The sequence below is a fragment of the Antechinus flavipes genome, chromosome 2 (assembly GCF_016432865.1).
Source record: "Antechinus flavipes isolate AdamAnt ecotype Samford, QLD, Australia chromosome 2, AdamAnt_v2, whole genome shotgun sequence".
NCBI lineage: Eukaryota > Metazoa > Chordata > Mammalia > Dasyuromorphia > Dasyuridae > Antechinus > Antechinus flavipes.
Genome location: NC_067399.1, coordinates 45071050 through 45143138, shown reverse-complemented (window position 1 = coordinate 45143138; position 72089 = coordinate 45071050). Strand labels below are relative to the sequence as shown.

The window sequence follows — 72089 nt, the reverse complement described above, 5'->3', positions numbered from 1 at the left end:
AACTGGCCAGAATGCCAAGAGCACTCCAAACATTGCTCATTCTGAAATCTACTCCTTACCTGTCTTCTGCTACCCAAAGAACAACCCAAGGAAGAAACTCCTAAAATCTCATAACCTCGCTCATTTGTAGATTGATTGTTCAGCAGCTAATCTTTCAAATCATCTACTAAAGCTAGGTTTCACTTTCATGTCACACTCACTGATCCAAAGTCACCTAGGAGTCCTAAACTGCATGGATTTTTGACGCTTTTTTTCCACCTCCTATTTTAGGTCAGCAGATTGGATGGTTGGTTATTTTAGAGATGAAAACCACAGGAAAAATGGTAAAAGAACAGGATAGAAGAAAACTTACTTTTATTTCTATTAAATGAGGAAGAAAAAATCAAGACAGTTTTCTAAACAAACTCACTCCAATGTTCTTTGCAAGGTTTTGTAGAAGCAAAGAAATAGATGAGAACAGACCAAGAAGTCATAGGATGATATGTAGAACTGTGGCTCAGGGTGATGGGGTGAGGATTTTAGGTGGCAGGTAACTCCTGATACCTGGGGTTTTCTTTTTTTAATGACTAGTATGATGAAAAATGGAAAGAGGCTTGGGAAGAAGACAAAAGTTCCAGGAGAAAATCCCAATACCAACCTTTACAAAGGGAATCACCTCCAAAAAAGCTTAGTGTTGCTGAGAAGATGTACGCAGAAGTGGTAAGCAGACCCAAGAGCATACATATATATATATATATATATATATATATATATATAGAGAGAGAGAGAGAGAGAGAGAGAGAGAGAGAGAGAGAGAGAGAGAGAGAGAGAGAGAGAAATAGATAAGATATAATAGGAGTCCCAAGCCAGCTGAAGTTAGGCAGTTTATTATCCTACTTCCTATTTGAGCTTATCTAACTGGTTGGCTGCTCAATGTTTTAGAGATGGAAACCAAAGGAAAAAGGGGTGGAGGTGGAGATAGGAAATAACCTACTTTCATTCTATTATTTGAGGGAGGAAGTAAGAAAAAAAATAAAATCAAGATAGTTTTCCAAACTCACTACAATGTTCTTTGCAAGGTTTTGTAGAAGCAATCAAAGAAATGTATGAGAACAGACCAAGCAGTCACAGGATGATATGTAGAACTGTGGCTCAGGGTGATAGAAGTGAGGATCTTAGGTGGCAGGTAATTCCTGATACCTGGGGTTTTGTTTTTTAATGACTAGTGTGATGAAATATGCAAAGAGCCTTGGGAAGAGGATGACAGTTCCAGGAGAAAGTCCCAATACCATCCTTTACAAAGGGAGTCGCCTCCAAGAAAGCTCATTGTTGCTGAGAAGATGTACGCAGAAGAAGTAAGCAAACCCGAGAGCAGCAGAATGGTGGGAAAGGGGAATAGCTTTGAATGGTCATTTGGTCATCCATCCACCCATCCACTGTCACAGAGGCATCACTACCCAGTAGACAACTAATGCCTAAAATTCCTGTGATCCAACTGAAACCTAGGATTCCTGGTCAGCATGAAACCCTGTTCAATCTCCTACAAAGGCGAGGTTTCACTTCCATGTCACATTCATTGAGGAAAAAGTAGCTTCTTTCTCCTTGAAATATATAGATATAATAAGAGCCCCAAGCCAGCTGAACTGTGGCAGCATATTCTCTTATTTCCTATTTGAGCTTGTCCAACTGGTTGGTTGGTTGGATGTTTTAGAGATGGAAACCAAAGGAAAAATGGGTGCAGGTGGAGGACAGAAAATGACCTACTTTCATTCTATTATTTGAGGGAAGAAGTAATTTTTAAAAGATCAAGATAGTTTTCCAAACTCACTCCAATGTTGTTTGCAAGCTTTTGTAAAAACACTCAAAGAAATAGATGAGAACAGACCAAGCAGTCACAGGATGATATGTAGAACTGTGGCTCAGGGTGATAGGGGTGAGAATCTTAGGTAGCAGATAACTCCTGATACCTGGGGTTTTGTTTTTTAATGACTAGTATGATGAAAAATGCAAAGAGCCTTGGGAAGAGGACGATAGTTGCAGGAGAAAATCCCAATACCATCCAGTACAAATGGAGTCACCTCCAAGAAATCTCATTGTTGCTGAGAAGATGTATGCAGAAGAGGTAAGCAGACCCGAGAGTAGCAGAATGGTGGGAAAAGATGATCCATCTACCCATTCATTATCGCAGAGGCAGCCAGTAGACAACTAATTCCTAAAAATCTGTGATCCAACTGAAACCTAGGATTCCTGGTCAGCATGAAACCCTGCCCAATCTCTACCAAAGGCCAGGTTTCACTCGATGTCACATTAATTGAGGAAAAAGTAGCTTCTTTCTCTTTTAAATATATAGATTTAATAAGAGCCCCAAGCCAGCTGAATTGTGGCAGAATATTCTCCTACTTCCTATTTGAACTTGTCCAACTTCTTGGTTGGTTGGACATTTTAGTGAGGGAAACCAAAGGAAAAATGAGTGGATTTGGAGGATAGGAAATGACGTACTTTCATTCTATTATTTGAGGGAGGAAGTAAGAAAAAAATAAAATCAAGATGGTTTTCCAAACAAACTCATGCCAATGTTCTTTGCAAGCTTTTGTAGAGGCAGTCAAAGAAATACATGAGAACAGACCAAGAAGTCATAGGATGATATGTAGAACTGTGGCTCAGGGTGATTAGGTGAGGACCTTAAGTGGCAGGTAATTCCTGATACCTGGGGTTTTCTTTTTTAATAACTAGCATTATGAAAAATGGAAAGAGTCTTGGGAAGAGGATGATGGTTCCAGGATAAAATCCCAGTACTATCCTTTACAAATGGAGTCACCTCCAAAAAAGCTCAGTGTTGCTGAGATCTATCCAGAAGAGGTAAGCAGACCCGAGACCAGTAGAATGGTGGAAAAGGGAATAGCTTTGAACGGTCATTTGGTGATCTAGCCACCCCTGCATTGTCACAGAGGCATTACTACCCAGTAGACAACTAATGCCTAAAATTCCTGTGATCCAACTGAAACCTAGGATTTCTGGTCAGCATGAAACCCTGCCCAATCTCCTACAAAGTCCAGGTTTCACTTCCATGTCACATTAAGGGAAGAGTATCTTCTTTCTCTTTTAAAAATATAAATTTAATAAGAGCTCCAAGCCAGCTGAACAGTGACAACATATTCTCCTACTTCCTATTTGAGCTTGTCCATCTGGTTGGTTGGTTGGATGTTTTAGAGATGGAAACCAAAGGAAAAATGGGTACAGGTGGAGGACAGGAAATGACCTACTTTCTTTCTATTATTTGAGGGAAGAAATAATTTTTAAAAAATCAAGATACTTTTTCAAATTCACTCCAATCTTCTTTGCAAGCTTTTGTAAAAGCAGTCAAAGAAATACATGAGAACAGACCAAGCAGTAACAGGTTGATATGTAGAACTGTGGCTCAGGGTGGTAGGGGTGAGGATCTTAAGTGGCAGGTAATTCCTGATACCTGGGGTTTTGTTTTTTAATGACTAGTATGATGAAAAATGCAAAGAGCCTTGGGAAGAGGACGATAGTTGCAGGAGAAAATCCCAATACCATCCTTTACAAAGGGAGTCACCTCCAAGAAAGCTCAATGTTGCTGAGAAGATGTACGCAGAAGAGGTAAGCACATCCACGAGCAGCAGAATGGTGGGAAAGGGGAACAGCTCTGAACGATCATTTGATGACCCATCCACCCATCCATTGTCACAGAGGCATCTACTACCCAGTAGACAACTAATGCCTAAAAATCCTGTGATCAAACTGAAACCTAGGATTCCTGGTCAGCATGAGAAATGCATGAGAACAGACCAAGCAGTCACAGGATGATATGTAGAACTGTGGCTCAGGGTGATAGGGATGAGGATGTTAGGTAGCAGGTAACTCCTGATACCTGGGGTTTTGTTTTTTAATGACTAGTATGATGAACAATGGAAAGTGTCTTGGGAAGAGGAGGACAGTTCCAAGATAAAATCCCAATGCTATCTTTTACAAATGGAGTCACCTCCAAGAAAGTTCAGTGTTGCTGAGAAGATCCATCCAGAAGAGGTAAGCAGACCCAAGAGCAGCAGAATGGTGGGAAAGGAGAATAGCTTTGAATGGTCATTTGGGCACCCATCCACCCATCCACTGTCACAGAGGCATCACTACCCAGTAGACAACTAATGCCTAAAAATCCTGTGATCCAACTGAAACCTAGGATTCCTGGTCAGCATGAAACCCTGCCCAATCTCCTACAAAGGCCAGGTTTCACTTCCATGTCACATTCATTGAGGAAAAAGTAGCTTCGTTCTCCTTTAAAAATATAGATTTAAGAAGAGCCCCAAGCCAGGTGAATTGTGGCAGCATATTCTCCTACTTCCTATTTGAGCTCGTCCAACTGGTTGGTTGGTTGGATGGTTTAGAGATGGAAACCAAAGGAAAAAGGGGTGAAAGGAGAAGATAGGAGACGACTTACTTTCATTCCTATTAAATGAGAAAGAAAAAAAGTCAAGATAGTTTTCCAAACAGATTCACTCCAATGTTCATTGCAAGCTTTGGTAGAAGTGGTTAGAGAAAAAGATGAGAATAGACCAAGCAGTCACAGGATGATATAGAACTGTGGCTTAGGATAACAGGGGTGAGGATCTTAGGTGGCAGGTAACTCCTGATATTGGGGTTTTGTTTTTTCATGACTAGTATGATGAAAGACGGAAAGAGCCTTGGGAAGAAGACAGTTCAAGAAAAAGATCCCAATACCAACCTTTACAAAGGGAGTCACCTCCAAGGAAGCTCATTGTTGCTGAGAAGATGTATCCAGGGGAGGTAAGCAGACCCGAGAGCAGCAGAATGGTGGGAAAAGGGAATAGCTTTGAACGGTCATTTGGTGACCCATCCACTCCTCCATTGTCACAGAGGCATCACTATCCAAAAGACAACTAATGCCTAAAAATCCTGTGATCCAACTGAAACCTAGGATTCCTGGTCAGCACGAAGCCCTGCCCAATCTCGCACAAAGGCCAGGTTTCACTCCATGTCACATTCATTGAGGAAAAAGTAGCTTCTTTCTCCTTTAAAAAAAGTAGATTTAATAAGAGTCCCAAGCCAGCTGAACTGTGGCAGCATATTTTCCTACTTCCTATTTGATCTTGTCCAACTGGTTGGTTGATTGATTCAGTGTTTTAGAGATGGAAACCAAAGGAAAAATGGGCAGAAGTGGAGGACAGGAAATAACTTACTTTCATTCTATTATTTGAGGGAGGAAGTAAGAAAAAAATAAAATCAAGATAGTTTTTCAAACTCACTCCAATGTTCATTGCAAGCTTTTGTAGAAGCAGTCAAAGAAATAGATGAGAACAGACCAAGCAGTCACGGGATGATATGTAGAACTGTGGCTCAGAGTAATGGGGATGAGGATCTTAGGGGCAGGTAATTCCTGATACCTGGGATTTTGTTTTTTAATGACTAGTATGATGAAATATGCAAAGAGCCTTGGGAAGAGGATGACAATTACAAGAGAAAATCCCAATACTATCCTGTGCAAATGGAGTCACCTCCAAGAAAGCTCAGTGTTGCTGAGAAGATGTACGCAGAAGAGGTAAGCAGACCCGAGAGCAGCAGAATGGTAGGAAAGGGGAATAGCTTTGAATAGTCATTTGGTGATCCATCCATCCATCCATTGTCACAGAGGCATCACTACCCAGTAGACAACTAATGTCTAAAAGTCCTGTGATCCAACAGCTACCTAGGATTCCTGGTCAACATGAAACCTTGCCCAATCTCCTACAAAGGCCAGGTTTCACTTCCTTGTCACATTCATTGAGGAAAAAGTTGATTCTTTCTCTTTTAAAAATAGATTTAATAAAGAACCCCAAGCCAGCTGAACTGTGGCAGCATATTCTCCTACTTCCTATTTGAGCTTGTCCAACTGGTTGGTTGGTTGGACGTTTTAGAGAAGGAAACCAAAGGAAAAATGGATGGAAGTGGAGGACAGGAAATGACCTATTTTCATTCTATTATTAGAGGGAAGAAGTAATTTTAAAAAATAAAATGAAGGTAGTTTTCCTAACAAACTCACTCCAATGTTCTTTGCAAGCTTTTGTAGATGCAGTCAAAGAAATGCATGAGAACAGACCAAGCAGTCACAGGATGACATGTAGAACTGTGGCTCAGGGTGATAGAGGTGAGGATCTTAGGTGGCAGGTAATTCCTGATACCTGGGGTTTTGTTTTTTAATGATTAGTATGATGAACAATGGAAAGAGACGCGGGAAGAGCACGATAGTTCCAGGAAAAAATCCCAATACCATCTTTTACAAATGGAGTCACCTCCAAAAAAGCTCAGTGTTGTAGAGAAGATGTATCCAGAAGAGGTAAGCAGACTCGAGAGCAGTAGAATGGTGGGAAAAGGGAATAGCTTTGAATGGTCATTTGATGATCTATCCACCCCTGCATTGTCACAGAGGCATCTACTACCCAGTAGACAACTAATGCCTAAAAATCCTGTGATCCAACTGAAACCTAGGATTTCTGGTCAGCATGAAACCCTGCCCAATCTCCTACAAAGGCCAGGTTTCACTCCATGTCACATTCATTAAGGGAAGAATATCTTCTCTTTTAAAAATATAGATTTAAGAAGAGCCCCAAGCCAACTGAATTGTGGCAGCATATTCTCCTAGTCCCTATTTGAGTTTGTCCAACTGGTTGGTTGGTTGGATGTTTTAGAGATGGAAACCAAAGGAAAAATGGGTGGAGGTGGAGGATAGGAGACAATTTATTTTCATTCCTATTAAATGAGCAAGTAAGAAAAAAAGTCAAGATAGTTTTCCAAATAGATTCACTCCAATGTTCATTGCAAGTTTTGGTAGAAATGGTTGGAGAAATAGATGAAAACAGACCAAGAAGTCACAGGATGATATAGAACTGTGGCTTAGGGTAACAGGGGTGAGGATCTTAGGTGGCAGGTAACTCCTGATACCTGGGGTTTTGTTTTTTAATGACTAGTATGATGAAAGATGGAAAGAGCCTTGGGAAGAGGAGGACAGTTCCAGGAGAAAATCCCAATACCAACCTTTACAGAGGGAGTCACCTCCAAGAAAGCTCAGTGTTGCTGAGAAGATGTATCCAGAAGAGGAAAGCAGACCCGAGAGCAGCAGAATGGTGGGAAGGGGGAATAGTTTTGAATGGTCATTTGGTGATCCATCCATCCCTCCATTGTCAAAGCGGCATCACTACCCAGTAGACAACTAATGCCTAAAATTCCTGTGATCCAACTGAAACCTAGGATTCCTGGTCAGCATGAAACCCTGTCCAATCTCCTACAAAGGCGAGGTTTCACTTCTATGTCACATTCATTAAGGGAGGAGTATCTTCTTTCTCTTTTAAAAATATAGATTTAAGAAGAGCCTCAAGCCAGCTGAACTGTGGCACCATATTCTCTTACTTCCTATTTGAGCTTGTCCAACTGGTTGGTTGGTTGGATGTTTTAGAGATGGAAGCCAAAGGAAAAATGGGTGCAGGTGGAGGACAGAAAATGACCTACTTTCGTTCTATTATTTGAGGGAAGAAGTAATTTTTAAAAAATCAAGATAGTTTTCCAAATTCACTCCAATGTTCTTTGCAAGCTTTTGTAAAAGCAGTCAAAGAAATACATGAGAAAAGAACAAGCAATCACAGGATGATATAGGGTGAGGATCTTAGGTGGCAGGTAATTCCTGATACCTGGGGTTTTGTTTTTTAATGACTAGTATGATGAACAATGGAAAGAGACGCGGGAAGAGCACGATAGTTCCAGGAAAAAATCCCAATACCATCTTTTACAAATGGAGTCACCTTCAAAAAAGCTCAGTGTTGCTGAGAAGATGTATCCAGGGGAGGTAAGCAGACCTGAGAGCAGCAGAATGGTGGGAAAGGGGAAAAGCTTTGAACGGTCATTTGGTGATCCATCCACCATCCATTGTCACAGAGGCATCACTATCCAAAAGACAACTAATGCCTAAAAATCTTGTGATCCAACTGAAACCTAGGATTTCTGGTCAGCATGAAGCCCTGCCCAATCTCCTACAAAGGCCAGGTTTCATTCCATGTCACATTCATTAAGGGAGGAGTATCTTCTTTCTCTTTTAAAAATATAGATTTAAGAAGAGCCTCAAGCCAGCTGAACTGTGGCACCATATTCTCCTACTTCCTATTTGAGCTTGTCCAACTGGTTGGTTGGTTGGACGTTTTAGAGAAGGAAACCAAAGGAAAAATGGATGGAAGTGGAGGACAGGAAATGACCTATTTTCATTCTATTATTAGAGGGAAGAAGTAATTTTAAAAAATAAAATGAAGGTAGTTTTCCTAACAAACTCACACCAATGTTCTTTGCAAGCTTTTGTAGAAGCAGTCAAAGAAATGCATGAGAACAGACCAAGCAGTCACAGGATGATATGTAGAACTGTGGCTCAGGGTGATACGGGTGAGGATCTTAGGTGGCAGGTAATTCCTGATACCTGGGGTTTTGTTTTTTAATGATTAGTATGATGAACAATGGAAAGAGATGCGGGAAGAGCACGATAGTTCCAGGAAAAAATCCCAATACCATCTTTTACAAATGGAGTCACCTCCAAAAAAGCTCAGTGTTGTAGAGAAGATGTATCCAGAAGAGGTAAGCAGACTCGAGAGCAGTAGAATGGTGGGAAAAGGGAATAGCTTTGAATGGTCATTTGATGATCTATCCACCCCTGCATTGTCACAGAGGCATCTACTACCCAGTAGACAACTAATGCCTAAAAATCCTGTGATCCAACTGAAACCTAGGATTTCTGGTCAGCATGAAACCCTGCCCAATCTCCTACAAAGGCCAGGTTTCACTCCATGTCACATTCATTAAGGGAAGAATATCTTCTCTTTTAAAAATATAGATTTAATAAGAGCCTCAAGCCAACTGAATTGTGGCAGCATATTCTCCTAGTCCCTAATTGAGTTTGTCCAACTGGTTGGTTGGTTGGATGTTTTAGAGATGGAAACCAAAGGAAAAATGGGTGGAGGTGGAGGATAGGAAATGACCTACTTTCATTCTATTATTTGAGGGAAGAAGTAAGAAAAAATAAAATCAAGATAGTTTTCCAAATTCACTCCAATGTTCTTTGCAAGCTTTTGTAGAAGCAGTCAAAGAAATGCATGAGAACAGACCAAGCAGTCACAGGATGATATGTAGAACTGTGGCTCAGGGTGATACGGGTGAGGATCTTAGGTGGCAGGTAATTCCTGATACCTGGGGTTTTGTTTTTTAATGATTAGTATGATGAACAATGGAAAGAGATGCGGGAAGAGCACGATAGTTCCAGGAAAAAATCCCAATACCATCTTTTACAAATGGAGTCACCTCCAAAAAAGCTCAGTGTTGTAGAGAAGATGTATCCAGAAGAGGTAAGCAGACTCGAGAGCAGTAGAATGGTGGGAAAAGGGAATAGCTTTGAATGGTCATTTGATGATCTATCCACCCCTGCATTGTCACAGAGGCATCTACTACCCAGTAGACAACTAATGCCTAAAAATCCTGTGATCCAACTGAAACCTAGGATTTCTGGTCAGCATGAAACCCTGCCCAATCTCCTACAAAGGCCAGGTTTCACTCCATGTCACATTCATTAAGGGAAGAATATCTTCTCTTTTAAAAATATAGATTTAATAAGAGCCTCAAGCCAACTGAATTGTGGCAGCATATTCTCCTAGTCCCTAATTGAGTTTGTCCAACTGGTTGGTTGGTTGGATGTTTTAGAGATGGAAACCAAAGGAAAAATGGGTGGAGGTGGAGGATAGGAAATGACCTACTTTCATTCTATTATTTGAGGGAAGAAGTAAGAAAAAATAAAATCAAGATAGTTTTCCAAATTCAATCCATTGTTCTTTGCAAGCTTTTGTAGATGCAGTCAAAGAAATGCATGAGAACAGACCAAACAGTCACAGGATGATATGTAGAACTGTGGCTCAGGGTGATAGGGGTGAGGTTCTTAGGTGGCAGGTAATTCCTGATACCTGGGGTTTTGTTTTTTAATGACTAGTATGATGAAAAATGGAAAGCATCTTGGGAAGAGGATGATAGTTCCAGGATAAAATCCCAATACTATCTTTTACAAATGGAGTCACCTCCAAGAAAGCTCTGTGTTGCTGAGAAAATCCATCCAGGGGAGGTAAGCAGACCCGAAAGCAGCAGAATGGTGGGAAAGGGGAATAGCTTTGAACGGTCATTTGGTGACCCATCCATCCACCCATCCACTGTCACAGAGATATCACTACCCAGTAGACAACTAATGCCTAAAAATCCTGTGATCCACTTGAAAGCTAGAATTCCTGGTCAGCATGAAACCCTGCCCAATCTCCTACAAAGGCCAGGTTTCACTTCCATGTTACATTAATTGAGGGAAAAGTTGCTTCTTTCTCCATGTAGAGAGTGCTTTTTAAAAATAGAGATTTAATAGGATCCCAAACCCCATTCTCCTACCTTCTATTTGAGCTTGCCCAACTGGTTGGTTAGTTGGATGTTTTAGACATGAAATCAAATTAAAAAGAGATGGAATTAGAGGACAGAAGGGTATCTTCCCTAGTTTTTACATGAGTGAACCAAAGAAAATAAAAAAATCCTGATAGTCATGTTTACAATCCAAATCCCCCCAAGTTTCTTTTTAAGAGTTTGTATAAAAGGTCAAAGATATTTATGAAAACAGGCCAAAGCATAACAGGAAAAAGTGTGGGACCATGGACCCCGGCATTGAGGGGGTGAAAGTTTTAGGTGGCAGTCAATTCCTGATGTCTGGAACTTTGTCTTTCAATGACTCACAGGGGGACAGACGGAAGGACGAGGATCAGATTGTGGAATATAAAAGGCAACATTACCCATTGCCACAGTACTCACTTTCAAAAAAATTGAGTTCTCCTGAGAAGTTCCAACAACAAGATAAGGTAAATAGACACAAAGGCATCACAATAGTGAGGAAAGGGAACAGCTCTAGATAATTATTCTCTTATCTTCCATGGAGCTCTAAGTCCCAAGCAAATAACTAATGCTGAAAGTACTAGAATATAGCTCACTCCAAGACTTGCTGATAAACTTCAAACCCTCCCCATCTTTGGACCAAAACTAAGTTTCACTTTCATGTCACTGTCACTGGGGTCATCATCCCCACCGTATCTTTGAGACTGGCTAGTTGGTGGGTTGGTTGGTTGATTGACTGAAATGGAACCCCAGAGAAAAATTGGGTAGGACTGGAGGCTCCCTCCCCTCATTCCTACTATATGAGCCAGTGGAAAAAAATTAAATAAAATCCAGATAGTGTTCCAAACAAATTCACTTAGAATTCAGTAGAAGAGGTCAAAGAAACTGATAATAGGCCAAAATATAAGTATGGATCTGTGGCTCAAGGTGAGCATTTTAGGTGGCAGGCAATTCCTGATATGTGGGACTTTGTCCTTCAATGGTAAGAAGAGATGAGCCTGAGATTGAGAAACTGAGTCTTCAGGATACAATGGATATTTATCTATTGAGTTGGGACTCACCAAAGGAAAAGATCCAAAGCAGCCATAAAAAGTGAGCAGAAGCAAGATCATCACAGTGGTAAAGGGGAACAGATTCTCTAAGTTAGCCACCCATCCTTGGTCAAACACTCCTCAGTGAGCAATAAGGCCTAAAATCCAATTTGCTTTCAGGTGAACATCTAACCATCCCTGTCCTATCAAAGCCAGGTTTCGCTTTCATGTCACACTTACTGAGACATGTGTCATTTCTTTCTCCATATTGAAAGTCTTTTAAAAAATATTGATTTAATTCTATATTTACCCATCTAGAGCTTGAAATGAGTATTTCCCACACCCCCTTTCAGGCTGGCTGATTGATTCATTGATTGGATGTTTTCCAATCAGACACTCAGGACAGTTTTCCCACCAAACGCACACTAGTGTTTTTTGCCAAAGTTTGTAGAAGAGGGCAACAAAATTGATGAGAATGAGCCAAGATAACATGGGATGAGTGTGAAACTGTGGCTGAGGACAGTAGAAGCATTTTAGGTTACAGGAAGTTCCTAATAATGATTGAGGCTTTGTTCTTCAATGATGAGTAGGATGACAAACTGGATGAGGCAGGGGTTAAGCACGATCCATGCTCAGATTACATGCAATATCGTCCATCGCAACGGGACTCTTTTACCAGAAAGCTTAGTGCTGATGAGAAGATCCGACAGCCGGGAGAAAAGGTGAGCAGGGACAAGAGAACCACTTTGGGGGGAAGGGGACAGCTCTGAAAAATCATTCCGCAATAAAGAACATCCATCCTTTGTCACAGATGTATCACTATCCAGTAAGTAAATAATGCCTAAAATCTTCTGACAAAGTTAAATCCTACCTTTCAGGTTGATATCCAACCTTCCATATCCATCTACCAAAGCTACATTTCACCTTTATGTCACACTCACTGAGGCAAAGGTCACTTTCTTCATGTAGAGAGCCCTTTAAAAATATGGATTTAAAGTCAATATTTACCCATCCAGAGCTTGAAATGACTTTTTCCCACATCCCCTTTGAGGCTGGCCGATTGATCCATTGATTGGATGTTTTCCAGCTGCAAACAAACAAAAAAAGGGAATGGAGGACAGGGGAATACCTACACAGTATTATGCAAGTGAGGAAGTAAAAAAAGACACTCAGGATAGTTTTCCCACCAAACTCATACCAGTGTTTTTTGCCAAAGTTTGTAGAAGAGGGCAACACAATTAATGAGAACGGGCCGAAATATCACGGGATGAGTGTGAGACTGGGCTGAGGACAGTAGGAGCATTTTAGGTTATTGGAAGTTCCTGATAATAATTGAGGTTTTGTTCTTCAATGATGAGTAGGATGACGGACTGGATGAGGCGGGGGTTAAGCACGATCCATGCTCAGATTACATGCAATATCGTGCATCGCAACGGGACTCTTTTACCAGAAAGCTTAGTGCTGATGAGAAGATCCAACAGCCGGGAGAAAAGGTGAGCAGGGACAAGAGAACCACTTTGGGGGAAGGGGACAGTTCTGAAAGGTCATTCTGCAATAAAGAACATCCATCCTTTGTTAGAGATGTATCGCCACCCAGTAAGTAAATAATGCCTAAAATCTTCTGACAAAGTTAAATCCTACCTTTCAGGTCGATATCCAACCTTCCATGTCCATCTACCAAAGCTACATTTTACCTTTATATCACATTCACTGAGGCAAAGGTCATGTCTTTCTTCATGTAGAGAACCCTTTAAAAATATTGATTTAATATCAATATTTATCCATCTAGAGCTTGAAATGAGTTTTTCCCACATCTCCTTTGAGGCTGACCTATTGATTCATTGATTGGATGTTGTCCAACCAGAAACAAAAGAAAAAAGAGAAGGCAGGGGAATACCTACATACTTAGTACTATGCAAATGAGGAAGAAAAGACACTCTGAATAGTTTTCCCACCAAACTCACGCCAATGTTTTTTGCCAAAGTTTGTAGAAGAGGGCAACAAAATTGATGGGAATGGGCCAAGATATCATGGATTGAGTGTAAGACTGTGGCTGAGGATAGTAGGAGCATTTTAGGTTACGGGAAGTTCCTGATGATTGAGGCTTTGTTCTTCAATGATGAGTAGGATGACGGACTGGATGAGGCGGGGGTTAAGCATGATCCATGCTCAGATTACATGCAATATCATCCATCACAACGGGACTCTTTTACCAGAAAGCTTAGTGCTGATGAGAAGATCCAACAGCCGGGAGAAAAGGTGAGCAGGGACAAGAGAACCACTGTGGTGGGGAAGGGGACAGCTCTGAAAGGTCATTCTATAATAAAGAACTACCATCCTTTATCACAGAGGTATCGCTACCCAGTAAGTAAATAATGCCTAAAATCTTCTGACAAAGTTAAATCCTAGCTTTCAGGTCAACATCCAACTTTCCATGTCCATCTACCAAAACTACATTTCATCTTTATGTCACATCCACTGAGGCAAAGGTCACTTCTTTCTTCATGTAGAGAGCCCTTTAAAAATATGGATTTAAAATCAATATTTACCCATCCAGAGCTTGAAATGACTTTTTCCCACATCCCCTTTGAGGCTGGCCGATTGATTCATTGGTTGGATGTTTTCCAACCAGAAACAAAAGAAAAAAGGGAATGGAGGATAGGGGAATACCTACATACTTAGTACTATGCAAGTGAGGAAGAAAAGCCACTCAGAATAGTTTTCCCACCAAACTCACGCCAATGTTTTTTGCCAAAGTTTGTAAAATAGGACAAGACTGTGGCTGATGATAATATGAGCATTTTAGGTTACAGGAAGTTCCTGATGATTGAGGCTTTGTTCTTCAATGATGAGTAGGATGACGGACTGGATGAGGCGGGGGTTAAGCACGATCCATGCTCAGATTACATGCAATATCGTCTATCGCAACGGGACTCTTTTACCAGAAAGCTTAGTGCTGATGAGAAGATCCTGCAGCAGGGAGAAAAGGTGAGCAGGGACAAGAGAACCACTTTGGTAGGGAAGGGGACAGCTCTGAAAGATCATTCTGCAATAAAGAACATCCATCTTTGTATTCTGGTTGGTTTTCTGGAGGTCTCTGGACCAGCCTTTTTTTCAGTTGAATAATCACCTCAAGAATAGCCAGGTGTTAAAGTCCAAATTCTTTACTGTCTCCTTGCCTGGGGCTCAGATAGCTTTCTGGAGGCCCTTCAGACCAGCCTTGGTCTCAGTGGGGGGAGCAGGAGGCTAGCCACCACGGTGATGTGAATGTGTCTCTCCTTGGCTTCAAGAGTTTGAGCTCCCACCTCTAGTTCCCTGTCTTCTCCAAGTCTGACCCTGGCTGAGTTTGTCCCAATGTATATGTTCTATTATAATTAGATCATTTACAGTATACTGAGTATAAACCAATAATTATATCACTAGGGAACCATTATTTGTTTTAAGATTAAATCAGTCATACTGAACTAGAGAACAATTAATCACCATGCTAAACTAGATAACCATTGTCTTATCAATTTCACCGACTTAACACCTTGAAGAATCCTTGTTTCAAGTACAGAGTTCTGGCCCATAACATCTCCTGCTTTCTTTTGTTTTAGAAGATAGGTGGTCATGGCCTCCATGACTTCTCAAGGAAGTGAGAGCCCCAAAATGAGATGATCACACCTTCCCTGACTTCTCAGAATAAGGGATGAAAATACCAAAAAAGGAGGTGATCATGCCCTCTTTTATGTCTCAGGGAGATGAAAACACCAAAGGGAAATGGGTAATCAACCCAGATTAGCAGGTTTCTGAACTTGAAACAGGTATACATAAATCCATCACCATGGGAGGTATTACACAAACAGAAAATGAATCAACATAAGGAATCATACATGTCAAGAAGTCCTAGAAATAGTCCAAAATGAATCTATTGTCCATTACTTCATGTGTCAGAGAATCCAATAATTCCTGCAAGTTTTGAAATCTTGTATCAGCCTTATCATGTATTAGAGAATCCAATGATTCCTGATGGTTTTTAAGTCTTGCAACAGTCTTATCAACAATTTTTCATCTCAGGGAATCCAATGATTCCTATTGGTTTTGAAGTTCTGCAACAGTCTCATTAACAGTCATGCTCTTTTAGCATCAGATGTTTCTTAGGTCTTCTCCTAATCTTTCTCCGTGTATAGGGATCTGATTCTTTCTCCATGTATAGGGATACAAGCAAACCCTTTCCCACAAGCAGTTAACCTATCTAGTCCCTTCTATTCACCACTTTATGGATTTCTTCTCATCACCTGGCAATTATATTGGAGCTGCTTGCATCAGGCACTGCCCTTCTGTTGGGTTAAAAAACCTATATTCTCCCCAATTGTAATCCCTTTCTGCCATCTGATTGCTTCCTTGCTGATTGATCATATCAGGGTACTGAACTTCTAAGACTCTCTGGGTGTAACCTCAGCTGCCATCATGCCCCACCTGTTTTTTGCTTAAGGTCTTGGAGCTGGGCCCCGCTTCTCATTTCCCTGGGTTAGTTTAAATTCTGAGGCCCAGTGGAAGCCTTTATTGCATTTTAGACATAGAGTTTTGGATCTTGTTCTACCATCCTTTTTTTTTACTCTATCTCCCTGCCTACATTGAGCTTTAAGATGCCCTACTTTACCACTGAAAACATTGACTAGTCTCTCTGAAAGTCCCTTGCCAAGAGGGACCCTGTATTCTCATGTTCTGTATTATAGCCTGTGTATAAAAGGCATTTGTGCCCACTGTGACATAGTATCTTATGATGTCCTCTAAAGGAGCTTCCTTATGTAGTCCCCATATAATTCTTCTACAAATCTCATTAGTATTTTTTTATCAGTTGTTTGATCATTATTCCTGTAGCTGCATTTTCTCCAATTGTTTGTATGACAGCTATCTGCAGACATCCCACAAAATCAGCAAAGGGTTCATGTGGACCTTGCTCTATTTTCATGAAGGTTTCCCCTCTGTCTTGCCTTTCTGGGAGGGAGCCCTATGCTTTTATAACAGCAGCAGCAATTTGCTCATATGCTATCAAAGGGTAATTAATCTGTGCTAAAGGGTCTGCATACTGACCTTTACCTGCTAGTTGGTCAAAGGTGATTTGTATATTAATTCCAGTTTGCCTATTTCATTGGGCTTGTATTCTACATAATTCACTATACTCAAAGCCACAACAAATTTTGTCCAGGTTCTAAATGTGTTCTTGCTATAGATTTCTAATCACTAGAGGTTAAAATTTCATAAGCTAAATTCTCTAATACCATCTTAACATAAGACAATGAAGCCCCATATGGAGTGTAACTCTTTTTCAAATCCTTGATTTTTTCCAGATCAAAAGGAATGTATCTTCTCCTTTGTTGACTTGAAGTCAAACTCTTCAATAACAGGGTATGCTTCTATTAAATCAGATAATATCCTGTCCTTTTTTAGCTTTAATTAGTGCCTTTTGTAATCGCATCGTAGGCTGCTTCATAGGTGGTGCTGATTGTGTCACTGCCTCTCCCCCTCATCCTTCCTTCACTCATGAAGGGTTAATTGAGGGGGGAGTATGTCAGGGAATGAGGAATGCCCTATCCTGCTATGAAGCACCACATTTCTTAATTTCATCAGAATTGTACTTAAGTCCTTTCTTGTTTAATTCTTCATCCTGAAAGTATCCTCCCCTCCTGTTGTTTATTCTTTTTTCTTATTCTAATACTTATATAACTCCTTAAAGCCAATTGTATTAAGTTATATGTATAGAATGTTTCTTTAGGAATTGAATCAGGATCATTCTCATTGTAATATTCACTTGGTTGCTCTCCTACTAATTTCCACTCATCTGGATCTAATTCTTTTTCCTTAGAGAACCAGGGAGATTTGTATTTTAATATTTCAAAGAGTTCAATGGTCTGCTTCCAAGTTACAATCAAATCTTGGTTTTTTATTAGTGTAACAATGCTTTTCACACATTTTCCTTGAGGTGGAAAAGGTTCTTTCTAAACACATTTCATTTGTCCCATTTCAGCTGAAATACTAGTTTAACCCTTAAAGTTTCCTTCTTATCTATTTTTATACTTACCCTAATTTCTTGGTCATGGAGACTTTTTCACTGAACTCAGGATCATGTCAGTCTGGACTTAAATCCTTAGCCCCACGTTCGGACGCCAAAATGTAGTGTTCCAGTTGGTTTTCTGGAGGTCTTGGAGCGGCCTTCATTTCAGTAGATTAGTAACCACAAGAATAGCCAGGGATAAAGTCCAAATTCTTTATTGTTTCCTTGCCTGGGGCTCGGCTAGCTTTCTGGAGGCCCTTCAGACCAGCCTTGGTCTCAGTGGGGGAAGCAGGAGGTCAGATAAACGGTGGTGTGAGATGGAGTAAATGTGTCTCTTCTTGGCTTCAAGAGCTTGAGCTCCCACCTTTAGCCTCTGTCTTCTCCGAATCTGACCCTGGCTAAGTTTGTCCCAATTTATATGCTCTATTATATAATTAGATCATTTATAGTATACCGAGTATAAACCAATCATTATATCACTAGGGAACCATTATTTATTTTAAGATTAAATCAGTCCTACTGAACTAGAGAACTATTAATCACCATGCTAAACTAGATAACCATTGTCTTATCAATTTCACTGACTTAACATCTTTAAGAATCCTTGTTTCAAATACAGAATTCTAGCCCATAACACATCCTTTGTCACAGATGTATCACTATCCAGTAAGTAAATAATGCCTAAAATCTTCTGACAAAGTTAAATCCTAGCTTTCAGGTCAACATCCAACCTTCCATGTCCATCTTCTGATGCCATATTTCACTCACTGAGGCAAAGGTCACTTCTTTCTTCACATAGGGAGCTCTTTTTAAAGTATTGATTTGAAATGAGGCCCAAACTGCCTGAACCTTTGTACCACTTTTATCCAGCTTTTATTGAGTTTGGCTAACTGGTCGGTTGGTTGGTTAGTTCAGAGCAAGACCCTAAACAAAGAATGAGAGAAGGCTGTGTTCCTATTATGTGAGTGAAAAAGTAAAGAAAAGGAAAATTAAGGCAGTCATTTTTCAAACCAAACATCCCCATTCCCTTCAAGTGAATGTGCCTCTTTTGTGATGCAACAGCTAAGGAGACCCACAAAAAGCCAAAGGAAAGAGTCAACACTGAAAACAATAACCACATTAATTTAAAAGTGAATCGGTGTTGTGATTTAAAATTTAACATGCCCACACTCCTTACTAAACTAATGAAAGCCTTTTGTGAAGGACAGGGTTTCTGGTCAGATCCTGATTTGATGGGCAACCAATCAATACAATAGACATACTTGCACAGTTGGAAATGTAGAATGAAGATTGATGTATCCCAGGAGTCATTTGCTAAAAAGAGAACCTGCAAATCCAGAACTGTGCTGCTAAAGAAAGCAATTCATTCACTATTAGAAAACAAAGATTTGATTTATAAACATCCTGACTATGGAAGTATAGTTTTCTCTCTTTGATTCCCTTCCCCCATTCCTTAATTGTGCATACAGTAGCTGGTCTATGTGCACAGGCATAATGCATATTTTTTAACTAAATAGCCAATGTATGTTTTGGTCAATATAGACATGTGGAGGGGGGAAAACAAACTGATTCAGTTAAAATAACCCTTTTCTCCTTTAGTGGCATGTTCATTCAACTTTTTTCTTTATGTTACAGTAAGTTATTTTGTTCTCACTGTTTAATAAAAAACACATAAAAAATAACTTGTTTATTCAATAATTTCAATGTCTTTGGTTTATTATTGTAAAGTGAGGAATGAGTCTATAACTTTTTGCATGCAGCTGATATGGTAAGGGCAATCTCCCTCCCTCCCTCTCTCCCTTCTAACTTCCTTTCTTCTCTTTCTTCTCTCTAAGTTACTATAAAGAAATTGATTTAGATAATTTTCTCATTGAATCAAACATATTGTTGTTTAAGTGTTTAAACTTGTTTAAAATTTTAAAAAATAAAAATAACGTGAAGAGATTGATGAGAACAAGTAAAGACATTATAGGGGATGAAGTGTAAAATTGTGTCTCAGGCCAATAAGTGTGAACATCTTAAGTAGCAAATAATTCCTGATAGCTGGGATTTTATTCTTATATAATAATTAGGAGGACAATTTGAATGAGTCCAAGGATAATAACCAGTTTCCAAGATAAGGTACAATATTATCTATTGCAATAGAATTCACAAGAAAGCTTAGGGCTGCTGAGAACATCATCCAAGAGTAGGCAAAACAGGTGAGTAAGAGCCAACAGTGCTCTTGGTGAAAAATGGTGAAAAAATATGGACAACTCTGTATACACATTCCCTAATCTAGTCAAATATCCTTTTTCACACAGGTTTCACTCCCTAGTAAGAAATATTGCTTAAATACTATGACAAAGCTCAATGTTAGGCTTCTAGCCCAATATTCAACTCTCCTATCTTACTAGAAAGCAAGGTTTCACTTTCATGTCAAACTCACTTTAGCAAAGGTTATTCTTTCTCCATGTAGGAAATGCATAAAAATATAGATTTCACAGTACACAAAAACTACTTGGACCTTGGAATTACCTTTTCCTACATTGTCTTTGAGGTTGGCTAACTGGTGGTTTGTTTGCATATTTTCAATCTGTAAAAACAAAAGAAAAGGGGTGTGAAAGAAAGACTACATACCCTTATTTCTAACAAACTAGTGAACCAGTGAGAAAAAGCAAGTCCAGTCAGTTTTTCAACCAAACTCACTGCATTGTTTGTTCTTTGCAAGAGTTTGTAGAAGAGCTCAAAGAGATTGATGAGAAAAGGCCAAGATGTCACGCTTAGAAGTGTGGGATTGTGACTCAGGGTAGATGAACTTTAGGCCATAGGTATTCCTGATGTCTGAGGCTTTCTTCAATGACAAGTAGGAAGACAGCTTGACTGAGCCTAAATATAAGAACCAGAGACTCCAGAATTAAAAGCAATGTTATCCTTTCCAACAGATCTCCTGTCTAAGAAAGCTCAGTGCTTCTCAAAAGGTGATGCAACAACTGGGAGAAAAGGTGAGCAGAGAGTACTACAAGGGTGGGAAAAGGGAATAGCTTTGGGCAATCATAGTCTAACCTAACCATCCATTCTTTGTCACCAATATATCACTAGCCATGAAATAATTAATACTAATATCTGATGTACAAGTTCAATCCTGGTCAGCAATGACCTCCTATGAAATCCAGATTTTACTTTGATTTTGCAATCATAGAAACAAAGGTCACTTCTGTCTCCATATAGGGAATGCCATAAAAAAATAACATGCTAGTGTATAGGACTGCTTGCCATCTGAGGGAGGGGGTGGAGGGAGGGAGGGGAAAAATCGGAACAGAAATGAGTGCAAGGGATAATGTTGTAAAAAATTACCCTGGCATGGGTTCTGTCAATAAAAAGTTATTTTAAAAAAAAGAAAAAATAATAACATGTTAGGAGCACCTTTTCTCACCTCTTTGAAGTTGGCTAACTAATTGGTTAGTTGGATGATTTAAACTCAGGAATGGACAAAGGAGTGGAAGTGGAGAGCGGGAAATCACCCATCCACATTTCTACTATGAGAATGATAAAAGAGATTTTTTTTTTAAGTCCAGAAGTCAGTTTTAAAAATGAAAGTCACTCCAATGAGCTTTAAAAGGGTTTGAAAAAGAGGTCATAGGATGATGTGTGGGACTCTGACTCAAAGCAAAAGATGTGAGCACTTTAAGGGGCAAGTACTTCCTGAAATCTGGGGTTTTGTTCTTTGTGTAGAACAGAACAGATTGAACGAACAAGAGAATGAGAAACAGAGGTTCCAAGATAAGATGCAATATTATCTATCACAACAGCACTCACCTAAAAGGAAACTCGATGCTGAACAGCAGGGACAAAAGGCAGACAGAACCAAGAACAACACAATGGTGGAAAAAGGAGGCAGCTCAGGACAGTCATCCTCTAATTAGCTATGCATCCTTTCTCTCTGATCTATCACTACCCATTAAGTAACTAACGTCTAAAATATAAGGACTATTGTCAACCCTAGGCTGTCAAGCCACACTCACTGAGACAAACTTCACTTCTTTCTAATGTAGAGAATGCTTTCAAAAATATGAATTTCATAGGGCATCCAAAGGACTTGAACCTTAGCAATACCTTTGCCCATATCCTCTATGAGGTTAGTTAACTAATAGTTTGGTTGATTGATTTAAACCTGAAAAATAATGGAGAAAAGAATGGAAGTGGAGAATAGGAGACTACTTATCCACTACTACTATTAGAATGAGGGTCCATGAGTAAACTCACTCATGCTCTTTACAAGAGTTTATAGAAGAATTCAAAGAGATTAATGAGAACACATCAAGACAACCAAGGATGAAGTGTGGGATTATAACTCAGGGCAACAGATATGAGGATTTTAGGAGGGGAGGAGGTAATTCTTAATGTTTGTGGGTTTATTTTTCAATGATGAATAGAAAGACAAATTGTAGAAATAAGAGGATGAATACCAAAGACACCAGGATAAGACGCAATATTATCTATCACAACAGGACTTTGATACCAGAAAGCTCAGTGCTGGTCAGAAGATCCAACAGCCAGGAGAAAAGGTGAGCAGAGACAAGAGCACCAGAGTTCTGGGGATGGGGACAGCTCTAAAAAGTCATTCTGTAGTAAAGAACACACATCCTTTGTCACAGATGTATCACTACTCTGTAAGTAACATCTAAAATGCAATAATTAAGGTTAATCCTAGGATTGCGGGTTTGCAAGCTAATATACATCTCCTAGTACCCAAATCAGATTTCACTTTCATGTCCAACTCACAGGAAAAAATTTCACATAAGGAATACTTTTGAAATATTTTATTTTTATTTATATATTTTATATTATGTTATGTATTTATATATTATTTATTTATATATTTTAAAAATACTTTCTAAAATAATGGATTTCATATGACACCCCAAAAACCTCAATCTTAGTAGCACCTTTTTCCCACATCCTCTTTGAGATTGGCTTACTGGTTAGTTGTTTGGAAGCCTTTTACTTGAAAAAACAAGGAAAATGGGTGTTGGTAGAAAGCAAGATACTATTTACCAATATTCCTGCTTCATAAATGGGGGGAAAGAAAGTAAAGGCAGTTTGACAACCAAACACATGGCAATCTTCTTTATAAGAAAGTAACAAGAAGGGGCCAAGACACTACAGGATGAAGTGTGGGACTAGGGCTGAGGACAGTTGGCATGAGCATTTTAGGTGGCAGATAATTCCTGATGTCTGGGGCTTTGTTTTTCAATGATGAGTGGGAAGACAGATTGTGTGAGCCAAAGGATGAGCACCAGAGACACCAGGATGAGATGCAATATCCTCTGTCACAATGGGACTCAGCCACCAGGAAGCCCAGTGCTGGACAGAATAAGATTCAACAAGAGGGAGAAAAGGTGAGCAGAGACAAGAGCACCACAGTGGTGGGGAAGGGGAACAGCTCTGTACAGTCATTCTCTAATCTAACCACCCATCTTCTGTCACACAGATATACCTAATCAGTAAGTAATGAATGTTATAATCCCATGACACATCGTAGGCTTCTTAATCAACATCCAACCATTCCTCCCCCTCTCCTTACAAAGCCAGTTTTCACTTCCATGTCAGACTTACCAAGATACAGGTCACTTCTTTCTCCATGTTGGGAATGCTTTTTTAAAAATTTTTAAATGGTTTAAACAGGACCCAAAAAAACCTGGCTCTTGGCAACATCTTTTTGGATTTCCTCTTTGAGGATAGCTAAGTTGGATGTGTTATGACTGGAAAGAGAAGGAAAAATGAGTGGGAGTGAAGGGCAAAAAGCTACCTACTATGTGAGTACAGAACTGAGAAAAAAGAAAGTCCAGAAAATCAGATTTCCAACCAAACTGACTTTAATGTTCTTTGGAAGAGTCAGTGAGAGAGATCAAAAAAATTATTGAGTTCAGGCCAAGACATAACAGGATGAAATGTGGGACTATTACTCAGGGTGATAGCTGTGAGCATTTTTTGTGACAGGTAATTCCTAACATTTGGTGCTTTCTTTTTCAATAATGAATAGGAGGGTAGATTGCATGAGCCAGAAGATGAGCAACAGCGAAGTCAGGATAGGATGCGATATAATACATCACAATGGGACTCACCTACCAGAAAGCTGAGTGCTAGAGAGAAGAAGATGAAACAGGTGGGGGAAAAGGTGAATCAAAAGCACCAAAGTGGTGGGGAAGGGAAACATTTCTGAACTGACAATTCTGTAATGAAGGCCACCCCTCCTTTATCACAGATGTATCACTACCCGGTATAACTAACATCTAAAATTCAATGACCTTAGTCATTGCTAGAACTGATGGCCAACAACCTAACTCATATTTCCTTGCATTATATCAAGATTTCACCATTGCACTGAGACAAAAGGTCATCTGTTTCTCCAATTAAGGAATTTTTTAAAAATATTAATTCATAATATATAGAAACCACCTATAATTTTGCAGCACCTGCTCCCACTTCCACTTTGAAGCTGGATAACAGGTTGGTTTGTTGGATGATTTGTAACTGGAAAACAAAGGAATTATAAGTGGGAATTGAGGGCGAGAAATTACCTCTCCATTCTCCAATATAAGTGGGAAAGTGAGAAAAAAGAGAATCCAGAAAGTCACATTTATTACAAAACTAGTTCCAAAGTTTTAAAAAGAATTTGCAGAAATGGCCAAAAAAACTGGTGAGAAAAGGTCAAGACATCACAGATAAAGTGTAGAACTATGGCACACAGCAATATATGTGAGCATTTGAGTTGGCAGATAATTCTTGGTGACTAGGTCTTTCTTCTTCAATAATGGATAGGAAGAGGATGAATCAGAGGGTGAATATCAGAAACACCAGGATGAGACACAACCTCATCCATCAACACGGGACTCAACTTCAACAAGACGCAGTACTGTCGAGAAGACCCAACCCCTAGCAGAAGAGGTGAGCATAGCCAGCAGCTATGGTGGGAAAAGAGCACAACTGGGGACAGGCATTCTCTAATTTAGGCATGCATCCTTTGCCAGATGGGTAAGTAATTAATGCCTAAATCCCATGATAGGTCAGTCCTAGGCTTGTGGTCAACATGCAAAAACATACCTACCTTGGTATCAAGAGGTTTCATTTTCATGATCAATTATTTATGTAGGGAGGGCTTTTTAAAATATAGATTTACAGAGAAATGCAAAATAAGACAACTCTGAGATACCACTACACACCTGTCAGATTGGCTAGAATGACAGGGAAAGATAATGTGGAATGTTGGCAGGGATGTGGGAAAACAGGGACACTGATACATTGCTGGTGGAATTGTGAACACATCCAGCCATTCTGGAGAGCAATCTGGAATTATGCTTAAAAAGCTATCAAACTGTGCAATGCCCTTTGACCCAGCAGTGTTACTACTGGGCTTATACCCCAAAGAGATCTTAAAGAAGGGAAAGGGACCTGTATGTGCAAGAATGTTTGTGGCAGCCCTCTTTGTAGTGGCTAGAAACTGGAAACTGAGTGGATGCCCATCAATTGGAGAATGGCTGAATAAATTGTGGTATATGAATATTATGAAATATTATTGTTCTGTAAGAAATGGCCAACAGCATAATTTCAGAAAGGCCTGGAGAGAATTACATGAACTGATGCTGAGTGAAATGAGCAGGACCAGGAGATCATTATATACTTCAACAACAATACTATATGAGGATCAATTCTGATGGAAGTGGCCCTCTTTAGCAATGAGATGATCCAAATCAGTTCCAATAGAGCAGTAATAAACTGAACCAGCTATACCCAGCAAAAGAACTCTGGGAGTTGACTATGAACCACTACATAGCATTCCCAATCCTTCTATTTTTGTCCACCTGCATTTTTTATTTCCTTCACAGGCTAATTGTACACTATTTCAAAGTCCGATTCTTTATACAGTAAAATAACCGTTCGGACATGTATACATATATTATATTTAACTTAGACTTTAACATATTTAACATGTATTGGTCAACCTGCCATCTCGGGGAAGGGGTGGGGGTTAGGAGGGAAAAAATTGGAACAAAAGGATTTGCAGCTGTCAATGCTGGAAAATTACCTATGCATATATTTGTAAATAAAAATCTATTAAAAAATAAAAATGTAGATTTAATTATACCTCCATATAACCTGTATCTGGCTAGTACCATTTCCCAACTTCACTTTTAGAATGGCAAGCAGAGTGCTTGATTGGTTGTTTTAGAGGTGGAAAACAGAGTAGAGGTAGGAATAGAGGGCAGGAGAACAATCTTCCCCCATTCCTACGTTGTAAGTGGGGAAGGAAGAAAAAAGAGAATCCAGAAGGTCAGTTTTCTAACTAAACTCATTCAGGTATTTGACAAGAATTCACAGAAATGGTTAAAGTGATGGATAAGAATAAGTGAATGCATCACAGATGAACTGTAGAACTGTGGTATGGGGCAATATGAGCATTTTAGTTGGCAGGTAATTCTTCATGACGGAGCCTTTTGTTCTTCAATAATAAATAGAAGGGCATTACCCCAGAAGAGGAGAAGCAGAAACAACAGGATAAGATGGAGCGTCCTCCATCAGCACAGGAAATGAATGTAAGAAGGTGCTGTATTGAAGACATGAAATTCCTACCAGAGGAGGTGAGCACACAGCCATTACCTCCACAATGGTGGGAAAGGGACATAATTCTGGACAGACATTGTCTTATTTATGTAGGCTTACATCTCTTTGTCAAATGGCATATCATTCCCTCAAAAGTAAATCTCATGACAGGTCAGTCCGAGGCTTGCTGATGAATATGCAAACCTACCTAACTTGCTACCAAAGAGACATTTCATTTTTATGTCATACTCACTGAGGAAAAGTATATTTCTCTTATGTAGGGAGTGCTTTCAAAAATAAAGATTTAATAACACCTACAAATGATTTGGATCTGGGCAGTACCTTTTCCCACCTCCTCTTCTAGAATGGCAAGCTTGCTTGCTTGCTTGGTTTTTTTAGAACTGGAAAACAAAAAAAATATAGGTAGGCGTAAAAGGCAGGAGACAACCTCTCCCCATTCTTACTTTGAGAGTGAGAAAAAGAGAATTCAGAGGATTACTTTTTTTAACTATACTCATTCATGTAATTGACAAGAATTTGCAGAAATGGTCAAAAAGACTAATGAGAATAAGTCCAGATATCAAGGTGAATTGTAGGAATGGGGCACAGGGCAATATGGGTGAGTAGTTGAATTGGCAGGTAGTTCTTGATGACTGGGCCTTTTGTTCTTCAATATCATAATAGGTGGCTAAGTTAGAGGAGGAGAAGCAGTTTCAACGGGCTAGGATGGAACGTCATCCATCAGTACAGGTCTCAGTTTCAACAAAGCGCAGTACTGCCGGGAGCATTCAACCCCCAGCAGAAGAGGTGAGCTCAGCAAATACCTCTACAATGGTGGGAAAGGGACACAATTCTGGACAAATATTCTCTAATTTTTGCATGCATCCTTTGTCAATTGGGTATCTTTCCCCCATAAGTAAGTCATGTCTAATCTCATGACAGGTCAGTCCAAAGCTTGCTGGTTAACATACAAACCCTACCTATCCAACTACCAAAGAGAGGATTCACTTTCATGTCACACTCAAATTAGAAAAAGTTTATTTGTCTATTTAGGGAATGCTTTAAAAAATATCTACAGATTTAGGGAACAGCTAGATGGCACAGTGGATAAAGCACCAGCCCTGAAGTCAGGAGGGACCTGAGTTCAAATCCGGCCTTAGACACTTAATATTTCTTAGCTGTGTGACCCTGGACAAGTCACTTAACCCCAATTGCCTCAGCAAAAATAATAATAACAATAATACAGATTTAATAATACCTCCAAAAGACCTGGATCTGGCCAGTACAGTTTCCCATGTCTTCTTCTAGAATGGCAAGCCGCTTGTTTGTTGGATGTTTTAGAGCTGGAAAACAAAGGAAGTAAAGATAGGAGCAGAGGGCAGAAGACAATCTTCTGTCATTCCTACTTTGTGAATGAGGAAATGAGAAAAAAGAAAGTATCTAGGTTGTCAGTTTTCTCTCATTCTGATATTTGACAAGAATTTGAGGAAATTTCAAAGAGACTGATGAGAATAAGTCAGATATCCCAGGTAAAATGCAGGGCTGTGGCACAGGACAACATGTGTGAGCATTTGAGTTGATAGGTAATTCTTGATGACTGGGTCTTTGTTCTTCAATGATGAATAATAGGAGGGTGAGTCAGAGGAGAAGGAGAGACGCCGGGATACGATGGAACGTCGTCCATCAAAACGGGACTCTACTTCATCAAGGCGCAGTACTGTTGAGAAACCCCTAGCAGAAGAAGTAAGCAGAGTCAGTGGTGGGAAAGGGACACAATTTTTGGATATACATTCTCTGATGTTGGCTTACATCCTTTGTCAAATAGGTATCATTCCCCATAAGTAACTAATGCCTAAATCCTATCACTGTTCAATCCTAGCTTTGCTAGATCAACATACAAACCTACCTATGTTGCTACCACAGAGAGATTTCACTTTCATGAAATAATCACTGAGGCAAAGATCATTTATTTCTCTATGTAGGAAATGCCTTTTTGAAAATTTAATACCTCCAAATGACCTGAATCTGCCAGAACTTCTTCCCACCATCTGTCTTATGTTGGCTAGCTGCTTATATGGTTGGTTATTTTAGAGTTCAAAAACAAATTATAGTGGCAACTAAGGGCAGGAGACCACTTCCCCATATTACTATTACTTTTTCTAAAATGTCACTTTGCTGAGTTAAATTGCAATGTTTGGACAAGAATTTCCATAAATGATCAAAAAAAAATTGTGAGTAAGTCAAAATATCATAGGTGATATGTAGGACAATAGCACAGGGCTATACGTGTGAGCATTTTAGTTAATGACTGAGCCTTCGTTCTTCAATAACAAATAATAGGAGGATGGGTCAAAAGATGAGAAGCAGAGACGCCGGGATACGATGGAACATCGTCCATCAACACGGGACTCAACTTCACCAAGACGCAGTACTGTCGAGATGATTCAACTCCCAGCAGAAGAGGTGAGCACAGTTGTGGAAAAGGGACACAATTCTGGACAGGCATTCTCTAATTTTTGCATGCATCCTTTGTCAAATGGATATCATGCCCCATAAGTATCTAATGCCTAATCTCATGACTGTTCAATCCTAGGCTTGCTGGTCAGCCTTCAAACTTATCTATCCTCCTATCAATGAAAGGTTTCACTTTCATGTTACACTCAACTGAAGCAACAGTTATTTCTCTATGTAGGGAGTGCTTTTAAAAATAAAGTTTTAATAATACCTGCAAATGACCCGGATCTTTGATCTGGCCAGGATCTTTGATCTGGCCAAGACCTTTTCCCGCTTCCTCTGAGAATGGCAAGCTGCTTGCTTGGTTGGTTGTTTTACAGCTGGAAAACAAAGGAAGTATAAGTAGGAGTAGAGGGCAAGAGACAATCTACCCTCCTTCCCATCATGTAAGTGAGGAAGTGAGAAAAAGAAGAGTCCAGAAGGTCAGTTTTCTAACTGATGTCATTCAGGTATTTGATAAGAATCTGCAGAAATGGTCAAAAAGATAATAATAATAAGTCAAGACATCACAGATGAAGTGCAGAGCTGTGGCACAGGGCAACATGTGTGAGCTTTTGAGTTAGATGGTAATTCTTGATGACTGGGTCTTTGTTCTTCAATGATGAATAATAGGAGGATGAGTCAGAGGAGAAGGAGAGACGCCGGGATACGATGGAACGTCGTCCATCCAAACGGGACTCAGCTTTACCAAGGCACAGTACTATTGTGAAGATTGAATTCCCAGCAAAAGAGGTGAGCTAATACCTCTACAATAGTGGGAAAGGGACACAATTCTGGACAGGCATTCTCTAATGTAAGCATACATTCCTTGACAAATTGCTATCATTCCCTCATAAAAAACTCATATCTAATTTCTATGGCTGTTCAATCCTAGGCTTGCTGGCCAACCTTCAAACTTACCTATCAGCTACCAAAGAGAGGTTTCGTTTTCATGCCATACTCAGAGGCAAAGTTCTATGTAGGGAATGAATTTAAAAATATAGATTTAATGATACCTCCAAACGACCTGGATATTGCCAGCACCATTTCCCACCTCTCTTCAAGGATGGCAAGCTACTAACTTGATTGGTTATTTTAGAGCTGGGAAAAAAGGGAAATATAAATGGGAGGTGAGAGCAGGGACTATCTTTACACATTCTTATAAGGTGAGCGAGGAAGAATCAAGAGAGTTTAGAATTTTCAGCTTTCTGAATGACTTCCAGTGTTTAAACAATTTGCATAAATGGTCAGAGACCATTGAGAATAAGTTACAACATCACAGGTAAACTGTAGGACTGTGACACAGGACAATATGTATGAGTATTCGAATTGGCAGGTAGTTCTTGATGACTGGGCCTTTGTTCTTCAATGACAAATAATAGGAGTCAGAGGATGAGAAACAGAAACAAAGGGATAGGATGGAACGTCGTCCATCAATACGGGACTCAGCTTCAAGGAGGCGCAGTAGTCCTGAGAAGATCCAATTCCCAGCAGAAGAGGTGAGCACAGAAAATAACTCTACGGTGGTAAGAAAGGGACACAATTCTGGACAGACACTCTCTAATTTTTGAATACATCTTTTGTCAAATGGGTATCATTCCCCCATAAGTAACTAATGGCTAAATCCCATGACTGTTCAATCCTTGACTTGCTGGTCAAAATGGCAAACCTACTTTTCCTGCTATCAAAAAGAGGTTTCACTTTCATGCCATACTCACAGAGGGAAAAGGTCATTTATTTCTCTATGTAGGGAGTGCGTTTTAAAACATAAATTTAATAATAACTTCCAAACGACCTGAATCTAGGCAGCACCATTTCCCACCTTTTCTTCCAGGATGGCAAGCTGCTTACTTAGTTGGTTGTTTTAGAGCTGGAAAACAAAGGAAGTCTAAGTGGGCAGTGACAGCAGGAGAATATTTTTCCACATTCTTACAATGTAAATGAGCAAGTAAGAATAAAGTGAGTCAGCAACAAGAAGATTATACAAAGATCAGTTCTGATGGATGTGGTTCTTTTCAAAATGATATGATTGAGACCAGTTTCAATGATCTTGTAATGATGAGAGCCATCTGCACCCAGAGAGAGGACTCTGGGAACTGAGTGTGGATCACAATATAGCATTTTCACTCTTTTTATTGTTTGCTTGCATTTTGTTTTCTCTCATTTTTTCTCTTTTTGATCTGATTTTTCTTGCACAGCATGATAATTGTATAAATATGTATACATATATTGGATTTAATTATTTTTAACATGTTAATATATATTGGATTACTTGCCATCTAAGGGAGGGATTGGGGAAAAGGGAGGGAAAATTTTGAAACAAAAGGTTTTGCAAGGATCGATGTTGAAAAATTATCTATGCATATGTATTAAAAATAAAAAGCTGTAATAAAAAAAGAAAAAATAATAAAGTAAGTTTAGCATTTTAGGAAAATGCAGGAAAACAAAGGAAGTATAAGTGGTAGAAGGCAAGAGACAACTTCCCCTCATTCCTACTTTGTGAGTGAGGAAGTAAGAAAAAGAGGTCACTTTTCTCATTAAACTCAATTGAGTATTTGACAATTTGCAAAATTGATAAAAGACACTGATGAGAATAAGTCAAAGCATCACAGGTGAAATGCAAGAATGTGTCACAGAACAATATGAATGAGTGTTTTAGTTGCCAGGTAATTCTTGATGACTGAACCTTTTGTTCTTCACTAACAAATAATAGGAGGATGAGTCAGAGGAGGAGAAGCAGAGACGCTGGGATATGATGGAACGTCGTCCATCCAAACGGGATTCAGCTTCAAGAAAGCGTGGTACTATTGAGAAGATTCGACCCCTAGAAGTGAGCCTAGTAAATACATCTACAATGGTGGGAAAGATACAAATTCTGGACAGGCACTCTCTAATTTAGGCATACATCCTTTGTCAAATGGGTTCTCATTGCCAGCACCGTTTTCCACCACCTCTTCTTGGTGGTTGCTTGGTTGGTTGTTTTAGAGCTGGAAAACAAAGAAAGTATAAGTAGGAATAGAGGGAAGAAACCACTTCCCCTTATCCCCATGATGTGAGAAAGTGAGAAAAAAGAAAATATAGAAACTCATTTTTCTACCTAAACTCATTTAGGTATTTGACAAGAATTTGAAGAAATAATCAAAGAGACTGATAAGAATAAGTCAAAATATCACAAAGGAACTGTAGGAATGGGGCACAAGGCAATATGGGTGAGTATTTGAATTGGCAGGTAATTCTTGATGACTTTGTTCTTCAATGACAAACAGGAGGAGGATGAAGAGGAGAAACAGAGACTCCGGGAGAAGATGGACCGTCACCCATCAATACGGGACTCTATTTCAAGAAGGCGCAGTACTATTGTGAAGATCCAACCCATAGCAGAAGAGGTGAGCTAATACTTCTACAATGGTGGGAAAGGGATACAATTCTGGGCAGGCATTTTCTAATTGAGGAATACATCCTTTGTCAAATGGGTATCTTTCCTCCATCAGAAACTCAGGCTGAAATCCCATCACTGTTCAATACAGTGGACTATGTATGGTACAGGGCAATTCTGTGAGCATTTCAGTTGGCAGGGAATCCTTAATGATTAGGTCTTTGTTCTTCAATGACAAATAGGAGGAGGAGGAGGAAGACAATGAGAAGCAGAGACCACGGAATAGGGTGGAACGTCATCCTTCAATACGGGACACGTCTTCAGTACCGTGCTGTTCTGTCGAGATAATCCAACCAGCAAAGGTGACCCCAGCAAATTCCACAATAGGGGGGAAGGAACACAATTCTGGATATACATTCTCTAATTTAGGCTTACATTTTTTGTTAAATGGGTATCATTCCCTATAAGTAACTAATGCCTAAATTCTATCACTGTTTAATCCTAGCCTTGCTGGTCAACATACAAACCTACCTATTCTGCTACCAAAGAGAGATTTCACTTTCATGTCATAATCACTAAGGCAAAGGTCATTTATTTCTCTTAAGTAGGGGATATATTTTTTAAAATTTAATAACTCCAAATGGCCTGAATTTGTCAGAACCTTTCCCCCCTGCCTCTTTTATGTTGACTAAGTGGTGTGGTTGGTTGTTTTAGAGTTCAAAAACAAATTATAGGTAGGAGCTAAGGGCAGGAGACTACTTCTCCACATTACTACATGAGGAAGTGAGAAAAAGAGACTTTAAAATGTCACTTTGCTGAGTTAAATTTCAATATTTGGACAAGAATTTCCAGACATAGTCAAAGAAATTGATTTGAGAGTAAGTCATATCATAGGTAAAGTGTAGGAATATGGCACAGAGCTATCTGTGTGAGAATTTTAGTTGGCAAGTAATTCTAAATGACTGGGCCTTTGTTCTTCAATGACAATATAGGAGAAGGAAGAGGAGGAGAAGCAGAGAGCATGGAAAAGGCTAGAACATCATCCAACAATATGGGACCCAACTGCAAGAAGGCGCAGTAGTTCTGAGAAGATCCAACTCCCAGCAGAAGAGGTGAGCACAGCTAATACCTCTACAATGGTGGGAAAGGGGTACAACTGTGAACAGACATTCTCTAATTTAGGTATTTATCCTTTGTGAAATATGGGTATCATTCCCCCATAAGTAACTAGTGCCTAAATGCCACGACTGTTCAATCAGGCTTAGAGATCAACATGCAAACCCATCTATCCTATCACAGAAAGTTTTCACTTTCATATGTCCTTCACTAAGAGGGAAAACCATTTATTTCTCTATGTAAAGAGTACTTTTCAAAATAGAGATTTAATATTTCCAATAACCTGAATCTGGGCAGCATCTTTTCCAACCTCCTTTTTTAGGATAGCAAACTGCTTTCTTGGTTGGTTCTTTTAGAGCTGAAAAACAAAGAAAGGATAGATAGGAGTTGAGATAGGAGACTGCCTTTCCCCATTCCTTCAATGTGAATGAGGAAGTGAGGGGGGAAAAGAGAATATTTTAGATAATTGTTTTTTTTTTTTTCAAAATACACACAAAGATAGTATTCAACATACATCCCTGCATCTTTGTAAAACCTTGTGTTCCAAATTTTTCTCCCTCCTCCACCTCCCCCTTTCCCTAGACAGCAAGTAATCCAATATAAGTTTAATCCAAAATAATAAATTCTTCTAAACATGTTTCCACATATATCATGCTACATAAGAAAAAACAGATCAAAAAGAGGGGGAAATGAGAAAGAAAAAGAAACAAGCAAGCAACAACAGCAAAGGTGAAAATACTATGTTGTGATCCACATTCAGTCTCCATGCTCCTCTCTCTGGATGCAAATGTTTTTTCCATCACAAGTCTATTGGAATTGTCTTGAATCACTCATTATTGAAAAGAGCCATCACATTTGATCATCACTTAATCATCTTGTTGCTGTGTACAATGATTTCTTGGTTCTATTCCCTTCACTTAGCATCAGTTCACCTAAGTCTCTCCAGGCCTTTATGAAAAAAGCCTGTTCATCATTTTTTAAGGACAATAATATTCCATAACATTCAGTCATTCCCCAACCAATGAGCATTTATTCTGTTTCCAGTTTCTTGCCACTACAAAAAAGGGCTGCTACATACATTTTTGCACATTGAGTCCTTTTCCCTTTTTTATGATTTATACTGACCAGATAGAGACACTGCTGGATTAAAGGGTATGCCCAGTTTGATAGTCCTTTGGGCATAGCTCCAAACTGCTCTCCAGAATGGCTGGATCAGTTCACAACTCCACTAACAATGTCCCAGTTTTCCCACATCCACTCCAATGTTTATCATTGGCTAAGATGACAGGAAAAGCCAATATGAGAGGTGTGAGGTGTGGTACCTCAGAGTTATCTTAATTTATATTTCTCTGCTCAATAATTAATTGAGAGAATTTTTCATATTACTAGAAGTGGCTTTAATTTCTTCATCTGAAAATTGCCCATTGATATCCTTTGACCATTTACCAATAGGGAAATGACTGTGTTCTTATAAATTTGAGTGAATTCTCTATATATTTTAGATATAAGAACTTTTTTCAGAAATGGTAGGTATAAAAATTTTTTTCCTAGTTTTCTATTTCCCTTCTAATTTTGGTTGCATTGATTTTGTTTGTACAAAAAAAATTAATATAATCAAAATTATCCATTTTGCATTTCATAATGTGTTCTCGTTTTTCTCTGCCCATAAATTTGAGGTCATTTTTCTAACTACACTCATTCCAGTATTATGATAAGAATTCACAGAAATGGTCAAAGAGAGTGATAAGAATAAGCCAAGACATCATAGGTGAAGTACAAGACTGTTCCACAAAGCAAAATGTTGTGAGCGTTTTAGTTGGCAGGTAATTTCTTGATGTCCGGTCCTTTGTTTTCAATAATAAATAGGAGGAGGATGAGTCAGAGGATGAGGACCAGAAACATCAGCATAAGATCCGTCATCATCCATCAAAACGAAGCTCAAGTTCTAAAAGGCGCAGCACTGCTGAGAAGATCCAACCCCAAAATGAAGCGGTGAGCACAGCCAGTATCAGCAAAGTGGTGGTAAAGGGATGCAATTGTGGACAGGTATTCTCCAATGTATGTTTACATCCTTTGTCAAATGGGTAGTATTCCCCCAAAAGTAACAAATGGCTAAAATCCCATGACTGTTCAATCCTAGGCTGCTGGTCAAAATGCAAACCCTACCTCTCCTGTTACCAACAAAAGGTTTCACTTCCACGTCACACTTATTGAGGCAATAGTCAATTTCTTTGTGGTGGGGGTGCTTTTAAAAATATAGATTTAATAATACCTCCAAATGACCAGCCCTTGAGCAATACCTTTTCCCACTTTCTGTTTTAGAATGTCCAGCTGCTTTTACTTGTTTGATTGTTTTAGAGCTTAGAAAACAAAGAAAATTTAGGTAGGAGTTGAAGATAGGAAACTACATCCTGATATTCCTACGATGGGAGTGAGGAAGAGAGAAAAGGGAGAAAACATCACTTTTCTGTGTAAAATTCAAAGTTTTGACAAATTGCATAAATGGTGAAAGAGACTGACGAGAAGAGGCCAAGAATGGAGCACAGGGCAATACTGGTGGGCATTTTAAGTGGCAAGTAATTCTTGATGTCTGAGCCTTTGTTTTTCAATGACAAATAATAGGAGGATGAGTCAGAGGATGAGAAGCAGAGACGCCGGGATACGATGGAACGTCGTCCATCCAAACGGGTCTCGGCTTCAAGAAGGCGCAGTAGCACTAGTCCTGAGAAGATCCAGATCCAACTACTGGCCGACCAGGTGAGCGCAGCCAAACCACTGCAGGTGTGGGAAAGGGACATGATCTGGACGAGCATTCTCTAATGGAGGCATACATCCTTGGTCTAACGAGTATCATTCTCTCATAAACAAAATTCAGGCCTAATCCCATGACAATTCAATTCTAGTCTTGCTGGTCAACATGCAAACCTACCTTTCCTGCTACCAATGAGAGGTTTCACTTTCACGTTACACTTATTGAGTCAATAGTCATTTATTTCTCTGTGTAGGGGTTGCTTTTAAAAATATAGATTTAATAATACCTCCAAATGACCAGCCCCTAAGCAATACTTTTTCCCACCTTCTATTTTAGAATATCCAGCTGCTTTTACTTGCTTGGTTGTTTTAGAGCTTAGAAAACAAAGAAAATTTAGGTAGGAGTCGAGGATAAGAAACTACATCCTGACATTCCTACAATGGGAGTGAGGAAGAGAGAAAAGAGAGAAAAGGCTGCTTTTCTGTATAAAATTCAAAGTTTTGACAAATTGCAGAAATAGTGAAAGAGACTGATGAGAAGAAACCAAGAATAGAGCACAGGGGAATGCAGGGGAGCATTTTAAGTGGCAGATAATTCTTGATGGCCTGGACCTTTGTTCTTCAATGACAAATAATAGGAGGATGAGTCAGAGGATGAGAAGCAGAGACGCCGGGATACGATGGAAAGTCGTCCATCCAAACGGGACTTGGCTTCCAGAAGGCGCAGTAGCAGTAGTCCTGAGAAGATCCAGATCCAACTACTAGCCGACCAGGTGAGTGTAGCCAAACCACTGCAGGTGTGGGAAAGGGACATGATCTGGACAAGCATTCTCTAATGGAGGCATACATCCTTGGTCTAATGAGTATCATTCTCTCATAAACAAAATTCAGGCCTAATCCCATGACAATTCAATCCTAGCCTTGCTGGTCAACATGCAAACCTACCTTTCCTGCTACCAATGAGAAGTTTCACTTTCACATCACACTTATTGAAGCAATAGTCATTTATTTCTCTGTGTAGGGGTTGCTTTTAAAAATACAGATTTAATAATACCTCCTAATGACCAGCCCGTGAGCAATACTTTTTCCCACCTTCTGTTTTAGAATATCCAGCTGCTTTTACTTGCTTGGTTGTTTTAGAGCTTAGAAAACAAAGAAAATTTAGGTAGGAGTTGAGGATAAGAAACTACATCCTGACATTCCTACAATGGGAGTGAGGAAGAGAGAAAAGAGAGAAAAGGCTGCTTTTCTATATAAAATTCAAAGTTTTGACAAATTGCAGAAATGGTGAAAGATGAGAAGAGACCAAGAATAGAGCACAGGGGAATTCAGGGGAGCATTTTAAGTGGCAGGTAATTCCTGATGCCTGGGCCTTTGCTCTTCAATGACAAATAATAGGATGAGTCAGAGGATGAGAAGCAGAGACGCCGGGACACAATGGAAAGTCGTCCATCCAAACGGGACTTGGCTTCCAGAAGGCGCAGTAGCACTAGTCCTGAGAAGATTCAGATCCAACTACTAGCCGACCAGGTGAGCGCAGCCAAACCACTGCAGGTGTGGGAAAGGGACATGATCTGGACAAGCATTCTCTAATGGAGGCATACATCCTTGGTCTAATAAGTGTCATTCTCTCATAAACAAAATTCAGGCCTAATCCCATGACAATTCAATCCTAGCCTTGCTGGTCAACATGCAAACCTACCTTTCCTTCTACCAATGAGAGGTTTCACTTTCACATCACACTTATTGAAGCAATAGTCATTTATTTCTTTGTGTCAGGGGTGCTTTTAAAAATATAGATTTAATAGTACCTCCAAATGACCAGCCCCTGAGCAATACTTTTTCCCACCTTCTGTTTTAGAATGTCTAGCTTTTACTTGCTTGGTTGTTTTAGAGCTTAGAAAACAAAGAAAAAGGTAGGAGTTGAGGATAGGAAACTACATCCTGACATTCCTACAATGGGAGTGAGGAAGAGAGAAAAGAGAGAAAAGGTCACTTTTCTGTATAAAATTCAAAGTTTTGACAAATTGCATAAATGGTGAAAGAGACTGATGAGAAGAGACCAAGAATAGAGCACAGGGGAATATGGGAGAGCATTTTAAGTGGCAGGTAATTCTTGATGCTTGGGCCTTTGTTCTTCAATGACAAATAATAGGATGAATCAGAGGATGAGAAGCAGAGACGCCGGGATACAATGGAAAGTCGTCCATCCAAACGGGACTTGGCTTCAAGAAGGCGCAGTAGCATTAGTCCTGGGAAGATCCAGATCCAATCACTGGCTGACCAGGTGAGTGTAGCCAAACCACTGCAGGTGTGGGAAAGGGACATGATCTGGACAAGCATTCTCTAATGGAGGCATACATCCTTTGTCTAATGAGTGTCATTCTCTCATAAACAAAATTCAGGCTTAATCCCATGACAATTCAATCCTAGCCTTGCTGGTCAACATGCAAACCTACCTTTCCTGCTACCAATGAAGAGGTTTCACTTTCACGTCACACTTATTGAAGCAATAGTCATTTATTTCTCTGTGTCAGGGGTGCTTTTAAAAATATAGATTTAATAATACCTCCAAATGACCAGCCCTTGAGCAATACCTTTTCCCACCTTCTGTTTTAGAATGTCCAGCTGCTTTTACTTGCTTGCTTGTTTCAGAGCTTAGAAAACAAAGGAAGTGTAGGTAGGAGTTGAGAGCAGAAAACTACATTTTGACATTCCTACAACGGGAGTGAGAAAGTGAGAAAAAAATGAATCTAAAAGGTCACTTTTCTGTGTAAAATTCAAAAGTTTTGACAAATTGCAGAGATGGTGAAAGAGACTGATGAGAAGAGGCCAAGAATGGAGCACAGGGCAACACAGGGGAGCATTTTAAGTGTCAGGTAATTCTTGATGACTGGGCCATTGTTCTTCAATGACAAATAATAGGAGGATGAGTCAGAGGATGAGAAGCAGAGTCGTCGTCCATCAAGACGAGGCTCATCTTTAAGAAAGCGCAGTAGTCCTGAGACAATCCAATCACTGGCAGAGCAGGTGAGCGCAACCAAACCACTGCAGGTGTGGGAAAGGGACATGATCTGGACAAGCATTCTCTAATGAAGGCATACATCCTTTGTCTAATGAGTATCATTCTCTCATAAACAAAATTCAGGCCTAATCCCATGACAATTCAATCCTACTTATCCCGCTACCAATGAGAGGTTTCACATTCATGTTGTACTCACTGAGGAAAAGGTCATTTATTTCTCTATGTAAAAAGTGCTTTTAAAAATATAAATTTAATGATACATCCAAATGACCTGAATCTGGACAGTACTTTTTCCCACTTTCTCTTCTAGGATAGCAAGCTTGTGTGCTTGCTGGTTGTTTTAGTACTGGAAAACAAAGGAAATCTAAGTAGGAGATTGAGAGCAAGAAACTTACTTTCCATAATTCTATAATGTGAAAGTACAAGTAAGAATTTAGAATTTCCATTTTTTGACTAAACTTCCAATGTTTAGAAAAGAATTTGCTGAAATGATCAGAGATTGGTGAGAACAGAGCAAGACATCACAGGTGAAGTTCAGGACTGGGGCACAGGGAAACATGTATGAGCATTTGAGTTGGCAAGTAGTTCTTGATGACTGGGTCTTTGTTCTTGAATGATGAATAATAGGAGGATGAGTCAGAGGATGAGAAGCAGAGCCGTCGGGATACAATGGAAAGTCGTCCATCAAAACGGGACTCAGCTTTATCAAGGCACAGTACTATTTTGAAGATTGAATTCCCAGCACAAGTGAGCTAATACCTCTACAATGGTGGGAAAGGGACACAATTCTGAACAGACATTCCCTAATGTAGGCATACATCCTTTGTCAAATGGGTATCCCCTTAAATTCCATAACTGTTAATACTTGACTTGCTAGTTAACATTCATACCTACCTATACCACTACCAGTGAGAGGTTTCACTTTCATGTCACACTCAGAAGCAAAAATCATGTATTTCTCTCTATAAGGAGTATATTGAGAAAGAGACAGAGAGACAGAGAGAGTGGGAGGAGAGGGAGGGAAGGAGAGAAGGGAAGAAGGGAAGGGGGAGATATTGAGAGAGAGAGAGATTGAAATTTAACAATACATCCATGTTATAACTGGGCAAAAACTTTTCCCACTACCTCCTCTTTAGGTCAGCAAGATGCTTGATTCATTACTGATTTTAGAGGTGGGAATTGAGGACAGGAGACTGGCTGCCCAATGAGTGAGAAAGTAAGAAAAAAGAAAGTCCAAAGATCACTTTTCTAACTAAATTCATTCCAGTGTTTTCACAGAAATTTGCAGAAATGATCATCAGAGACCAGTGAGAATAGGGCATGAAGTGCAGGACTGTGGCACAGGCCAACACGCATGAGCATTCTAGTTAGCAGGTAATTCTTGATAACTAGACCTTTGTTCTTTAATAACAAATAGAAGCCGTTGCAACATCATCCATCAAAACAAGACCAAGCTTCAAGAAAGCGCAGTACTGTCGAGAGGATCCAATTCCCACCTGAAAAGGTGGGCACAGCTGATTACCACTGCAATGGTGGAAAGGGGACACAATTCTGGAGAAGCATTCTCTAATTTAGGCATATATACTTTATATCCCATAACTGTTTAATCCTTGACTTGCTAGTCAACATACAAGCCTACCTATCTTGCTACCAACATGAACTTTCACTTTCATGTCACACTCACTGAAGAAAAGGTCATTTATTTCTTCTATGTAGGAAGCATTTTTAAAAACAGTAATTTAATTATACCTCTAAACTACCTGGACCTGGCCAATACCTTTTCCAATTTCTCTATTAGGCTGACTAGCTACTTGGCTGATTGGTTGTTTAGAGCAGAAAATCAAAGGAATTATGAGTGTTAGTTGAGGCAGAAAATTATCTCCTCTAATTCCTATGATTGAATGAGGAAATAAAAATATAGTCCAGAAGGTCAGTTTTCTGACTAAAATTCCAATGTTTGGACAAGAATTCAGAAGTGGTCAAAATACCTCTTTCAACCACCTCTTTTAGATTTGCTAACTGCTTGCTTGCTTGGTTGTTTTAGAGCTAGAAAACAAAGGAATTATAAGCAAAAGGCTACCTCCTCACATTCCTGTGATGTGAGGAAATAAAAAAAAAAAATGCAGAAGTTCACTTTTCTGACTAAACTCATTCCAGTGTTGGGACAAGAATTTCTAGAAATGGTCATTAAGACTGATGAAAAGTGGTCAAAACATCACAGGTGAAGTGCAGGACACAGAACAATGCGTGTGAGCATTTGAGTCAGCAGGTAATTCTTGATGTCTGAGCCTTTGTTCTTCAATGACAAATAATAGGAGGATGAGTCAGAGGATGAGAAACAGAGACCAAGAGATAGGATGGAACGTCATTCATCAATACGGGATTCAGCTTCAAGGAGGGGCAGTAGTCCTGAGAAGATCCGATTCCCAGAAGAAGAGGTGAGCACAGAAAATATCTCTATAGTGGTGAGAAAGGGACACAATTCTGGACAGACATTCTCTAATTTTTGAATACATCTTTTGTCAAGTGGGTATCATTTCCTTATAAATAACTAATGCCTAAATCCCATGACTGTTCAATCCTTGACTTGCTGGTCAACATTCAAATTTATCTTGCTCCCAACAGATGTCTCACTTGGATGTCATACCCCCTGAGGTAAAGGCCATCTATCTCTCTCTGTAGGGAGTGCTTTTAAAAAAAAGTGATTTAATGATACCTCCAAACCCACCTTCTCTTTTAAGTTGGCTAGCTGCTTTCTTGGTTGGTTATTTTAGAGATCAAAAACAAAAGAATTATAAGTGGGAGTTGAGGTCAGGAGGTAGTCTCCCTCTCATATCCTTATGATGTAAGTGAAGAAGTGAGAAAAAGAAGTGTCTAGATCAGTTGTTTCACAAAAATTCCAATGTTTGGACAAAAATTTCCAGAAAAGATCAAAGGCCAAGACATCACAGGTGAGCCACGGGGCAGTGTTTTTGAGCATGTTAGGTGGCAGGTAATTCTTGATGACTGGGCCTTTGTTCTTCAATGACAAACAGGAGGAGGATGAGTCAGAGGAGGAGAAGCAGAGACAACATCGTCTATCAAAACGAGGCTCGTCTTTAAGAAGGCGCAGTAGTCCTGAGACGATCCAATCACTGGCAGACCCGGTGAGCGCAGCCAAACCACTACAGATGTGGGCAAGGGACGTGATCTGGACAAGCATTCACTAATGAAGGCATACGTCCTTAGTTATGGGGGAAATGAGAGTTGTTTGACAAACTAACGCCTAAATCCCATGACTGTTCAATCCTTGATTTGCTAGTCAACATTCAAATCTATCCTGCTACACTCAGTGAGGTAAAGATCATTACATCTCTATGGCAGGAGTGAGGAAGTCAGAAAAAAGAGAATCTGGAAGGTCATTTTTCTGACTAAAAAATCCAATATTTTGATAAGAATTTGCAGAAATGGTCAAAGAGAGTGGTGAAAAGAGGACACAACATCATAGATGGGGAATGGGGCACAGGGTGATACGGGGGAGCATTTTAAGTGGCAGGTAATTCTTGATGACTGGGCCTTTGTTCTTCAATGACAAACAGGAGGAAGATGAGTCAGAGGAGGTGAACCAGAGATACTATCGTCCATCAAAACGAGGCTCGTCTTTAAGAAGGCGCAGTAGTCCTGAGACGATCCAATCACTGGCAGACCCGGTGAGCGCAGCCAAACCACTACAGATGTGGGCAAGGGACACAATCTGGACAAGCATTCTCTAGTGTAGGCAAACTTCCTTTGTCAAACAAGTCTCATTCCCCCCATAACTAACTAACACCTAAATTCCATGACTGTTGTTCAATCCTTGACTTGCTGGTCAACATTCAAATCTATCCTGCTACCAGCAAGGGGTTTCACTTTCATATTACACTCAGTGAGGTAAAGAGCATTACAGATCTCTATGACAGGCGTGAGGAAGTCAGAAAAAAGAGAATCTGGAAGGTTATTTTTCTGACTAAAAATCCAATATGTTGATAAGAATTTGCAGGAATGGTCAAAGAGAGTGGTGAAAAGAGGACACAACATCATAGATGGGGAATGGGGCACAGGGTGATGCAGGAGAGCATTTTAAGTGGCAGGTAATTCTTGATGACTGGGCCTTTGTTCTTCAATGACAAGCAGGAAGAGGATGAGTCAGAGGAGGAGAAGCAGAGACACCATCCATCAAAAAGAGGCTCGTCTTTAAGAAGGCGCAGTAGTCCTGAGACGATCCAATCACTGGCAGACCCGGTGAGCGCAGCCAAACCACTACAGATGTGGGCAAGGGACACAATCTGGACAAGCATTCTCTAGTGTAGGCAAACTTCCTTTGTCAAACAAGTCTCATTCCCCCCATAACTAACTAACACCTAAATCCCATGACTGTTGTTCAATCCTTGACTTGCTGGTCAACATTCAAATCTATCCTGCTACCAGCAAGGGGTTTCACTTTCATATTACACTCAGTGAGGTAAAGAGCATTACATCCCTATGACAGGAGTAAGGAAGTCAGAAAAAAGAGAATCTGGAAGGTCATTTTTCTGACTAAAAATCTAATATTTTGATATGAATTTGCAGAAATGGTCAAAGAGAGTGGTGAAAAGAGGACACGACATCATAGATGGGGAATGGGGCACAGGGTGATAAGGGGGGGAGCATTTTAAGTGGCAGGTAATTCTTGATGACTGGGCCTTTGTTCTTCAATGACAAGCAGGAAGAGGATGAGTCAGAGGAGGTGAACCAGAGATACTATCGTCCATCAAAACGAGGCTCGTCTTTAAGAAGGCGTAGTAGTCCTGAGACGATCCAATCATTAGCAGACCAGGTGAGCGCAGCCAAACCACTACAGATGTGGGCAAGGGACACAATCTGGACAAGCATTCTCTAGTGTAGGCAAACTTCCTTTGTCAAACAAGTCTTATTCCCCCTCCCCCCCCCCATAACTAACTAATGCCTAAATTCCATGACTGTTGTTCAATCCTTGACTTGCTAGTCAACATTCAAATCTATCCTGCTACCAGCAAGGGATTTCACTTTCATATTACACTCAGTGAAGTAAAAATCATTACATCCTTATGACAGGAGTAAGGAAATCAGAAAAAAGAGAATCTGGAAGGTCATTTTTCTGACTAAAAATCCAATATTTTGATAAGAATTTGCAGAAATGGTCAAAGAGAGTGGTGAAAAGAGGACACAACATCATAGATGGGGAATGGGGCACAGGGTAATGCAGGGGAGCATTTTAAATGGCAGGTAATTCTTGATGACTGGGCCTTTGTTCTTCAATGACAAACAGGAGGAAGATGAGTCAGAGGAGGAGAACCAGAGATACCGTCGTCCATCAAAACGAGGCTCGTCTTTAAGAAGGCGCAGTAGTCCTGAGACAATCCAATCATTAGCAGACCAGGTGAGCGCAGCCAAATCACTACAGATGTGGGCAAGGGACACAATCTGGACAAGCATTCTCTAATGAAGGCATACATCCTTTGTCAAGCAAGTCTCATTCCCCCCAGAAGTAAGAAAAAAAGAGAATCTGGAAGGTCTTTTTTCTGACTAAAACTCCAATATTTTGATAAGAATTTGCAGAAATGGTCAAAGAGAGTGGTGAAAAGAGGACATGACATCATAGATGGGGAATGGGGCACAGGGTGATAAGGAGGAGCATTTTAAGTGGCAGGTAATTCTTTATGACTGGGCCTTTATTCTTCAATGACAAACAGGAGGAAGATGAGTCAGAAGAAGAGAAACAGAGACCACCATGTTGGCTATTAAAACGAGACTCATCTTTAAGAAGGCGCAGTAGTCCTGAGATGATCCAATCACTGGAAGACCAGGTGAGTGCAGCCAAACCACTGTATATGTGGGAAAGGGACACAATGCGGACAAGCATTCTCTAATGAAGGCATACATCCTTTGTCAAACAAGTATAATCCCCCCACAATTTACTGATGCCTAAATCCCATGACTGTTCAATCCTTGGCTTGCTGATCAACATTCAAACCTATCCTACTACCAGCAAGGGGTTTCATTTTTCATGTCACACTCATTGAGGCAAAAACCATTTTATTTCTTGATGTAGGGAGTGCATTTAAAAATATAGAGTTAAGGATACCTCCCAACTACCTGAATCTGGGAAACACCTTTTTCCACCACCTCTTTTTAGGTTGGCTAGCTGCTTGGTTTGTTGGTTGTTTTAGAGCTGGACACTAAAGAAGAAAGTAGGAAAGGGGAAGAGAAGAGCAGGAGAATACCTACCTTACTTCCTACCATATGAATGAGGAAGGAAGAAAAAAGAAAATCAAGAAAGTCTCTTTTCAAACCCAACACACCAATTTCCTTTACAAAATGTTGTAGAAAAGACTAAAGGAATTGATAAGAATAGGCCATTCCTTTAAAAAGATGAAATTTGGGACAATGGCTGAGGGGACTGTATTGTGTAAGCATTATAGATGAAAGGAAATTTCTAATACCCAGGGCTTTGTTATTTAACAATAAGTAGGACATGAATGAGCCCAAGGATGAGAACCAGAGACAAGGATAGAATGCAATATTATTCATTTCAATTGAACTCAGCTGATTTTTCTTGAGTGCTAAGAAGATTAAACAGTAAGCAGAAAAAGTGAGCAGACCCAAGGACACCACAATGGTGGAGAAAAGGGAGACTGTTATGAACAATTATTCTGTAATCTAACCTATGCATCCTTTATCACAGAGGTATCACTCCTCAGTTTAGTTGTTTCATGTCCAACCTTTCATCAACTTATTTGGGGTTTTCTTGGCAAAGGTATTAGATAGAAGGTCTTGGTGTGCTATGGTCCGTGGACTCATGAAAAGTCACACAAAACAGAGTGACTGAACATCACTCCAAACTAACAAACATCTAAAATCCCATAACTAGGCTCATTCCTCAAGTCCTTGTCAGCACCCAGCCCTACCAATCCTCCTATCAAAACATATCTTATTTTCATGTTCTGCACTCCCTGACTCGAAAGTTACTTTTGTCTCCAGACAGGGAATGCTTTTAAAAACATGGATTTCATAGGATATCCAAACTACCTACACCTTGGAACTATTGCTTCCCATCAACTCTTTAAGATTGGCTATTTGGTTGATAGGATGGTTGGTTGTTTTAGTGCCGAATATCAAAAGAGAAATGAATGGGTGGGGAGTGAGCAAGACACTACCTCACCTCATTCACACTATACAAGTGGAAAAGTGAAAGAAAAAGTCATGACAGTTTAAAAAAAAAAACTTCAATGTTCTTTGCATGCGTTTATAGAAGAGTTAAAAAGAGATTGATAAGAAGCAGTCAAAACATCACTTGGTGAAATGTGGGATTATTACTTAAGGTGTGAGGTGCCAGCATTTTGGGTGGCTGGTAATAACTGATTCCTGGGAAAATTGTTTCATGAAGAGAGAAAAGGATAGATTGAATAAGTCAAGGATGAGAACCAAAGACTTCCAGATAAGATGCTATAGTTACCATTGCAGCAAAACTCAACTTTAAAAAAAGCTCAATGCTGCAAAGAAAAGGGAACAGAAATTAGGAAAGAAGAGAACAGATCTGGACAGTCATTCTCTCATCTATGTTTGTCATGGGGGGAGGGGTGTGATGACTCTATAGTAACTAATATCTAAAATCCTATAACCAGGCCCACTCCTAGGCATGTTTGGTCAGTAATGCAATCTTACTTATCCTCCTACCAAGAGAGGGTCTCATCATATCACATCCACTGAAGCGCAAAGGTCATTTATTTCTCTTTAGTAGGGAGGACTTTTAAATATATAGATTTAATAATGTCTCCAAACTTCCTGGACCTCAGCAGGTCCACCATCTCTTTTAGGTTATCCACCATCTCTTTTAGGTTGGCTAGCTCCTTTCTAGGTTAGCTAGCTATTTTCTTGGTTGGTTGTTTTATAACTGGACACTAAAGGAGAAAGTAAGAAAGGGACCTACTTCCTACCATATGAATGAGGAAGAAAGGAAAAAGACAAGAGAATCACTTTTCAACTAAACTCACACCAATTTCCTTTACAAAATGTTAAAGAAAAGATTAAAGAAATTGAAAAGAACATGCCATTCCTTCAAAAAATGAAATCTGGGACAATGGCTAACGACTATATATGTAAGCATTTTAGGTGAAAGGAAATTCCTGATACCTGGGGCTTTGTTCTTCAATGATGATTAGGACATGAAAGGGCTGAATGAGCCCAAGGATGAGAACCAGATGCAACCTTATTCATTTCAATTGGAATCAACTACAATCAAGGTCTCTAGTGCCGAGATTATCAAACAGCAAGCAGAAAAGGTGAGCAGACCCAAGAACACCACAATAATAGAGAAGGGAAACTATTAAGAACCATCATCAATCTGAATCTAACCTATGCATCCTTTGTCACACTAGTATCACTCCTCAATTCAGTTGTTTCAATTACGTCCAACCCTTCATGAACTCACTTGGAATTTTCTTGGCAAAGGTATTGGATATAGAAGGTCTTGTTGTGCCATAGACTCAGGAAGAGTCACACAGGACAGAATGATTGAACAACATCACTCCCAACTTAACACCTAAAAATGCCATAGCAAGGCTCATTCCTAGGCTTGTTGTCAGCATTCAACCAATCTTCCTACCAAAACAGATCTCATTTTCATGTTGCACTCCCTGAGTCAAAGGTCACTTCTGTCTCCAGACAGGGAATGCTTTTAAAAACATGAATTCATGAGAAATCCAAATCACTTGAACCCTGAAACCATTGTTTTCCACCAACTCTTTAAGGTTGGCTAATTGTAATTGGCTGGTTTGTTGATTGGTTGTCTTAGTGCTGAACATTAAAAGAGAAATGGATGGAAGGGGTGAGCAAAACACTTACCTAACCTCATTCCTACTATGTGAGGAAATGAGAGAAAAGAAAATCATGATAGTTTTTCAAGCAAACTCTAATGTTCTTTGCAAGTTTGTAGAAAAGGTCGAAGAGATTGGTAGGAAGAAGCCAAAACATCATTTGATGAAATGTGGGACTATTGCTAAGAGTTGAGAGCATTTTGTGAGCATTTTAGGTGTCAGATTTGTGTTTGGGGCTTTGTTCTTCAATGTCAAGTAGAAGGAGAACAGATTAAATGAGTCCATGGGTGACAACCAGGTTTTCAGCAATAAGATGCAATATTATTCATCGCAATGGGACTTACCTATAAGAAAGCTCTTGTTCAGGGAGAAAGATGCAATAGCAGGCAGAAAAGGTAGGAAAAGTTGAGAGCACTTTAATGGCAGGGAAGCAAGATGATTCTGGACAGTCGTTCTATAATCCAGTCACTCATAATTTGTCACGGGAGCATCATTCCTCAGCAAAAAAGCAATACACAAAATCTTATGACCAAATTCAATCCCAGAGTTTGGGGTCAGTCTCCAAACCTACTTATCCTCCCTAATAATTCAAAGTTTTATTTTGATGTCATTCTCACTAAGACAAAGGTCATTTCTTTATACTTTTTAAAATTTGGATTTCATAGGAAACCTAAACCACCCAGTGGAACCAAATTTTCCTATCACCTCTTTGAGGGTGGATAAATGGCTATTTGGTTGGTTGCCTGTTTAAAGCTGTAATACCAAAGGGAGTAATGGATGGGAATGCTGGGCAAGATTTCTCTAAACTCATTCATTCTGTTTGAGGGAAAGGGTGGAAAAAAAACCATGGCAGTTTTCCAACCAAACTTACTCCAATGCTCTTTGCAAGGGTTTATAGAAGTAATCAGAGAGATTGATAAATAGGCCAAGACATCACAGGATGAAATTTGGAACAGTGGCTCAGAGTGATAGATGTGAGCATTTTAATCATGGCTAATAATTCCTGATTTTTGGAGCATTATTCTTCAATGAGACATAGAGGAAGGACAGACTGAATGAGCCTGAGAATGAGACCCAAAGACTTTGGGATAAATTGCGAAATTATCCATTGCAACAGGACTCACCTACAAGAAAGCTCAGTGATGCTAAGAAGATACAAAAGCAGGAACAACAGGTGAGTAGAGCTTGGCACTCATCAATGGTAAGGGGGTAGACAGCTCTGGACAGTCATTCTGTCATCTAACCACCACCCATCCTTTGTCATATATGTACCACTCCCTAGTAAGTAACTAACATCTACTATCTGGTTATCAAGATCATCCTAGATTTGCTGCTGTTCATCAAACCTGTTCTAAAACCTATACCAAAGTCAAGTTTTATTTCCCATCATACCAGTGAAACAAAAGTGTGTCTTCTTTCTCCACGTAGAAAGTGCTTTTAAAAAGTATTGATTTCATAGGAAAACCAAATCTGGATCTTAGCAGCATCTTTCCCCACCTCCTATTTGAGGGTGGCTACCTGGCTGGTTGGTTGACTGGTTTAGAGTTGGATACTAAAGTAGAAATGGAGGAGGGGAATAGAAGTTAAAGGAAACTACTTACATTACTTCCAAATATATATGGAAGTGAGGAAAAGGCAAGTAAAGGCAGAACTAAACACACTATTTTCCTTTGCAAGCATTTGTAGAAAAAGTCAAGAGAGATTGATGAGAACAAGCCAAGAACAAGCCATGGGATGAAAAATAGGACTGAGGTTCAGGGTAATAGATGTGAGCCCTCTGGGTGGCAGGTAATTCTTGTTGTCTGGGACTTTACTCTTCAATGACAAGTAGGAGAATAATAGATTGGATAAGGTTGAGGAGGAGAGAAACAAAGTCTCCGGACAAGAGGCAATCTTATTCATCACAACAGGATTCACCTACAAGAAAGCTCAGTGCTGGTGAAAAGAAGATCCAACAACAGGCCAAAAAGGTGAGCAGAGCACCATAATGGTGGGGAAGAAGAACAACTCTAGATAGGAATTATCTAATAGTCTCTAATGGCTGAGATGTTCAAGACAATGTGAAGGTTATAAAAGCAGCCTTGCCCATGGCCAAAGACATAATCTAACTAAGCATCCTTTGTCACAGATGTATCACAGAGGTATCACTCCCCAGTTCCATCATTTTGGTCATGTCCAACTCTTTACAATATCATCTGGGGTTTTATTGGCAAAGATACTGCATAGAGTGACTTGACATACTCTTATTGTCCAAGGGGAAACTAAGAATGAGATATGACTGGATGACTGAACAACAAAAATATCACTCCCTAATAAATAAGTACCACCTAAAATCCTACAACCAGATTTACTGCTAGGCTTGGGTAGTCAACATCCACAAATGCATATCCTCCTACCAAAACCAAATTTTGCTTTCATTTCACACTCCCTGAGAAAAATGTCACTTCTTCCTCTGTGTAAGGATTGCTTACCAAAATATGGATTTCATAGGAAATCCAAGCTACCCGAACCTTGGAATTATCTTTTCCCCCCTCCTTTTTGAGATTGGATAACTGGGTTTGCTTAAAACTATTGTTTTAAAACTGAACAGCAAAGAAAATGAATGGGAGTGATGGACAGGAAACTTCTTGCCCTCTTTTCCTACTTTGTGAATAAGAAAGAGAAAAAAAAGTCACAAGTCAATTTTCTAACCAAACTCACTCCATGTTCTATAGGAAGTGATGAAAATGGGCCAAGAGGTCACAGGAGGAAGTGTGGGACTTTCACTCAGGGTAATAAGTGTGAGCATTTTGGGTGGTTGACAATTCCTGATATCTCAAGCAATTGCTCTTCAATGAGGAATAGAGGAAGGACAGATTGAATAAGCCTAAGGCTGAGAACCAAAGATTCTAGGATAAAATGCAAAATTATCCATTGCAACAGGACTCAGCTACAAGAAAGTTCAGTGCTGATGAGAAGATCCAAGAGTAGGCAGAAAAGGGGAGGAGAGACCCAAAAGTGTTCCAATGGTGGAGAAGGGGGACATCTCTGGACAATCATTAAAATATGGTTACACATCCTTTGTCACACAAGCATCCTTCTCCACAAAGTAACTAATAGCTAATATCTGATTATCAAGATCAATTCTAGGCTTGCTGATTAATATCCAAACAAAACCCATCTGCACAGTAAAGCCAAGTTTCTCTTATACTTCATACTTACTGAAACACAAAGATCACTTCTCTATGTTGGGAATACTTTTTAAAATATGAATTTCATAGGAAACCTAAACAACCTGGACCTTGGAGGCAACTTTTCTCACTTCCTATGTGAGATTGGCTAATTGGTTGGTTGGCTGATAATTTTAATAGCCAGACAATGAAGGAGAAATGGGGGGGAGGGAGAATGAAGGGCAAGAAGTTATCTATTAAAGAAGGAAATGAGAAAAAAGAAAGTCAAGAACAGTCACTTTCTAAACCAAACTCATACTACTTTTCTTTGCAAGAGTTTTTAACAAAATTCAAAGAGATTGATGAGAACAGTTCAAGACATCACAGGATGAAGGATGGGACAGAGGTTCAGGGAAATAGGTATGAACATTGTGGGCTGTTTTAAAAAAAAATCCTAAAACACCTGGGCCTTAGGTATGCCACGTTTTCTCACCTCCTATTCACTAACTCTACAGATAGTTGTTTAGAACTCAAAATCAAATGGCAACCTACCATCATTCCTAACTATATGAAAGTGAATGAAAAAAACAAAACAAAAAAAGAGAGTCAGTTTTCCAATCAAACTCAGTCTAGCTTGCTTTGAAAAATATTTGTAAGAGGGAAGACAGATGGTGCACTGGATACAGCACCAGCCCTGAGGTCAGGAGGACCTCAGTTCAAATCTGGCCTCAGACACTGTAATACTTACTAGTTGTGTGACCCTGGACAAGTCACTTAACCACAATTGCCTTGCATAAATAAATTAATAAAAAAAAATTTTTAAGTCTTTGTAGAGGAAATTAAAGATATTGATGAGAATAGGCCAATAGGATTTTCTTCTTTGATGATAAGCAAGAGAACCAGAGTGTCTCTAGGATAATACCAAATCGATAATACCAAATCATATCCATTACAAGAGGACTCACATAAAAAAAGCTCAGTACCACTGAGAAAAAGACTGAGCAACAAGCACAAAAGGTGAAGAGACCTAAAAGCATAGAGAAGAGGGACAGCTCTAGACAATGACTCTGTAAAGCTAATCAATTGTCCTTTGTCACAATTGTATCACTTCCCATTAAGTAACTAATGCCTAAAATCCAATGACAAAGCTCGCTCATAGGCTTGTCGGCCACCACCTAGCTCCCAAACCACGTCACACATTCACATCACACTCACTGAAGCAAAGGTTATTTCTTTCTCCATGGAGGCAAATATAGATTAATTAGGAACCCCAAAACACCTGGATGTTACCATCACCTTTTCCCACCTATTCTTGGAGGTAGGCTGCCCAGTTGGTTAATTGGTTGTTTGAAAGCTGGAAACTAAAATGGAAATTGCTGGAAGTATAGAGAATGATAATACCCATCTTCATTTTTACTATTAGAGTGATTTTTTTTAAATGTCAAGACACTCCAACTTAGATTATTCTAATTTTTTATTCAAGAATTTGTAGTAGTAATCAAAAAGCTTGATATGTACATCAGAGGATAAAATGTGGGATCATGGCCCAAAGAGATAGATGTGACCATTTAGGTGGCAAGTGACTGCCAACATTTGGGGCTTTGTTCTTCAATGATGAGTAGGAGGATGACAAATTGAAGGAACCCAAAGATGAAAACCAGAGTCTTCAGGATAATAACAAATCTTATCAATTGCAGGACTCACCTAAAAAAAAGCTCAGTATCACCAACAAAATGCAACAATTAGCAGAAAAGGTGAGCGTCTGACCTAAGAGTACCACACTGGTGGAGAATGGAGACAACTCTGTATAAATTATTCTGCAAGTTAACAAACCATCCTTCTTTGCAGAGGTAGCAGTCCCCAACAAGTAACTAATGCTTCACTACTAGGCTTGCTGTACCCACACATACAGATACTCCTATCAAAGCTAACTTTCACATTCATGTCACAACCACAGAAACAAACATCACTTTAAATGATATATATTTAATTAGAAGCTCCAAAATTCTTGAATTTTTACAACACCTTTTCCCATCTCCTCTTTGAGGATTAACTAACTGGTTGGTTGTTTTGTACCTGGAAACCAAAATAGAAATGGGTTGGAGTAAAAGACAGAACCCGCTTTTACCTTTTGTGACAAAAGAAAGTCAAGTTTCCAAACAACTTCCAATTTCTTTTTGCACGAGTTTCTAGAAGAAGCCAAAAATATTGATGACAACAAACCAAGATGTCATAGCATGAAGTGTAGATTGTGGCTCAGGTTGGATAGGTGTGAGCATTTAGGTAGCAGGTAATTCCTGATATCTGTGGCCTTCTTCTTGAATGACAAGTAGGAGAAGGACAGACAGACTGAGCCCAAGGTTGAGAAACCAAGACTCCAGGATAAGACCAAATGTCGTTCATTGCAACAAGACTCATCTAAAAGGAAGCACAGTCCTGAGAAGAAGAGCCAACAGCAGACAGAAAAGGTGAGCAGACCTAAGAGCAAGCACCTCATTGGTAGAGAATGGGGACAGTTCTGGACAATTGTTCTGTAGTCTAGCTTATCTGTTCTTTGTCACAGATATAGCATTTCTCAATAAGAAATTAACACCTAAAATGTTTTGGCCAAACTCACTTCTAGGCCTGCTGAATAGCACCCACTTCCCCCAAACCAGCTCACATATTCACAATATGCTCACTAAAGCAAAGGTCACTTCTCCCTGTAGGTAAAGCTTTTAAAACTACAGATTAATTCGAAATCCCAAAATATCTGGATCATGGTATAATCTCTTCTTAGATGGGCTAATTGGTTGGATGGATGGTTGGATGAAAGCTGAAAAATCAAAACAGTAATAATAACTGGGAGTAAAGACAGGAACACCCTTTCTATCTACCATGACAGTAAGAAAAAAAGTCAAGCACTCAGTTTTCCGAACAAAATCACCCCAATTTTCTATGTAGAAGGCAAAGGGTTTGATAAGAACAGGATCATCAAGTAGGGATCATTTCCCCACTTCCTGTTTGAAGTAGAGTAACTGGTTAATTGATTGATTCTTTGAAAGCAGGAAAACAAAGGAGAAAGAACTTGAGGGTAGAGACAGGAAACTTCCTTCTCCTTCTACTTCTATGGAAGTAAGTAGCACAAAAGAGACTCAAGATCATCAGAGGATAAAATGTGGGACTGTGGCTCAGGATGGACAGGTGTGAGCCTTTAGGTGGCAAGTAATTCCTCAATCTGTGGTTGTTCCTTTCTAATGAGTAAAAGGCCAGATTGAACAAGTCTGAGGATGAAAATTAAAATCTGTCTTCAGCAATAATAGCAAATCTTATCCATTACAACAGGACTCTCCTAAAAGGAAGCATAGTACTGCTGAGAAAAAGATGCAACAGACAGAAAAGGTGAGGAGCTTCAGAGAACCACATTGGTAGAGATGGTAGAAAGTTCTGGACTGTCATTCTCTAACCTAGTCACCCATCCTTTGACAAAGGGAGATCAATTTTCAATAAGTATCCAATGCCTAAAATCCTATGACCAAGCTCATTCTCAAGTTTGTTGGTCAGCAAATCCTCCGTATGCTACCAAAGCCAGGGTGCATGTTCTTATTACATGCACAGACGCAAAGGGTTTTTCTCCACGTAATGAACACTTTTAAAAATTATATAGATTGATGGGAATCCCAAACCACCTGAACCTTGGTGTACTTCCCCACTTCCTGTTTGAAGTAGAGTAACTGATTAATTGATTGATTCTTTGAAAGCAGGAAAATAAAGGAGAAAGAACTTGAGGGTAGAGACAGGAAACTTCCTTCTCTTCTACTTCTACTATGAAAGTAAATAGCACAAAAGAGACTCAAGGCAGCAGCTTTCCAAACAGATTCCGGTTTTCTAAGCAAGAGTTTATAGGAAAGGCCAAGAATGATGAAGACAGGTCAAGACATAAGAGGATGAAATGTTAGATTGTGGCTCAGAGTGTGAGGGGTGGTGAGCCTTTAGGAGGCAGGTAATTCCTGAAGTCCTGGGCTTTTTCTCTTCAATAATGACTGGGAGGAGGATGGAGTGGAATGATCCCAAGGATGAGAAACTGAGGTTCTGGGATAAGACCAAATCTTATTCAATGCAGCAGGAGTCAACGAAAAGGAAGCACAGTGCAGCTGAAAAGAAGCAACAACAGGCAGAAAAGGTGAGCAGACGCAAGAGCAGCAACAGATGGAAAATGGGGGATGGCTCTAGTCACTATATAATCTAGCCACTCAATTGTCAAAGAGATATCCATACCCAGTAATATCTAGAATTCTATAACCAAACTCCCTCCTGGATAGGTATAGGAAGGATAAGGTAAGGATGAAGAAAGCCATCTGCATTCAGAGAAGGACTGTAGGAACTGAATGTGGATCACAACATAGTGTTTTCACTTTTTTTGTCATTTGCTTGCTTTTTTTTTTTTTTTCTCATTCTCCTTTTGATCTGACTTCTTGTGTGGCATGATAAACGTGGAAATGTGTTTAGAAGAATTGCACGTGTTTAACATATATTAGATTACTTGCTGTCTGAGGGGGAAAGGAGGAATAGAAAGAGAAAGAAATTTGGAACACAAGGTTTTGTTAGGGTGGATGTTGAAAATTATCTTTGCATATATTTTGAAAATTAAAAAGCTATTAGGAGCCCCCAAACTACTTTGACCTTGGCACCACCTTTTCTCACCTCAGCTTTAAGGTGGGCTAACTGGTCGGTTAATTGGTGAATTGAAAGCTGCAAACCAAAAGAAAATGGATGGGAGTAGACACAGGAGAACATCTATCATTTCTTCTATGAGACTAAGAAAAAAGAAGTCAAGACAGTTTTCTAACCAAAATCACTTCAATTTTCTATGCAAAAGTTGCAGAAGATGCCAAAGACACTGATGAAAACAAACCAAGACATGGGATTGTGACTCAGGTCAATAGATATGAGCATTAGGTGGCAAGTAATTCTTGGTGGCTAGGGTTTTCTATGATGAGTAGGAAAAAGACAGATTGAATGAACCTGAGGATGAGAACCAGAGGGTCCCCAGAATAAGATCAAATCTTATCCATTACAACAGGACTCACCTAAAAAGAAGCTCAGTGATGCTGAGAAGATACAACAGCAAATAGAAAAGGTGAGCAAAACCAAGAGTATCACATTGCTATAAACTGGGACCACCACCAGAGTCTCATTCTATAATCTAGCCACCCAACTTTTGTCACTAAAGTATCATTGCCCAATTAGTTACCAATACCTAAAATTTTATGAACTTGTTAGTTGGTGACTTATTCTTCTACAAAAGCAAGGTTAAACTTTTATGTCACACTCACTGAAGCAAAGATCATTTCTTTCTCCATGTAAGGAAAGCTTTTAGTAACATTTAATAGGAGCCACTAACATTTAGACCTTGGCTCCACCTTTTCCCTCCTCCTTTTTGAGTTGGCTGACTGGTTGGTTATCCAGTTGTTTTTACAGTTGGAAAACAAAGTAGAATTGGATGAAAACAAGGACAGGTGGCTACCTATCATTGTTCCTACAAATGGAAGTTAGGAAGTAAGGGGAATGAGGAAGTCAGAATCATCTATTTTACAAACTCCAATAATCTTTGCAAGAATTTATAGAAGAGGTCAAAGAAATTGATTTGAATGAACCGAGCTATCTCAGGATAAGGTATGGAATTATGGCTCACAATGAGAAGTGTGAGCATTTTAAGTGGTAGGTAATTCCTAATGTCTGGGGCTTTGTTCTCCTATGAAAAGTAGCAGGAGGACAGATTGAATGATCTCGAGGATGAGAACGAGAGCCTTAGGAATAAAATGCAATATTATTCTTTACAACTGGACTCTACTACAATCAAGCTCTCTTATGCTGAGAAGGCTCAGGAGCAAGCAGAAAAGGTGAGCAGATCCAACAATCCCACCATGTTGGGGAATGGAATATCTCTATAGACAATCAGACTAAAACCTAGCCACCCATCATTTCTCACAGAAATAACACTCCCCTGTAAGTAACTAATGCCTACAATTCTATGACCAAGCTTACTCCCAGGCTTGCTGGTCAGCTCCAGCTGTACCTATTCTACTCTCAAATTAGGTTTCACTTTCATGTCACTGAGGTAAAGGTCACTTCTTTCTCTTTGTAAGGAATGCTTTTTAATATAGAGGTTAAGTATAAACCTCCAAATCGTCTAGACCTTTGAATCACTTTTTGCTGCCTCCTCTTTGATGTTTGCTAACTGGTTGGTTGGTTGGTTGGTTTAAAACTGAAAATCATAGAAGTAATTAGTGGGTGTGAAGGGCAAGAGGCAACCCTCCATCTAAAGTCAGATTCTTTTTCATGACACACTTCCTGAGACAAAGGTTGCTTCTTTTTCCATGAATTCAGGGCATTAAAAAAATTTTAGAAGCCTAAAACACCTGGACCTTGGCACTATCTTTTTCCAATTATTCAAGGTTTGCCTAACTGGTTAGCTGGTTTGATTGGTACAGGAAACAACAGGAGGAATGGATACAAGTGAAGGAGGCTACTTATCCTTGTTCCTACTATGTGAGTGAGGAAATGAGAAAGGAGCAAGTTAAGACAGGTTTCCAATCAAACTCTAATTTTATTTATAAAAGTTTGTAGAAGTCAAGATGATTGAAGAGAATGTAGCTGAGGTTGACAAGTGTGAGCACTGAGGTGGCAGGTAATTATTGATGTAAGGGGCTTTGTTCTTCAATGATGAATAGGAAAAGGGAAGACTGGATGAGCTCAAGGATGAGAACCAGAACCTTCGGGATAAGATGCACTGTTATTCATCACAACTCGAATCTGCTACAAGAAAGCTCAGTGCTGCTGAGAAGATGATGCAACAACATCTAGAACAGGTAAGGAGGCAAAAGATTACTATGATAGTGAGGGAAAAGAGAAAGCTATACAAGCAATGATCATTCTGTAATCTAGACAACCCATCTTCTTTGTCAGAAGTATCACTGACCAGTAAGTGACACCTAAAAATCTTTTATCAAATGCATTACTAGGCTTACTGGTCAGCCTTCAACCCTACCCATCTTCTATCAAAGCCAGGTTTCATTTTCATGTCTCACTCACTGAGGCAAAAGTCATTTTTTTCTCCATGCAGCAAATGCTTTTAAAAATAAAAATTTCTTTGGAGCTCTTAAAATCCTAGAACTTGGAACTTCCTTTTCCCACCTCCTATTTGAGATTGGCTTAGTGGTGGTTTTATTGATCGTTTTAGAACTAGAAACAAAAATGATTAGAAAAGAGTACAGGAGAGACTCCCTACTCATTCTATTTGTGAGAAAGTAAGAAAAAAACAAAGGGAAGATTAGTCAATGTTTCTACCAAACTCACTCCAGATTTCTTTACAAGAGTTGGAAGAAGAGATCAAAGAAATCCATGAGAACAAGGCAAGATGTCAGAGAATGATGTGTAGGACTGTGGCTCGGGGCAAAAGTGTAAGCATTTTAAGTGGTAGGTAATTCCTGATACCTGGGACTTTGTTTTTCTCTGAGAAGAAGGAGAAGGACAGAATGAAAGAGCTTGAGAATGAGAATCAGAATCTTCGGGATAAGATGCAATGTTATTCGTATCAACTGGACTCAGCTAACAGAAAACTCAGTGCTGCCGAGAAGGAGATGCAACAACAGGCAGAAAAGGTGAGTCAGATCCAAAAGCACAATGGTAGAGAAGTGGGGGACAGCTTCAGACAGTCACTCTAATCTAGCCATCTGTCCTTTGCCACTGAGATATCACTCCCCAATTAGTAACTAACTCCTAAGATCCTATTAAAAAAAAAAAAAAAAAAAGAGCTCACTCCTAGCTTGCTGGTCAACCTGCAATTCAATCTGGCCTCCAACCAAAGCTAGATTTTACTTTTATGTCATTCACCAGGCCAAAGGGCCAAAGGTCTCTTCTTTCTCTGTTGAAAAAACTTCTAAAAATAAAGATGTAATATGAGCCCCAAACTACCTGGACCCTGGTATTCACCTTTTTTCAATACCTATTTGAGACTTAATAATTAATTATTAGATTGATTGTTTTAGAAATGGCTACCAAAGGAGAAATGAGTGGGAATGGAAGACAGGAAGATAATTATCTACATTCATACTCTGAGTAAGGAAATAAGAAAAAAGAAAAAGTTGATTTTTCCAACCAAAATCACTCCAATTTTCAGCACAAGAATTTGTAGAAAAGGTCAGAGAGATTGATGAGAACAGGCCAAGAGGTCCCAAAGAAGTATAGAAGAGTGGCTCAGGGTCATAGGTGTGGGCATTTTAGGTGACACTAATTCCTGATGTCTTGATCTTTGTCTTTAAATGATGAGTAGAAAAAGGACAGAATGAGTGAACTTGAAGATGAGAACCAGCATCTCAGGGATAAGATGCAATGTTATTCCTTGCAACTTGACTCAGCTGCAAGCAAGATCAGTGATGTTGAGAAGATCCAACAGCAGGCAGAAAAGGTGAGCAAACACAAGAGCAGCATTATTGTTGGGCAAGGAACAGATCTGGAAAGTCATTCTGTAATCTTGCCTCCTCCCAGTTTTTGTCAGAGATAACACTCCCCAGTCAGAAACTAACACCTAAAAATCTATGACCAAGCTAGCTCCTGGGCTTTTGTTGAGCCACATCCCACCTTAACTATTCTGGCAAAGGTTTCACTTTCATGTCAAATTCACTGAGGCAAAAGTCACCGTGATAAGGAGTGTTTTTAACAATTTAAATGTGATAGAAACCCCAAACCACTTTTGCCTCTTTGCGCCTCTTTTTTCTACCACTTCTTTGATACTGACTAACCAACTGGTTAGTTGGTTAGTTTAAGAATTAAGAGTCAGAAACCAAAAGAAAAGTGGGTGCAATTAGAGGGCAGGAAGCTGTTTATATTCATTTCAATCATGTGTGTAAATGAGAAAAAAAAAAAGTCCACTATATCAGTTTTCCAACCAAATTGATTTCAGATTCCTTTGAAAGAGTTTGTAGAAGACAGTGATTTTTTTTTTTTTTTTTTTTTTTTTTTTTTTGCTTTTTTGGGGGGAGAGGCAAGGCAATTGAGGTTTAAGTGATTTGCCCAGGATCACATAGCTGGGAAGTGTTAAGTGTCTGATGTCAGATGTGGGATTTGAGACATCATACCAAAATGTATGGGATGCAGCCAAAGCGGTAATAAGGGGAAATTTCATATCTCTAGAGGCCTATTTGTATAAAATAGAGAAAGAGAAGGTCAATGAATTGGGCTTGCAACTAAAAGATGTGGGATTTGAACTTGGGTCCTCCTGATTTCAGGGCCAATACTCTATCCATTGTGCCACCTAGCTCCCATCAAAGAGATTAATAAGAACAGATCAAAATATCACAAGATGGAATGTGACTTGGGGTGGTAGTTTTGGCCATTTTAGGTAGCAGGTAATTCCTAAAGTCTGGGGCTTTATTTTTCAATGAAAATTAGAAAGCTGAAAGATTGAATAAGCTTGAAGATGAAAATCAGAATCTCCGTGATAAGATGCAATGTTATTCATGGCAACTCGATTCAGCTACAAGAAAGCTCAGTGCTGCTGAGAAGATGATGCAAGAGCAGTCGGAAAAGGTGAGCCTAGCCAATAGTACCACAGTGATGGGGAAAAGGACAGATCTGGACAATCCTGTAACCTATCTTCCCATCCTTTGTCACTCCCCAGTAACCATGCCTAAAATCTCATGACAAAGCTCCCTGTCTTGATGGTCCACAGTCCACCCTATATATCCTCCTACCTAAGCCAGCTTTCACTTTTATTTCACATTCTCTAAAGCAAAGGTCACTTCTTCCTCCATTTTGGGAGCATTTTTCATGCATAAACTATCTTTGGAGCATCAAACCACCTAATTCTGGCACCACCTTTGCCCAACTTCTACTTTATATTGGCTAACTGGTTGGTTGGTTGGGTTGTTGTTTTAGTGTAGGAAACCAAATAGAAATGTATGGCTATGAAGGGCAGGAGGGTGTTTCTAATTCATCCAGATTTTCATTCCCAGATTTTGTAAAAGTCAGAGTAATGAGAAAATAGGCTAAAGCCTCAAAAGATGAGGTTTGGGATAATGGCTCAGGGTAATAGGTGTGAGCATTCTAGGTGGAAGATAATTCTAGATGTCTGCGAAGTTATTCTTTTGTGAGATGTAGGAAAAGGACAGATACAATGAGCTCAAGAACGAGAATCAGTGTCTCCAGGATAAGATGCAGTTTTATAGATTGCAACTGAACTCAGCTTCAATCAAAATCAGCTGTGCTGAGAAGCTCCAACAGGATGCACAACAGGTGAGCAGATCTCAGAACACCACAATGGAACTGAAGGCAGACAGCTCTAGACAATTATTCTGTAATCTAGTCACCTCTCCCTTCTTACAAAGCTATCACTCCCCAGTATATAACTAAGGATTAAAATCCTGTGACCAAGCTTACTCCTCCACATCCTGATCAACATCCAAATCTGCCAATCCTCCTACCAAAAGCACTTTTGTGCAATGGTCACTGAATCAAAGGTTACTTCTTTCCCCATCTAGAGAGCACTTTAAAAAATATTTTTAATAGGAGCTTCCAAAAAGTTACATTTTCCATCTTCTGTTTTTAGGTTACCTACTTGGTGGTTTTGATGGTTATTTTAGAGCTGGAAAATAAATGAGAAATGGTGGGGAGGAGATTCTTGCCCTCATTGTGACTATGTGAGGAAGAGAGGCAAAAAGAAATCAAGTCAGTAATCCAAATAAATTCAGTCCTGTTTTCTTTGCAAGCATTTGTAAAAGACATAAAAGTGATTGATGAGAATAAATCATGATGTCCCAGGATAAAATGTGGGAGAGTGGCTCAGGGTGACAGGCAAGAGCATTTTGGATGGCAGGTAATTTCTGATGTCTGAGGTTTTTTTTTTTTTTTTCCTTCAATGATGGAATAGGAGAAAACCAAATTGAATGAACTCGCGAATGAGAACCAGAATCTCCGGGATAAAATGCAATGTTATTCATTGAAACTGGACTCAGCTAAAAGGAAGCTCAATGCTACTGAGAGAGAGATGCAACAACAGGCAGAAGAGGTGAGCAGACCCAAGAACACCACAGGGGTGGGGAAGGGGACAGCTTTCACAGTTACAGTCACTCCATAGCATATGCAGAGCTCTGCAGCCTTTGTCAAGTGCTATTACTTAACAGTAACTAACATCTAAAATCCTATCAGGAAGCACACTCCTCTAGACTTTTGCTGATCAGCATTCAACTATCCCTTTTCTCCAAAGCCAGCTTTCATTTCCATGTTTCATACAATAAGGCAAAGATCGTTTTTTTCTCCACAGAGGGAGCTGTTTTTAAAATAGTGATTTAATAAAAAGCCAAAATCACCTGGATTCTGAACACTACCTTTTCTAACCTCCTTTCTGAGGTTAGTTGATTTAAATGGTTAAGTATTTGCTTTGTAGCAGGAAACCGAGGGAGAAATGGATGAGAGTAGCGAACAGAAGATTACTAACAATTGTTACTATTATGTTAGTAAGTCATAAGTCTGAGAAAAAAAAAAGAACAAAATACTCAGTTTGCCAATCAAACTCTCTCCAATTTTTCTTGGTAAGAAGAGGTCAAAGAGATTACTGAAAACAGGACAAGAGCTTTACAGGTTGACGTGTTGGGCATAGGTGTTGATCATTTTAGATGGCAGGTAATTCTTGATGTCTGGTGCTTGTTTCTTTACTGAGGAGTAGCAGAGAGACAGATGGCATGAGCTCGAGGATGAAAACCAGAATCTCCGGGATAAGATGAAATGCTGTTCAATGAGACTCGAATCAGCTACCAGAAAGCTCAGTGCTGCTGAGAAGCAGATTCAACAGCAGGCAGAAAAGGTGAGCAGACCCTAGAGAACTAGGGCTAGTAAAGGGGACATTTTTGTAATCCAGCCCACCATAGGTGTGTCACATAGTTATCACTCCCTAGTAAATAACTAATGCTCAGCTCACTCCTAAGCTTCCTGGTGAACATCCAACCCTACCCATTACAGTACCAAAGGCAGGTACTATTTTTATGCTATACTCACTGAGGAAGAGATCCTATTTTTTTCTATGTAGTGTGAGCACTTTTAAAAATAGAGATTTTATATAGAGCTTCCCTGGCTCCACCTTTTCTCACTTTATTTTAGATTTGCTCCATGGTTGGTTGGTGGATAGTCTTAGAGCTGAAAAACAAAGGAGAAATAGTTTGGAGTGGAGAATACTTCCATTTGTTTCTAATATCTGAATGAGGAAGAGGGGAGGAAAAAGGTTAAGACAATCAGTTTTCCCACCAAAATCACTCCAATTTTCTTTGCAACAATTTATAGGAGTCAAAATGATGAATGAGAACAGGCCAAAACATAAGAGGATGAAAGGAAGACTGATTCAGGGAAATAAGAGTTAGCATTTTAGGTGATATCTGAGGCGTTGATTTTCATTGAGGAACAAGAAAAGTGATTTGAACTCAAGGGTGAGAACCAATCTCCAGGATAAGATAAAATCTTCTCCATCGAAATGGTACTCTCCTACAAGAAAGTTCAGTGCTGCTGGGAAGGTTCAACAGCAGGCAGAAAAAGTGACCCAAATCTGGGCTCTTAAGTTCACTCAGTAGTATAAGCCACCTGTCCTTTGGCATAAAGGTCTCACTCCACAGGAAGTAATTAACAGCTAAAATTCTGTGACCAAGTTAATTCCTAGGCCTGTTGGTCAGTATGTCAGCATCCAACACTACATATTTTCCTATCAGTCAGGATTCATTTTCATGTCGCACTCACTGAGTCATTTTTTTTCCATGTAAGGGAGCACTTTAAAAAAAAGATTTAATAGGAGCTCTAAACCACTTTGATATTTGCACCACCTTTTTCCCATCTCCTATTTAAGGTTGACTAACTAGTTGATTAGTTGGTTGGTCAGTCATTTCAGAGCTAAATCCAAAGGATAGATGGGTGATAAGGAAGATAAAATTTGGCTTCCAATCCTTGTTCCTATTATATGAGAGAGAAACTGAGGGAAAAAAGTCGAGTCAGTTTTTCTACCAAACTCATTCCCATTTTGAGATTGATAAAAATAGATTAAAACATCACATAATGAAGTTTTGGACCGTGGCTCAGTACAACAAATATGATAAGTATTTTATGTGGCATATAATGGCTGGCATCTGGGGCTTTGTTCTTCAATGACAAGTAGAATGGCAGATTGTGTGAACCCGAGGATGAAAACCAGAATCTTCAGGAAAAGAAGCAGTATTAACCATCACAATAGGACTCAACTACAAGAAAGCTCATTGCTGCTGAGAAGGTCCAACAACAGGCAGAAAATGTGGGCAGACCCAAGAGCACCACAATGGTGGAGAAGAGAGATATAACTCTGGACAATAATTCTGTTAACATAGACACCATCTTTTGTCACACAGTTATCACTCCCTAGTAAATAACTAAAACTTCAAATGCCATGACCAATTTCATTCCTAGGCTTTCTAGTCAAACATCCCACTTTATGTATCCTCCTACCAGATCCAAGTTTCACTTTCACAGTCACTGAGGCAAAAGTCTCTCCGAGAGTCTTTTTAAATAAAGAATCAAAAAAACAGGAGCCCCAAATTCACTTGGATCTTGGCACCCCCTTTTCCCATCTCCTGTGTGTGGCTCGCTGTTTGTGATTTGGTTGTTGAAGCGCTGAACCAAAGGAGAAATAGGTGGGAATGGAGGGCATGAGACTACCTCCTCTCATTTCTCCTCTGTGAGCAAGGTCAGAGAGATTAATAAGAGTAGACTAAGTGATTGGTTCAATAGGTATGATAAGCATTTTATGTGACATGTAACTGCTGGTGTCTGGGCTTTGTTCCTCAATGATGAGTAGGAGAAGGACAGACCCTATGAGTCCAAGGAGGAAAACCAGTGTCTCCCAAAAAAGAGAGAGTGTTATTCCTTGCGAGGGGAGTCGCTTCCAAGAAAGCTCAGTGATGCTGAGAAGACCCCACAACAGGCAGTAAAGGTAAGCACAGCCTAGACCACCACACTGGCAGGGAAAGGGCAAAGTTCTAGACCAGGGGTCCTCAAATTTTTTAAATAGGGGGCCAGTTCACTGTTCCTCAGACTGTTGGAGGGCCGGACTATAGTAAAAATTAAAACTTTTTTTTGTGGGCCTTTAAAGAAACTTCATAGCCCTGGGTGAGGGGGATAATTGTCCTCAGTTGCTACATCTGGCCCGCGGACCATAGTTTGAGGACCCCTGCTCTACACAATCACTCTGTAATCTAACCACCCTTCATTTCTCAGAGATTGCTCCCTCCCCATTAAACACCTGTAGGCTTTCTAATCAGAATCCAGCCCACCCTTCCTCCTGTCCAAGTCAACTTTCACTTTCATATTACAAACACTGAAGTCAGGTAATTGCTTTCTCCACATTGAGGATATGAAAAAACAGATTTAATAGGACCCCCAAACCACCTAGACATGGGTACCACCTTTGCTAGCCCCCTGTTTGAGGCTGGCTACCTGGTTGGTAGCTTGGTAGTTTTAAATCTCAAAACAAGGAGAAATGGATGGGACAAAAGGCAGGAGTCTGTCCATACTCGTTCTGCCCTGTGAGACAGAAGAAAAGGTGAGCAGATGCTGGAGGAACCACAGTGGTGGGGGAGGAGCTCAGGCCTGGAACAATCCCTCTGTAACCTGGCCCCACTTTCATTGTCACTGTTACCTGTTCTGCAGGCTCATCCCTACCACTCCGGTCCCTTCTTGACTTCTTGGTCCACTCTTATGCTCCTACCAAAGCCAGGTTCCACATTTATGTCACATTCAGAGAGAGAAAAGGTCAGGCCTTTCAACATTTAGTAAGAATATTTTAAAATATAAAGCCCTTAAACAGGAGCATCAAACCACCCACACTTTTGCATCTTTTCCTATTTTTTCCTATTTGAGCATGGCTATCTGGTTGATGGCTTAGTACCACGAAGATTTTTTTTTAGAGCTGAAAAACAAAGGAGAAATAGGTGGGAGTGGAAGGCAGGAGATCATCTACTCCAGCAATGCCTCTGTGAGGAAGGAAGTTAGAAAAAAAAAAAGACTTAGACTGTCAGTTTTCCACCAAACTATAACTCCACCTTTCTTTGAAAAGAATTTGTAGGGAATACTGAACTTGGAGTGTTGGGAGAGGGAGTTTTTTATGTGGCAGGTAATTCCTGGTTTCGAGGGCTTTGTTCTTCACTATTGGGTAGTAGACAAGGGCAGATTGTACAAACCTGAAATGAGGAAGCTCTGAACAGTCATTCTATAATTTAAAAACTCACTGTCACAAAGCTATCAGTCCCCAGTAAGTTGTTAACACCAAAAATTCTGTGATCAAGCTCACTCCTAGGCTTACCAGGGAGCATCCAACTTTATTTGTCTTCCTTACCTAAGCCATTTTTCCCTTTCATGTCACACTGAGGCAACAGTGGTCAATATTTTAACCATGTGGGAAGAGTATTTAAGATAAAAGTCCTAAAATAGGGACTGTCCAACCACCTTAAACATAGAACCACTTTTTTCCTGTTTCCTCTTTGAGGTTGGTTAATTGTTGGTTGCTTGGTGGTTTTAGATCTGGAATCCAAAGAAGAAAACAGATGAGAGGGAAAGGCATGAGGCTGTCTGCTCTCACTGTTCCTTGATGAGTAAGAAAAATTTTAAAGAGAAAATCGAGTCTTTTTTTTATAAAACTAATTTCAGTTTTCTTTACAAAATTTAACAATTAACTAATCTCAAAAAGGAAGCAGGAAAAAGTGGTTCCATGTTTAACGTGGTTGGATAATCCTATTTTGGGACTCTATATTTAAAATCCAAAGAAGAAATGGATGAGAGGGAAAGGCATGAGGCTGCCTGTTCTCACTATTCTTTGATGAATAGGAAAAATTTTAAAAAGAAAATCGAGAGTCACATTTTTAAAATAAAACTAATTTCAGTTTTCTCTGCAAAATTTGTAGAAGAGGTCAAGGAGATTGATGAAAATAGGCCAAAACATCAAAAGATGAAGGGTGGGATTATGGTTCAGGAAACTGAGGTGAGATTTTTAGGTGGCAGGAATTCCTGATGTCTGGGGCTTTGTTCTACAATGACAAGTAGGAGAAGGGCATATCCTATGAGCCTGAGGATGACAACCAGAGTCTGAGATAAGATGCAATATTATACATCACTACAGGACTCAACTACAAGAAGACTCAGTGCTGCTAAGAAAAAGATGCTTCATCAAGCTGAAAAGGTAAGCAGACTCAAGAGCACCAAACTGATGGGGAAAGGGAACAGCTCTGAATGGTCATTCTGTCATCTAGACATCGATTTTTTGGTCACAGAGCAATCATTCCCCAGTCAGTGGCTAAAACCTAAAATCCTATAACCCAGCTCATTTCTAGGTTTCCTGGTAGACATACAACCTTACTTATCCTTCCACCAAAGGGCAGATATTACTTCCATGTCACACTCACTTAGGAAAAAAGTCAATACTTTCAACAGATAGGGAGGATGTTTGAAAATATAGAGTCCTAAAAGAATACTCCAAACTACTTGGATCTTTGCACCATCTTTCCCAACTTCCTCTTTGAAGTTAGCTACCTGATTGGTTGCTTGGTTGTATTAGAGCTGAAAACCAAAGGAGAAATAGTGTAAGTAAGACATAAGCCTCCCTACTCTGGCCACTCTTGGAGGAAAGAGGAAATATGGAAAAAAGGAAGTGAAAACAATTACCTTTACAACAAAATTCACTCCTAACATTTTTGGCAAGAGTTTGCACAAGAGATTAAAGAGATTGATGAGAATAGACCAAGAAGTCACAAGATGAAGAGTGGGACTGTGGCTTGTGGTATTGGGGGATGAGAATTTTAGCTAGTAGATAAGTACTGATGTGTCTGGGACTTTGTTCTTCCATGATGAGGAGGAGGATAGATTCTCTGAGTCCGAGGAAGACAACCTAATTCTCAGGGATAAAGCACAAAACTGTCCATTGCAACGAGACTCATCTACAAGACGACTCAGTGCTTCTGAGAAAAAGATTCTTAAGCAGGCAGAAAAAGTGAGTAGAGCCAAGAACACCAAAAAGATGGGGAAAGGGTAAATCTCTGAAAGTCAGTTCATAATCTAGCATGTACTCTATTACAAAGGTATCATTCTCCAGTAAGGAGCTAACACCTAAAACTTCATCATCCAATCTTATTTAATCTCCTAGCAAATCCAGATTTTGCTTCTATGTTATACTATCTGAGGCACAATACTTTCACTGTATAGTGTATTAAAATACAATTTCCTAAAATAAGAGCACCAGATCAGCTGTACCTTTGCAACACCTTTTCTCACTTCCTTATTTGAAGTTCATTACCTGGTTGATTGCTTCATTGTCAAGGAGTTGAAAATCAAAGGAGAAGCGGGGGAGAGTGGAGAGCAGGAGGCTACAAGGCTACCTATTAAAAGAAAGTCAAAAACACTCCTTTACTCAGCCAAACCCATGGCTACTTTCTTTGAAAGAATTTATACAAGAGGTCAAAGAGATGGATGAAGATACATAAAGAAGTCACAGGATGAAGTGTGGGGTTGTGGCTCAGGGTTTGGGAGGGTCAGAATTTTAGCTAGCCAGGTAACTGGTGATGTCTGGGACTCTGTTTTTCCATGATGAGTAGGAGGAGGACAGATCCTCTGAGTCCGAGGATGACAACATGATTATCAGGGATAAGACCTCAGACTGTCCATTTCAACGAGGTTCATCATCAAGAAAACTTAGTTCTCCTGAAAGGAAGCTCCTTCAGCAAGCAGAAAAGGTGAGCAGAGCCAGGAGCACCAAAGTGGTGAGGAAAGGAGAAAGCTCTGAGCACCCATCCTGTCATACAACTATCACTCCCCAGTCAGTGGCTAAAATCTAAAATCCTATGACCGAGTTCACTTCTACCTTTCCTAGTGAAAACCAACATTACTTATCTCCCACCAATGTCAAGTATTACTTCCATGTCATATCCACTGAAGCGCACTGATCAATATTTTCACCATGTAGGGAGAGTGTGAGAGCCCAAATATAGGAATACCCAACCACTTGGACCTTCACACCAGCTTTTCTTACTTCCTCTTTTAGCTTGGCTACCCAATTGGTTGCTTAGTTGTTTTAGAACTGAAAACCAAAGGAGAAATGCGTGAGGGCAGGGAGGGTATGAAAGCACCTCCTCTCACTGCTCCTCAAAGAGTTAAGAAATTTGAGAAAGAGAAAGTGAAAATAGTCCCTTTCTCAGCCAAACTTACTAATTTTTTTTTTTGCTGGTGTTTGTAGAAAAGATCAGAAAGATTGATAAGAATAAGCCAATAAGTCACAGAATGCAAGTGTGGGACTATGGTTCAGGGTACTGGGGGAGGAGGAGGAAGAGAATTTTAGCTGACAAGTAATAGCTGAAAGTCTGAGGTTTTGTTCTGCCATGATGAAGAGGAGGAGGAAGATAGATCCTATGGGGCCAAGAGAACAGCCTACTTCTTAGGAATAAGACACAATATTATCCATTGCAATAGGATTCATCTACAAGGAGACTTAATGCTCCTGAGAAGAAGATCCTCTTATAGGCAGAAAAGGTGAGCCGAGACCCACAAGAGTGGGGAAAGGGCACAGCTCTGAAAAGTCATTCTTTAATCTAGGCAGCTATCCTTTGTCACAGAACTAAGATTCTCTAGTAAGTAACAACTCACATCTTACGACCAAGCTCACTCCTTGGCTTTCTGCTCATCATACATTACTTACCCTCCTACCAAATCCGAATTTCATTTCCATGTCACACTCACTGAGGGCAACAGTCAAAACTTTGAAAAGGTAGGGAAGGTGTTTGAAAAAAATAGAGTCCTAAAACAGGAGCATCAAACCACCTGGAACTTTGAACCAAATTCTCCCACTTCCTCTTGGCTACCTAGTTGGTTCCTTGGTTATTTTAGAGCTGAAAAACAAAAGAGAAATGGGTGGAAGTGAAGGGCACACGAGGATACCTGCTCTCACAACTCATTGCTAAAGGGAGAAATTTGGGAAAAGAAGGTGAAGACCATCATTTTTCCAGCCAAACTCATTCTCATTTTCTTTGCAAGAGTTTGTACAAGAGATCAAGGAGATTGGTGAAAACAAGTCAAGAAGTCACAGGATGAAGTGTGGGGCTGTGGCTCAGGGTATTAGGGGGTGAGAATTTTAGCTGGCAGGTAACTGGTGATGTCTGGGACTTTGTTTTTCCGTGATGAGTAGGACAGATTCTCTGAGTCCGAGGATGACAACGTGATTATCAGGGACAAGACCTCATACTGTCCCTTTCCACGGGGCTCATCATCAAGAAGACTTAGTGCTCCTGAGAGAAGGATCATCCTTCAGCAAGCAGAAAAGGTGAGCAGAGCCAGGAGCACCAAAGTGGTGGAGAAAGGGTGAAGCTCTGAATAGTCCTCCTGTAATCTAGACATCTATCCAGTCATATATTTGCCATTCTCTAGACTAGCCTCCTTACTACCTTTCCCTAGTACTTGTTGCTTTGTACTATTTCCACATCACACCCATTGAGGGAAATGGTCATTATTTTCATCATGTAGGGAGAGTGAGGGAGCCCATATATGGGAATACCCAACCACCTGGACCTTCACACCAACTTTTCATACTTCCTCCCTAAGCTTGGCTACATAGTCAGTTGAGGGTACCTGTACTCTCTCAGTGAGTTAGGAAACTTGGGGAAAAGAAGTTAAGACAGTCCTTTCCTCAGCCAAACCCATTCCCATTTTCTTTTAAAGTATTTGTAGGGGACAGCTACCTGGTACAGTGGATAGAGTACTAGCCCTGAAGTCAGGAGGACCTGAGTTCAAATCCTGCCTCAGACAATTAACACTTCCTAGCCGTGTGATCCTGGGCAAGTCACTTAACCCCAAAAAGTCACAGAATGAAGTGTGGGACTGTGGCTCAAGTGTGGAGAGTGAGAATTTTAGTTGACAGATAATAGCTGAAGTCTGGGACTTTATTCTTCCATAATGAATAGAAGAATAGCTACTATAAAGCAGAGGATAAAAACCTAGTTTTCAGGAATAAGACAAAATATTATCCATTGCAACAGGAATCACCCAAAAGAAGACTTAGTGCACGTAAGAAGAGCCTTCCACAAGCAAAAAAGGTGAGCCAAGAGCAACACAATAGTGGGGAAAGGGCACAGCTCTTAACAGCCATTCTGTAATCTAGACATCTATTCTTTTATCACAGAGCTAAGATTCCCTAGTAAGTAGCTAACAACTAATATGACCAAGCTCACTCCTTGGCTTTCTGCTCATCATTCAACATTAATTGTCCTCCTACCAAATCCAAGTTTCACTTCCATGTCACTCTCACTCAGGGCAATGGTCAAAACTTTCAAAAGGTAAAGAGGATGTTTGAAAATAAAGACTCCTAAAGCAGGAGCATCAAACCAACTGGACCTTTGAACCACATTTCCCCACTTCCTCTTTGAGGTTGTCTACTTGGTTGGTTCTTTGATTATTTTAGAGCTGAAAAACAAGAGAGAAACGGGTGGATGTGAAGGGCATGAGACTACCTACTCTGATCATTCATTGGTAAAGGAAGAAATATGGGGAAAGAAAATGAAGATAGTCACTTTTCCAATCAAACTGATTCCCATTTTCTTTGCAAGAGTTTGTACAGGAGATAAAGAGATTGATGAAAACAAGTCAAGAAGTCACAGTATGAAGTATAGAACTATGGCTCAGGATTTTGGGGAGGGGGGTGAGAATTTCAACTAGCAGATAAGTCCTGATGTCTGGGACTTTGTTCTTCCATGATGAGTAATAGGAGGACCAATCCTCTGAGTCTGAAGATGACAACCTCATTGTCAGGGATAAAACCCCATCCTGCTTATTTACAAGAAGACTTAGTGCTGCTGAGAGGAAGATCCTCCAGCAGGCAGAAAAGGTGAGCCAGACCCAAGAGCATCACAATAGTAAGGAAAGAACACAGCTCTCTAATCTAGACAATTATCCTTTATCACAGAGCTATCATTATTAAGTAGCTAACTACTAATATCTTATGGCCAAGCCCATTCCTTGACTTTCTTTTCATCATCCAACATTACTTATCCTCCTACCAAATCTAAGTTTGACTTCCATGTCACAATCACTGAGGGGGGAATGGTCAATACTTTCAAAAGATAGGGAAAATGTTTGAAAATACTGGGCCCTAAAACAGGAGCATCAAACCACCTAAATCAAATTTTCCCACTTCTTCTTTAAGGTTGGCTACCTTGTTG

General features: G+C 39.8%; 1 protein-coding gene and 1 long non-coding RNA gene across 3 annotated transcripts; one reads left to right on the top strand and one right to left on the bottom strand.

Moving 5' to 3' along the window:
• Positions 1–22435: 22435 nt before the first annotated feature.
• Positions 22436–64284, top strand: LOC127547720 (trichohyalin-like). 2 transcript variants are annotated; one of them, XM_051974691.1, is made up of 38 exons: positions 22436–22991; positions 23531–23665; positions 24310–24435; positions 26004–26126; positions 26773–26895; positions 27718–27831; positions 28429–28551; positions 29215–29334; positions 29964–30080; positions 31295–31411; positions 31848–31967; positions 32200–32319; positions 32950–33069; positions 34940–35119; positions 35696–35830; positions 36463–36597; positions 37223–37354; positions 37980–38111; positions 38750–38854; positions 39477–39596; positions 40267–40353; positions 41165–41287; positions 41885–41995; positions 42428–42538; positions 42999–43109; positions 43570–43683; positions 44155–44265; positions 44579–44692; positions 55913–55969; positions 56598–56732; positions 57564–57701; positions 58353–58493; positions 59165–59299; positions 60283–60420; positions 60991–61125; positions 61760–61897; positions 62555–62692; positions 64025–64284. In XM_051974691.1, the coding sequence occupies exons 2-38, from the start codon at positions 23582–23584 to the stop codon at positions 64085–64087; spliced, it is 4446 nt and encodes a 1481-aa protein (XP_051830651.1). In that variant the 5' UTR covers positions 22436–22991; positions 23531–23581; the 3' UTR covers positions 64088–64284. The 2 variants fall into 2 exon arrangements, with proteins under 2 accessions (XP_051830651.1, XP_051830652.1); XM_051974692.1 differs by having other exon boundaries at positions 63166–64284.
• On the bottom strand, positions 27110–33863 carry LOC127547727 (uncharacterized). The gene is made up of 3 exons (XR_007950257.1): positions 33357–33863; positions 28814–28922; positions 27110–27819 (listed from the first exon to the last, which is right to left on the bottom strand). It is a non-coding gene; the product is annotated as an uncharacterized LOC127547727 (long non-coding RNA).
• Positions 64285–72089: the final 7805 nt, after the last annotated feature.

Bases quoted from the DNA above. Each gene is read 5' to 3' on its own strand.
- LOC127547720 (XM_051974691.1), top strand. From the start codon at position 23,582: ATGCGATATAATACATCACAATGGGACTCACCTACCAGAAAGCTGAGT. The intron at 44,693-55,912 runs GTGAGTGCAGCC...CCATTACAACAG, and splicing joins TCCAATCACTGGAAGACCAG to GACTCACCTAAAAAGAAGCT. The intron at 61,126-61,759 runs GTGAGCAGATCT...ATGATGGAATAG, and splicing joins TCCAACAGGATGCACAACAG to GAGAAAACCAAATTGAATGA.